Source organism: Mytilus galloprovincialis, chromosome 1 (genome assembly GCF_965363235.1).
Source record: "Mytilus galloprovincialis chromosome 1, xbMytGall1.hap1.1, whole genome shotgun sequence".
Classification (NCBI taxonomy): Eukaryota; Metazoa; Mollusca; class Bivalvia; order Mytilida; family Mytilidae; genus Mytilus; species Mytilus galloprovincialis.
In genome coordinates this window covers 70,086,198-70,158,286 of record NC_134838.1, presented here as the reverse complement: position 1 = coordinate 70,158,286, position 72,089 = coordinate 70,086,198, and the positions used below count along the sequence as shown (strand labels likewise).

Here is a 72,089-nt window from a genome sequence, read left to right as displayed (position 1 = left end):
TTTATTAAGGAATTGTACTAATGAGTAATATTCACAATTCATTGATTTAAAAATCACCTGTTTAGATATTTTATTAGATAACAAAAAGACTGAAATACAAAACATTGACATGCATTGACAGATATACGATATAAGAGTGATATTTAATTAGTTATTTATATTGGCACTCGTGGTCTAGTGGTATCATGCATAGACTACAGATTACAGACGAAAATACGCGCGAGTTCGAATCTTTCAATAGTCACTCGTTTTTGAGAATATCACATGCCGTAAGTTAAAAGTTTAAAGTTGTGATATAAGTTATCTTAAGTTAATATGGTGGTCAGTGGATTCTTGAAAAATAATCCACTGTTAGAACAATCGACTGACGTCAGAGAAATGGGTTAATGTTAATTCATTTCATTGTGATTTGAATGTTTTGTAAAATATGAACAGTAATTTAATATATATATCCAATAAAATTGTCACATTAATGATGTTTTTTCTCCATGTGTTCCCATTGCCAGAGAAGAAATTTCTTCTAACACTGTGTGTTTGCAAAAAATACCCATCAAAAGCAGAATATTAGCATATGAAATTGCAGAATTGGGTATTTTTACAATAACAGCAAATTTCGACCTCTAAAAAGGACATTCTTGGATTTTCCTTTTTTATTTTGGACTCTCTTTTAATGTATTATAATTAATGGCAAGTCACTTTTGATTTGAACGAAATTAGGGGGCCGTTCTCTGATGCTTATCGTACCTTGTCCTTTCTGATATATAAATATATCACTGTAAATTCAGAAGTTATTGTTTTGGATTTATTATTGTGATTTCATTATTTTACACCAAAATGAGAGAAAAGAAATCATGCTCTATTATTCATATATAAAAATCCAATATGTGAGTTTAAATTATTCTGATTACAACTGTATCATATTTCTCGCACTAATAAACATTGCAAGTATTTCCACACTTACAGAAGTTACAGTACTTTGTTCATTCAATAAATTAAACTCTGAACACTAAAAAAAGCAATGCATAGGTGTGCTGGGTGAGACCATTTTTTACCACTTAATTTTTGTACAAATAATTGAAATTTCATAACATATATATATATATATTGAAGACCTGTTGGTGACCTTCAGCTGTTGTTTTTTTTATTTGGTCGGGTTGTTGTCTCTTTGACACATTCCCCATTTCCATTCTCAATTTTATATGCTAAATATATACATATATGATTATGCGTACATAAAATTTTCATAAAAGATTAAAGTTCTCATCTTATGCATATATAAAAGTTATTTCTAGTTTTTGGAGACCTTCCAGAAAAACTTACATGTACATCATTATCTTCAAACGACATTGAGTCAAGGTTTGGAATACCTCCTCTACATGTCCGACATATTCCTAAATGAAAAAAAAAATCAAATGCAATTGTAAATTTTAGATTAATATTAATGTGTGTAGGTCTTTTCAATATATGTTAAAATCCCAGAGGTAGGGGGCATTTGAGAAAAATTTGGTTGATTATATTGGGAAGCCTTGAAACAAAATTGACTGGAGCCGGGCCCCCCTCTTTTGTAGTCATTTGGACCCCCTTATAAAAATTATGGTTCAACCACTTATTACCCCTATCAACATCAAGAGGTAATCGTAGCTTTAGGCTGACATTAAGGATGATACATGTAACTGACCCACCCACCATTGAAAAGGCATATTCAATATAAATGTAGTATAATCTTTCGAAATGGCAATATTTTTGTTATAAATAGGGGGTGCAAATTTCTGAAAAATTTCAATAATAACAAACATAATTCTACATTGAACATCTTTAAACCTGAGAAACACCATCTGAATATCTTTTTATTATCAAAATCCCCAGTATGATTTTTTACATGAATTTTCCCAGAAGTGAAAAAAAGCAAATTCTACTTTTTCTTTTATTTTTTCTTGATTGATTATAAAAATGTGAACAAATTGATTATATAATAATTATAGAAAAAGTTTGAACAGGTACAACAGGGGGTTATATTGTATATAAAGTTCTTACCTGAACCAACTGGCACAAGTTGTCCTGTTGAGATCAACAGATGTCGAACACTGTGCGGGACAAATTTGCCATTCCGGTATCGGCAAATCTGACTTTGTCGGTTTACAAGATATCAAAAAAAAAATTTGCCCAGTGATAGATTATTGAAAAACTGAAAAAATGCCATATGTCCCAACTTGTCACTGTTGTCACTCTTGTCACTGCAGCTGATTAAAAGTACATTTCCCATGGGAAATTTGATAATTCCCATGGGAATATTAGAATTTCCCATGGGAACATTGGAAGTTCCCATGGGAAAAAATACTTTTCCCATGGGAAGTTTAGAGTTCCCATGGGAACTTTAAAGTTCCCATGGGAAAAGATGAATACAAAAAGTTCCCATGGGAATTAATTCTTCCCATGGGAACAAATTTTCTTCCCATGGGAACAATTTTTCTTCCCATGGGAACAATATTTCTTCCCATGGGAACAAATCTTCTTCCCATGGGAACAATTTTTTTTCACATAGGAACAATTTTTCTTCCCATGGGAACATACTATATTACAATACAAACATTATTTTCCATTTGAAATTTTTTCTTCAGAAAAATTACAATTTGTTGCAAATACTGGATATATGAGAATAAAAGAGAATATACTTCTGCCTTAGCTGGATGGAAAGCTGTAGGGCATAACACATTTTTGGAACCTTGTAAAACATCTCAGAAAAGCAGATTTGTCTCCGGGACAAGTTTGCAATTCCGCTGAGTGCAAAAGTTGTTCACCTTAATTTTTGGAGTTACGTCAAAATGAAGTTGATACTTGGTTGGTATTGGTTCCCTGATTTTTGTCCTAAAATGTTTTGGCTCTAGCACCACTGTTAAAAAAGTTATGCCCCTTTTTTCAACAATTTCCTTAGAGGAATAGTTGTTTTCCTCAAGGGAAATCAAATTTCCCTAAAGGAAAAAGATTTTTCCTCAAAGGGAAATTGTTTTTTCCTCAAGGGAAATTGTTTATTCAAGGGAAAAAGATTTCCTTCAAGACAACAAATTTCCTCTAAGGAAATCATTGTTCTTCAAATTTCCTCTAAGGAAATTTCTGAACATCAAATTTCCCTTATTTGTTCTTGTTAAACATTTCTTCGCTATACCATGTATACAAACAGTATGAATATAATTATTACAAGACTGTATAGTTGATGCAAATGATATTCAAAACTTTCATAAATGTTTGACTCAACATTTTAATGACATTGAAAATTGATAAAGTCTGACTGTTTAGATCTAGGTATTGTTCATACTTTTTATAAAATTTAACTATGATTTATAAAAAAAATTTGTAGCAAATGATTCTGTTTTCTTTGTAATTGTTTCAATGCAATACATTAATAAGCAACCAATTTGAATGTCATACCATTTGTGGTGTTCTAAAGAATTTGTTTATATATTTGCAGATTAAATAATAAAATATACACTTTTCGTGTTATTTTAAATTAAAATTGTCTTCTGTTTCAGCTTGTGTACAGTTATTCAATCCACTACGTAAGAATTCAGTGAATACATTATTCCATTCACTTAACATTTTCCTTCACTTCTAAGAGAAAACATTTTTGCAAATTGTTCTTCAATGATCTTCTTCCGTATATTTGATATGAGGGAGCGATGTAAATGAGTTGATAAAACTGGTGTTACTTTTTTCAACAACAAAATAGTATTTGTTCTGCATTCTCCTTTCTTTCGAATAATATATTATAATATGCTGTTGCTTTTATGCAATAGTGTTTTTGTGTATCTATGATAGAACTCCATTTTGTTTATGGGCATTATCATGTGATAATGATGAAATTTCCTGTTTCTTTTTTGCAGGAAAGCACACATTCCAGTTCAAATTAATCCAATTATGCACTTTGTAAATAAATTTCAACTTTAAGTTTCCTCTTCAGTAATGACCTATTGATCATGAAAACCAAGATGTCTGTTCACCTATAAATACACAAAATAAACAAATAAAATGTTATAAATGGAGAGAGAAACAGCAATAAATGTTTTTCATATGTATCTTTCTTTATTAAAATTCATTAAGTAAACTTGAACCTTGTGAAAAATAATTAGCTGTGATGTAGACTAGAAAGTATAAAACGCAAAATAAAGTATTCGCGAAAAATTAGTTGATTTACATTAGTCCAGTCTGTGTTTGCAGGAAATTTACATCATAGGTTGCCATATTCCTATTGTGCCTGTCCAAAGTTCAGAGCCTGTAGTTTTTGTAAGTTTAGTCTGACACTAAAATTTAGTGGTTGTTGTTGTTGTTGTTTCATACCGGTTATATTTATTTTTTGTAATTTATTTTGTAATAAACTAGGCAATTAGTTTTACAGTTTGGACATGTTGGATTGTTTCAATTTTTCATCTTTGGGTCTTTTATAGCTGCCTACTTTGACTATAGGGTATGGATTTTCTCATTATTGAAGGTCGTCACAGGCCTACAATTGCTTTCTTAAAGCCATGATAGTTTTCATATTTAATATACCACATCTTTTAATTTTTATAGTAATCATGATTATCATCTTTCAAGTTCAACAACTTAAAAAAAAAAATAAAAGTGGCCTTACCATTGAGGTTTAGTTTGCTTCTGCAAATTTTAAATTGCCTATCATTTCTGCTGTTTATAATTTCTCTGTATCTTCTATAGTTCTTGTCCTATACATAAAAGAGTAAAAGTTATTATTGAATGGCATCTTGCATCAATATTTTTTTTTGCTGTTTAATGTACATGATGTATATTAATGCGTGTTTAATAAGAAGAGTGCACACGCTGAAATGTCTCGCCTTCTTTTACTAATCATTGATAATATGTTTATAGTCCTAAGTATAAAGCTTTATCAAAACTGTCACATAAACTTAACATTAACCAAGATAAATAAATAAAGACTAATGAACCATGAGAATGAGGTCAATGTCAGATGAACCATGCCAGGCAGACATATACAGCTAACAATGCTTCAATGCAACAATTATAGTTGACCTATTACTTATAGTTTAAAGGGAAAATTCGCGATTTTTTACTTATGGTTTAAATATGTTCATTATGACAAAATATATATATTCACAAAGTTTTATCGCTATATGTCCAGTAATAAAGGAGAAATTCAACAATTAATGAAATTTTTTTAACTACTTCCTGTAGGTCGTGACGTTTTCTCCTGGTTTTTGCATGCCGGGATTTAAAATACAATCAGTAAAAGTCTTGGTTTTTAATGATATTTAAACGTAATCGTAAGCGCGCCGATGACTTATGGTTTATCTAATAAACATCCGATAATAAGAAGATAAGACGCACAGACGTGCAATTGTACACATTCATGAGATAAATTTTCTATGTTAAACGTATATATTCCAATTATTTTAGTAGACAACCAAAAAAGTTATAAATTTATTAATTAATGCATTTTCGGACTGATATATGAGGTGAACAAATTAAAGTACAATAATCTGTAAAGACAATATGTTGGTGTACTCTTATTGACCTTTTACTATCTCTGCTTTGACTAGATTTATACGATGTGTGTATTCACGGTTCTGTGGCAAATTGAATACTCTTAGATGGCTTGTTGAAAGGTAAATTGTTATTTGCACTTCGGTATTTAACCACGCCTCTAGGGCACACCTTGCCAGGTGTGACTGTCTATTCGGATCAGTGGATTATAAAACAAGGGAGCATTCAATATACACATCTATAATACTAATTCAAGTTTCAAGTTTGTTACAAATAAAAATAGATCGCCGTGGAATTATTTAATTATATTTGCTGTATCATTTATTTCAATTCAAATAAATTAATTTACTAAGTAATAAAATTTAAACAATTTTCGGTTAAGACGGGAAACTTAATTCATGTGTCAGAATGAAATGATATACACCTCTTGTCCTTGATGTATGTCTCATTAAAAAGGGGGAATTAGAAATAGCTTTACCAAAGCATTTTGATTTTCTTTATTAGGCAAAAAATGTACGAGAACACTTACATTTAGACTTTTGAAAGCCATGTATTAATGTATATCTGAAACTATCTGAAGATAAGTAGATAAATCTACCGAAGCGGAGTATAATATGTACGAACAAAGAAAAATACTTTTGTTTTTAAATCTTTGCACATTCATGATTAATTATTGTTATCTATTACTCATTCAATTACTTAATTGGTACCTAAAATATGTCTACCGCTTGGCATTAAAACTCGGTGTAGTAGGAAGGGTTTTATTACATATACTAGATTATATTATTTGGATGAGGATTTGAGCTATCCTATAAAACACATTTATTAGTTAACTACATTCGAGCCCAAAGGATATTAACTTAAATGATTCAATTAACTTTACTCACATATTACTTATATTTCTATCTTATGATTTTTGCGTGCTTGTTTTTATAGAACAGTTTATATATGGTCCAAAAATTTAAATAAAAATATCTTGTTCGGAGAATGATAGTACTATAACAGTGGTTCCAATCAGTCAAAAGAGTCAGATTTTGACGAGTATGGTCATATTGGGTACGCACTAGAGCCAGGGTATACCGAAGAAGAGCTCCATAAAATGGAAGCTGCAGAAAGTTCCCGAAATCAAGATATCCTTAGCAACCATCGCTAGTTTTTAAAACACAGATTGGTGTTCGTGTACTAACTGCATACTTATGCCGTTATTAACGGAATGTCTATGTTGCCACTAATTTACTCTATTTGATCGTAATATTGAATTGGGTGAATGCATAAGTAACAGCATCGATTTCATAACAGTTTGTCTGAACCCGGTTGTTCTTGAAACTAACTATATAAGTTTTTTTTAAGTACAATCGTATTCATATTATACATGTTAAATGAATGAACAAATATTAAACCTATCTGTTTATTGTTTTCCGTCCATGTCTGCTCATCGCCAGAAATAAAGTTTGTCGCACGAAAAAATGGTGTTAATTCCAGAGTCAAAATTTAAAGAACTTATTTTCCATGTTTTCTGGTATTGTTCGAAAGAGAATTGACCTAACAGAAGAATTACTATCTTGGGCTGTCAGTAACACATGTAGAGTAGTGGGTCGTTGTTGGACATGCAAATCTTATAAAGTGTATCATCTGTTAAATTTGCAGGTCACTGAAAGGGGAAGTTCCATACGGAAGTAGGTTTTAAGATTGATTTTTTTTTATATCCAGTGACACATTTTACATGCGTATTCTTGAACGTTTGATACATCATTTACTCTCAAATTGCAAAAAACGAAAACTTCCACTTGTATTTATAGTATTTGTTGAAATAGTCCTCGTCTCACAACGTATAATACTCTATCTATTTGACCAACGATGTTCAAAAACAAAAGACAGCGAATTTTATGTCATCTTTCCCTATTTTTGAATGTAACTTATAAGGCTGTTCAACTGGCAAGAATACCGCCAGAGACATATATACATGTCTCTGATACCGCTAAAGCGAACAAGCAGTTTATTCTTTAAATTGCTATCATATCACGGCAAGAAAGAAAATAAATCCCGAAATTGATTTGAAACTTTAATACTAAATAGTTTTCCTAGAAAATACTCACACCCCTTTGGGATTATTAGTGTACGTCCAGTTGCATATATTTTACATGAATGTCGGAACAATTGTGATGATGACGAATTTCTTCCTTTATTCGAGAACAATCTAATTGATACATAAAACTGGGATTTTACTATGTTCATAACTTCGATGAACCAAAGCAAGATATATATCGACCTGTATTTAAATCAAACTGGTTCTCTTCTTCTTCTTCTTCTTCTTTTGGTATACAATATAGTCTTATACATGTATATATTTTAAATTGCACTATAGTTCCGTAACTTTCTATCCAGGCGTATAAGCCAACATCGACAAGTGCGTACATTTTTTAAATCAATATTTTTGGTATGTACCAGTCTGTCCTTTACTATAATTGACAAATTACATTTTCCCAAATTAACCCTCGGAAAAAATATGTATATAGATTTTTATTTCTTCAAATCTTTTTTTTTTTTGTGGTATTTTTTATATTTTCATAAATAATATTCTTTACACCAGAAATGTTATTTATAAACAAGCGTACGAGTTAAATTATTGGCATCATATCACTTTCGGACACACATGACAGAGATGTGTATTATACACCTGATAGTTCCATATGGAAAGTTATAAGTCTGCCGTGTACACTGATCAATACCTACAGAAGTGAAACGATGCATGAACTTGCAAGCCCGACAGGAAATCGCTTGAATACCCGGACGTGTCACCTGAGTCCTCACACCCCTCACAATACCTTTGGGAGTAATACCTTTAGCCATGCTGGTGATCAGATGAGGAAAGATCCGAATTTATTTGAATAAAGTTTATTACTTTAAAGAATTATGAACGAATTAGATTTTTGAAAACAATTTTCACGGAACACTTATTTATTATTTGAACTGTGACTCTTTAACTAATTCCAATATTAACAGTTTAAAAATAACAGATATATAATAATGGTCATTTAAAAAAAATAAGAACATTTTCCGTATCAAGTTTATAGTTAGACAGATAAAACAATCGTACGATTGACAAGATATCGACACGCAATTACGACTACATCGGTTACTGTAGTTTTGGTCCTTTGTGTTTTATAGACATATCGTGATTATAATCGTAGAAGATGACAAGATGGCGGAGCGTAGAAAATTGATACTCAAATTTTAAAATCGATGTTGATCTCTTATCTAGCGGAATAAAACTTTAATATCTATAAATTTGAGCCTTTTTATACAGAATGGACATAATATCAATTTTTGATTTTTTTGCGAAGTTTCCCTTTAAGAAAAAAAGACCAAATCACAAAAACACTGATCAATGAACCGTGAAAATGAGATCAAGGTCAAATAAAACCTGCGCCACTGACCATGCTGACATATAGATCATAAAATATTTCTATACACCAAATACAGTTGACCTATGGCTTATAGTATTTAATAGATAAAGACCAAAACTCAAAAACTTAACTTTGACCACTGAACCATGAAAATGAGGTCAAGGTCAGATGACATCATCCCACTAGACATGTACACCTTACAATCATTTCATACAACAAATATAGTAGACCTATTGCATAAAGTATGAGAAAAACAGACCAAAACACAAAAACTTAACTATAACCACTGAACCATAAAAATTGTCATAAATAGCATTGACACCTCTTAGTTTTGAGAACAACATGCGTTAATTGTGCAAGTATAATCATTGATAAATCATGCACAAGATTGACTTTTTTTAAAAAGCCTTTATATTGAAATTTTCTGAAAATATTGCATGCATTTATTAATATGACCAATTTCAAGAAATGCGCAAAGATGTGTGATGATTTATATAATTGTAATTTCAGGAATTTACAGTAAAGGCTTTCATCCCCACTGCATTTTGCACTTTTCCCAAGTCAGGAGCCAGAAGTTATGGCCTTTGTGACCTTTGTATGATTTTTATTTTAGTTTCTTTTTTTATCACTCAACTAGTATACATTTTTGTTTAATGGCAAGCTTAAGCATGCCTCACAGGCAGGGATCCAGGAGGGTCTGAGGGTTGGACATGTTGGAACCCCCTTTCTTCATTGTTCTTTATTGGACGATCAATGCATTTGAATTTTAAAATTAACACCATTCGAACGTAAATATATTTCAAAATTAAGACGCTGCAATGTAAAATCCCAGTAGAGCTGGGAAGATGGTATAAGTCATTCCAAAAGAAGAAAGGACATGCAATCTGTGTTTAACTGCAATTGGCAATGAATTCCATTATTTATTTGAATGCAATTCTTTATTAGTTATCAGCATATTCCAGAGTACTATGTGAAATATCAGAATTAAGCAAAAATGAAAGGACTAACTGTCATTGACAAATATTAACTTATTACTTAAAAATGTGTCTATATATAATTCATTTCAAAGTTAACTAAAATATTATAATGTTAAAATATTATAATATAAAGTAATTTTCCATATATTTTATTTCTAAGTTGTTTTATTTATTTTTTTAATTGTATGTGATTGTATTTTGTAATTTACCTCTTAATTGTTTCACATGTCAATGTGACGGAGTGCTTTTCAAATAAAGCAGATTGTATTGTATTGAATGGGGACATGTAGTTGGACCCCCCCCCCCCCCCCCCCCATTTGTCTTTGGTTAGGAACCCCTCCTCGGGTTGTGGGATTTTCTCGTTGCATTGAAGACCCATTGGTGCCCTTTGGCTGTTATCTGCTCTTTGGTCTTTTGATACATTCCCCATTTACATTTCGATTTTATATTCAGTTCTATTATAAATGTTAAGACTTCTTGTTGATTGATTTGGTTTCACATTTCGGCTTCGTCAGAGGAAAGCGTTCCAGAAATAAAATAGCCTTGCAAGACGTCATAATTATTTGGACTAGATTTTCTGTAAAGCTTGTCTCACTGTGGAAGAAATGAGTTTGGCGCGTTTACAAAAATACAATTGTCTGTGCTGACAGGGGAGTGTGTGTGCATACCATTATTTAAATTTTTTAAACCTTCTTTTTCAATATTTTGTGCATTTCTTGGTAATATACTGTCAGACCTCGAGTGCTGCTTTACAAAAACGATCAACTTACAAGTAATGTAGGGGAAGGAAACTAGCTAAAAAGACCCAAAATAAGCCACAACTAATGGGGTCTCATTTGGGGGTTCTGTTCACGGATCTCGCTTTATAGTTACTATTTATTTTTTTTAGATTCCCGCATCCCGCTTACACTATGTAAGTAAACAATTCTAATATTTTTGTAATTTCCTATGTCCCGCTAAACTTCATTTCCAGTTTTCACGGCACAAAATTTTGACTATTAGTGACACTAAGTACTGTGGTATTTTACCAATTCAATTCAATTCAAAGTTTTATTGCCATATAAACTATACAGTTTGTGACATATAACAACAACAAAAACAAATAAAGACAATAACTAAGTAACTCAATATATATACACAAATTCAGGTAAATATTAAAGGGTCCCCTGTCCTCAGTTCCATTGACTTTTTTATAAAGGATCCTAGTTTATTCACTTGTGTTGGTGTTGATGGGTTAAGTATATATATAACTTTGTCATTGTCAGTGAGATTAGCAAATGAATTACTTTCTCTGTTAATGCAATTAAAATATGTTAATCTAATATTTGAATTATGAGAACAATTTATTAAAAAATGTTTCTCATCATCTAGTACTTTGCATTTTTTGCAAAGTCTCTCTTCGCGAGGAATTTTAAAATGCCTTCCTTTTTCAATTAATAATGAATGGTCACTGATTCTAATTTTTGTAATTAATTTTCTAAATTCAAAGTTTGGGTTAGAGAGGTAAGGTTTGATCAATAGATTTGGCTCAAGTCCTTTATAAAAATTTAATTTACTTTTATCATCAATAGATTTCAACTTATCCATCAACAGGTTGTTGTAATATGAGTTTATTTGGGGTTTAATATAGCTTTTAATATTTTTTAATTGTTTTAAATTATTACAGGTTTTTAGTCTATCTATATCAATGTTAGATTCAGAAAGAATATCTTTTGCAAAAGTGAACCATGAATAGGAGCCACTAGAATCCAAAGTTTTAGTTAATTGAAAAGATTCATGTAATAAGGGATTCAAATTTGAGGTGAAAAGCCTTGCTAAATACATAATAGTTTGGGTTTTTATATGACATTCAATAGGCAGTCTTCCTAATTCGTTCCTTGTACCAAAATTTGAGGCACTCTTGTTAGTGCCAAGGGTAAACTTGCAATAACTAAGATGCAAGTTTTCTATTGGAGTCTTGTCAATAAAATTAAATGGGTCCACATTTTTTCCAGAAACCAAAGCTCTTTTTTTAGCTTTGAAATATGTTATATATGAGTCCAAATATGTTATCTCAGAATTATAAGTTAATATAGGTCTCACTAAGGTGTCAAATGATAGGAAGGCTGCCAAGAGAATTAGTATATGTTTTAATAGAAAACAAAACCTTTTTTGCCTTTTTTGTTAATTCAGCTGTACTATGACTGAGATTACCATTTGATTTAATTAGCAGACCCAAGTAAGGATATTCCATAACATTCTCTATTTTTTTGTTTTTATATACAAGTATAGATGTTTCAGGCTTTTGCTTTGTTGTTGAAAAGACCATACTTTTTGTTTTATTTATGTTTAGAGAAAGCTGCCAGTTTTCACAAAACATGGAAACTTTATTTAGACTATTTTGTAGACCCTCCTTAGATTCTGATAGTAAAAGCAGATCATCAGCAAACAGGAGGGAGCCTAGTTTACTATTTATGAGCTCCAATGGACTTGATTTGTCATCTTCCAAACCTTTAGTGATATCATTTATAAAAATATTGAACAAAGTAGGACTTAATGAGTCCCCTTGTTTCACACCTCTAGTAATGTCAAAATAGTCAGAAATGTGATCTTTATATTTTAAAGAGGATTTTGTATTTAAATATTGCTGTTTTATTACCCTGTAAAAAGACTTTCCTACTCCCATTTTGCATAATTTATATAGAAGGGCTGTCCTCCATACAGAGTCAAATGCCTTTCTTAAGTCGATGAAGCATGCATATATTTTTTTGTTATTTTTGTGTATATATTTATTAATTAAAGATTTTAATATGAAAATACTGTCAGCAGTTCTGTGGTTTTCTCTGAAGCCAAACTGACAGTTATTCAGCTGTTTATCCACAACTGTGATTAGTCTATTATTGAGTACAGCATTGAATATTTTAGGAAGATTACTGATTAAAGATATACCTCTGTAATTATTGGGATCAGATTTGTCTCCCTTCTTATGAAGTGCCGATGTATTCCATGATTTTGGGTATATACCCGTTTTTAGAATTAAATTAAATATTTTAACAATTGACTTAATTATTACTTGATTTGAGGTTTTAATTATTTCATTTATAATTCTATCTGGTCCAGCAGACTTTTGAAGTTTTAGTCCTCTGATTACCTTATTTACTTCTGAACAAGATATTGGAGCATCTGTTTCAGCTTTGAAATCTATATTATTTTCTAAAAGCTTTAATTGTGATTCAATGTCTATCATAAAAGCATTATTTATAGATGAAGGTTTACCTTGATCTTGAAAATGTTTTATTAAAACTTCTTCATCTTTTAATACCTCTGGTATTTCATCTTTTTCTGTTTTATTCTTAAAAGATTTTAAAATTTTCCAATATTCCTTTGGATTTTGATTGATATAATCACTTAAACAATTATAAAGTTTTTGTTTATATTCATACTTTTTCTGTTTAACCATTTTCTTTAAGTTTTTTTTTAACTCAAAAAACTTTTGCTTTAAACTATTATTATTTGGATTATTCCTTATTTTGTTTCCTATTTTATTTATTTGACGCTTGGTTTCATATATAACATTGTCTGACCAAACTTGTTTAAATTTCCAATAGTAAGGCCATATATTTCGGTGTGTAGAAATACCGCAAAGGAATTCTTAATGGCGCTGACTAAGAAGAAAGTTTTTGCATTAAAAAAATAAGGACACTAAAACGATGTTTTAAGATCACAGAGAATATGGATATATAGGAGGATATGATTAAATACCTCATATCTGTAAAGTTAGGTATCAATAGATATTGTAATTTTGAAGTTAAATGACTTTTTAATCAACGCGTGCCACTCGGCACGTGACCAACGGCTTATTGCAAATTCACTAATCATCATGTTCAATCAACCTAATCCAATACACAATTGTCTTTTTATCGTTACTTATTGATTAATTAATGGTTGTTGTTGAATAAACCTAACGGTTTAGCGTGGTTAAATTTGACTGATGTCAATGCTTTTTTTTTTTAACAATTCATCTTTATTTCAACAATTGAAGATGAATACCATTTTATTTTATAATGTAATAAGCATCTCGATGTAAGAAATATAATTCACAATGTGCAGGCGCGAATCTAGAGCTTGAAGCGGAGGTTTGGGGGAGGGGGTACGTGATAAATGTTTAGAATACTAGAGAAGTTTTCTTGTTATATAAAACCATATGTTTTTCAATAAATGGCAAACTTTTTGTTCATCCGGCATATGGTTACTCCAAGGATTTGTATAGTTAACTGATCTTAACTATACAAATCCTTGGTTACTCTAAATAAACTTTTGATTAGTTTAATTATTTGATTACAGATCGTATCTACCCGTTTTGCAACTGCTGTATCACCCTAAGTGAGGCTAATAATGATATGTATAATAAAATATAGAGGTAGCAGTCTTGGATTGTCTTAATTAAATCCTTTGATCCTCTAATTATCAAGTTACCCTCTGGCCAATGTAATTATGACTTGTGTATATTTAAAGACGTTTCTATATATATCTTTATTCTCATAAAGCAAATGCATTACATCGGTACAGAGATAACAAATACAACAATAAATATTTACAATATGTACAAAACAAGCGAGAGAGGTTACAAAAGTTACAAGCCAGGAGTACATCACGGGCCGACAAACACAAGTATTTATATTTTCTATAAAAAAAAAAAAAAGCTTCTTCAGAACTGGTTTTCTTGTACTTGACATAAGTTCAGAGAATTTAACTGTATTTTGCCGTTTTGTAATATATGCAGTTAAAAACTCTTTTCGTTTTTGATTGAAAAATTTGCATTCAAATATAAAATGATATTCGTCACCTATTTGTCGACTGTTACATAGACTGCAAAAGCGGTTTTCTCTGATTACGTTTTGCCATCTTCCTGTTTAAATCGGCAACTTAGTATTAGTCGTTTGAAATCGACAAAAAACAATAGCGTCTTTGAAGTCCAAAATATTAAAATATTCTTCAATTCCAAGTTTTTCTTAAAAATTTTGTAGTTTATACCTTTTGACGAATTTTGAATGAGGGAATTCCAGTTCTGAATATATTGATCAAGTAATCTCTGCTTTATGACAGTTTTTAACCATTCTTTATTAACAAAATTTTGTGACTCCCATATGTTTGAGAAACCACAAGCTTGAAATATTTTTTGTATAAACAAGATCCATTTTATCTGGTTATTATGTAGCGACAACGTGTTACCCTATTCAATATATAGTAAGATAACATTAAAATTTTCAAGCGGTGTGGTTGGGTGTCACGTTGACAGGGGGAAGGGGGGGGGGGGGGGCTGGGTTCACCATAATTATGATTAAAACATGTTTTTTTTACTGCCTCTTATTAACAGAAACTAAAATCTCATTAAAAATGAAAAATATATAGTCAATAGAATCTATTTGCATTTGCCTATGTTCTATCCTTATAAAACCTTGCTGTGGGGCATGGTCTCTGACATCAGAAAAATGAATGAAGTATTGGCAACTGGACGTTGTAGCAACCAAATATAAATCCTCACTTTTCCGTGAAGTGTTCACAATTATTTGTCTTTTTAAAATTAAAAGGATTAAAAATTCCCAAACTGAAAAGAGTTGAAAATACTTTATTACTTTAGAAGTAAAAATTATAACAGACAGAATAAATACGGCAGAAACAAACAAATGGGAAAAAAATACAGTAGAGAACAATTTGAAATACCATATATACATGTTTAAACAGTATACTAGCAGATTATGAACGGGTCAAGGTTGAGCGAATGTGAATTTCTACCTATTACACTATTTTAAAAGGTGACAATCACTTTTTTGAGGCACGTGTCGAATACACATTAGATAACTTTCTAATTAAAAAAGGTATAATTGTAAAATTTAAAATTATGAATTTTTACAAAGTCTATTTTTATATGCCATGTCCTTTGTAACAGTTGTATCATTCCATCAGGTCCTTAGTGCACAATTTTGTTCTTAGTGCACTAAGGAGGTCCTTTGCGGTATTACTACGGACCCCATATATTTGAAGCTGTTCAAAATACTGTACATTATAGGTACGTGTATCAGATTGAACAATAATTGTCATACTTATAAAAAGAATAAGTAATCTGGTATGAAATATGTCCACTGGAACGACCATGCAAGTGCTATATATATATTATAGCCAGTCAAGGTCGTTAAAAACTTCCATTTGTTGTTGTCCACTGAAAATAAGCTCTTGAATACACGAATCTCCGTTTTATTAATGCCAAATTTATTTGTTAGTATTTCTTATTCTTTTTCTTATGATTTTATCATATTTTTTTTGTGAAATTTTTTGTGTGGTTGAACATGAAATTGCCTCCGATGCTACAAAGAAAATTTGTTTAATGTCAAATGGTGGAATATATGCTAAGTATTACACGTGGACAGGATGTTCCCCAAAAAATAAGTTATACACACCCCGAGGGTACACGCTAGTGTCATATGGAAAATTACTGGGTCACCTGTAAGATGGTAATCAGCCATGCAACTAATCAGGTTACTTAGCTGACCATGTCACTTCAATTTAAAGTTTATCGGTAGATCAAAATGATAAATTCGTTTTAATTAAACATTTCAGATCTAAAGGATTTATCATTATAATGAAGTGAAATAATTAAACCATATCGTATTATTTCTCAAAAGATTATTTATTTTCAAATTTTTTTTTATCTATGCCGGGAAAGAATTGAAAACTGTATTTATAATTTTTAAATTTATTTTATAAAAAATCCGTGTAGGTCTCATGAAATGGAACCCACGCATGCCTACTTAAGATTTATAAAGGAGTAGGTTCAGTAAGACCCCTTTTCGGCCCCAAAATATAGCAGTTTAAAAACTTTTACTAAATTGTATCGTACTAGAACCGAACACCTGTTTTGGGATATATACTACATATAGTTAATTTACCGTAAATAACTGCGAGAAAATGAATAATACACAAGTTGATAATTGTCTCTTCTCTGCTTATTAATTTGCATGCAATATTTTCTCTGATTTACTTGTGAGATCACCGAAACTTTAAATATTTATTTATTCTTTTATTTTATTCAAATCGTTATTTAAATTCTTTTTATTAATTTAACACTCTGTATTATACCACATTTGTATTTATGTTCATGTATATTCATACTCTCCTGAAGGAGGATAATAAACATATATATATATAATAATAATTACCTAAAAAAAATAGGTGCTCCGTACTGGGAAGATCATATCGGATCCTATCAATTTATTGGTTCCATTCCCCCAATTAAATGAGTCTACACGTCTCCTTAGAAAAAATGCCTTGCAATGCGTCTGGACTACTAAGTACTTCCATATCATTTCGAAAACAGATAATAATCTATTTCACTGGATGAGATTGGGCTGACGGATTTTTAAATGGAAATGTATTAATTTTTATTTATAGCACAAGTTTTACAAGGCAAGATTATTCACCCTTTTCGCCCTACAAATCAAATGGTTGCCTCCTTACACCTACACGAGCTAAAACATATACATATGAACATTTGATATCATTTATTTTGTGTGACAACTCTTCACCAATGACCTGAGTGAAAGGTTGACATGGGCAGATCCAGAAATTTCCATTTTTTTTTTTAAATTTTTTTGGGGGGGGGGGGGGGGGGGGCAGAGGGGGATGCTTGCTCCAGTCATGCTTCAGTGATTCCCTATATAATCAACAAAATATTTCACACCAAAAAGGGGGCGGGGCTTTCTCCTTAATAAGAAATCTCTGTTTTCAGGCATAGGCTCATATAAATTTGCCTTTTGAAGAACTGAAATAAATATGAAACGGCTAATGAGTTTTCAGATGCTTTACATTAAAATACATCATGTACATACATGTGACATACACAATTATATATAAATGTAGAATCAAATCTTGATAAATGTATGTAGTTGAAAATGTTAGCTTTAAACATTAAAAAAATGAACTCCCAAAGTTTAAACACAATTAAGAATGACCATACAATGTACATGATGTACATGATGTAGTCTGTAATGTATGCCATTGCCATGTCATTGTAGGTAAACTGTCATCTATTCCCTTAAATCTTTGTCCCCAGTCACCCCAATTTTGATTTAAATTTATAGTCAAGTATATATCTACTCTATTAGGTCTCTAGTTTGGATAGTGTATAACTTGCAAATTAAAATCATACTCCTTCCAAATTTCTTTCTTTAAAATATTATGGATGAAATAGCAAGTAAAGGATGAAATTAAATTGGATGAAATGTGTTAATTTTTTTTGGTAAAGTCATGAAAGTAGTATCTCTGAAGTTGTCAAACTTAATTATAGACCCTTCAGGGGCGGATCCAGTCATTTTAAAAAGGGGTTTCCTAACCCAGGAAAAAAAAGGGGGGGGGATAATTACATGTCCCCATTCAAATGCATTGATAGTCCAAAAAGGGGGGTCTTTGACACATTCCCCATTCCCATTCTCTATTTATCATGTAGTCGTCGTAGTCCGAAGACACTTGGTTTTCCCATAATTACTTTTAGTATAAGTTAACAGAAATCTATGAAACTCAAACACAGGGTTTGTGACCAGGGTTTTTGTCCAGAGTTTAGGAATTACATGAATTAGGGGCTAAAAGGGGCCAATATTAAACTTTTGTTTGATTTTATAGAAAATTGAATTATTGGGGTTCTTTGATATATATATATATATATTCCAAATCTAACTGTGTATTTAGATTCCTAGTTTTTTGGTCCTGTTTAAATTGGTCTATCTTAAGGTTCAAAGGGTCCAAAATTAAACTTACATTGACTTATTTTGATTTTAATAATATTTAAATTCTTGGTGTTCTTTAATCATGTTAATATGCTGAATCTGAATATTTACTTAGATTTTTAGTATGGGCCCAAATTTCAAGTTGGTCCAAATTGGGGTCCAATATTTTACTTTGTTTGATTTAAAAAAAAATGAATATATGGGGTTCTTTGATATGCTGAATCTAACCATTCATTTAGATTTTTGATATTTTGGCCCGTTATCAAATTGGTCCACATTGAGATCTAAAGGGTCCAAAAATGAACTTTATTTGATTTCATCAAATAATGAATTATTTGGGTTCTTTGATCATGTTGATATGCTGCATCTAACCATGTATTAAGATTTTGAATATTGGACCATTTTAGAGGTTAATTGTCAATTTAAAACTTTTAAGTACTTGGACCACATTCATTCAATGTCAGAAACCTATGCTGCATCAACTATTGAATCACAATCCAAATTTACAATTCAGAGTTGTATCCATAAAATTGAGAATGGAAATGGGGAATTTGTCTAAGAGACAACAACCCGACCAAATAAAAAAACAACAGCAGAAGGTCACCAACAGGTCTTCAATGTAGCGAGAAATACTTGCACCCGGAAGCGTCCTTCAGCTGGCCCCTAAACAAATATATACTAGTTCAGTGATAATGAACGCCATACTAATTTTCAAAGTGTACACAAGAAACTAAAATTAAAATAAAACAAGACTAACAAAGGCCAGAGGCTCCCGACTTGGGACAGGCGCAAAATGCGGCGGGGTTAAACATGTTTGTGAGATCTCAACCTCCCCCTATACCTCTAACCAATGTAGAAAAGTTTGAATTGAATGTTTTGTCCATACTTGCTCCAACTGTTCAGGGTTTAAAGTGTACGTTTGTATCAAGCTGAGCCATGCATAGCATTCGTATTGGTTATTTATATATTAATTTGAAATTTTGACGAGTGAGACACATACAGATTATACTGTAAACAATATTTCAGAGTTTAACGTAGTCAAGCAAAACAAATCATAGAAGAATAGTTGAATCATGTTTTTGTTGTCCAATGAAAAATTAGTACGAACACCAAGAAAAAGTATGGGAATGTTTGTTTTTTAAACTATTGACCAGGGTGAAAGTCTTTGAAAGTCATGACTGACAAAAAGTTTGTGAAATGAAATAGCACAAATATTCCATTCTTATTAAATATTATTGTATATAAAGAAAATACTGAAGTTTTATAATAGTTTTTACCCTTTTTATGTTTTATAGGACAAGAAATATAGAAAAATAATGAAAAATATAAACAGTTTCAATAGAAATGAGCGACAAAACAAGATAAACAGAATACAACAAGGCCTAAATGGTAAGACCACTTCTATATACCGGTAAATTCAGAAATTATTGCTTGCATTTATTATTGTGATTTTTCAGGGAATGGACAACTTATTGTGATTACAAAAAAAATCTGCATCAATTATATATACATGATATAAATATGTTTCTGTTATCAAAATATGATTTCTTATTTTTGCGATACTCACCCAGTCATATTAATCGCATTACTAAAAACCTCTGGATAATTTCTAAATTACAGTAATAAACATGATAAAAGTAATTGCCTTTGAATGATGACTCTTATAAAAATAAGAAGATGTGGTATGGTAAATGAGTGACTTATCCACCAGAGTTCAAAGAAGTGGATGCAAGAAATTAAAGGCCAATGATGGGCTGGCCTTCAATAATGAGACAACACTTCCTTTATAGGTCAGCCAATAAAGATCCCAACATGAAAAGATTTAAACAATCCAATTTAGTTCAACATGTTCAAAAACAATAACAATTAATAAAAAAATATCATGTCTGTGAGCACTCAACCTCTTACCTGATCATAATATAGGACAGTGGTTCAAATAACACAACATATGAACATTCTATTACAACTTTTGCAAGTGGCTAAACTTTAAATATCACTGCAAGGCACTAAACAACGAATATTAAATCTTGGACACAAAGCACTGAAATAAGAGAACTCATATAAAGCATGACAAGTAAGAATATCAAATGAAAGTTTCTCAAATGTTAAAGTCATATGAAACGAGTGAGTGATGAAAAATAAAGTTTGTCCAACTTTTGAACCAATGCATGTATACATCATAAACTTAGTCCTCGGTGCACGATTTTATCATTATTTTCACAAGTATATCATATAAATCGTCAATTTTTTTTTCTCTCTGTTTGTTATGATTTAACAAATAATGCTGCTCATTAAATGCCGTGTTTTGAAGCTGAGTTTTACCGATTGTCACCTTATAGTAAACAAATCACAAAAAGCATGGGTATTGAGCACGTGTTTAACATGTATAATCAGCTATTTGTTTATTTCAATGACAGATCCTTGCATATTGTGGTCACCGGATTTTGCATGGAGGGTTACGCTCGGGTCATTATGTATATGGAAAATATGTATCGGTGAATTGCTTCCTGGAAGCAAGCAATTAAAAATAAGTAAACTTCTTCTAAATGTGGACAAATTAAAGAATTTTCCTCAGAAAAAAGTATATGTACTTAAGTTGCATAATGAAAACTATCCATTTAGTTAAAAAAAACATAATTATTATACATATTTTTTTTTTAATTTGAGGTTTCTTATGACTTAAAACATGATTAAATAAACTTATATATATTGCTGTTTTTTTCTCCATTTATCATGTTTATAACTTTTTTTTTATTTTGTGTATTTATAGGTCAGATATCTTGGTTTTTATGATCATCGTCAGGTCCTGCAAGTCTATACTGAAGAGGAAACCTATTTGTTAATACTTTTCTACATAATGTGCTAATTGGATTAATTAATGTGAAATGAACTCAATTGTGTGTTTTTCTGGAAAAAGAAATAGAAAAAATTCTACAAAATTGCTATAAACAAAATGGAGTACTATCAAAGATGCACAAGAACACAATGGTGTAAAATGTAATAACCTACATATTCACCGATGGATTATGGAGAAATTAAGAAAAAAATAGTATCTTTGTCATGTTTGTTGTCGAAATAAACACATGCGTTATCCATTCATGTACATAATATTATGTACATGGCTCTCCATCATATCAAATATACAGAGAAGATGTTTGAAGAACAAGTTGCCAAAATTTATTCAACCAATTGAAGGAAGATGTCTTGTGGATGGAATTATTTATGCACTGAACTGTTATGTAGGGGGTAGAATAATTATACACAGCAGCTTATGCTTATGACCTTAGATATACTATTGCTGTATGTTGATTGTCTTTTGCTTATGACCTTAGATATACAATGTATAATATTGCTGCATGTTTATGCTTATGACCTTAGATATATTATTGCTGCATGTTTATGCTTATGACCTTAGATATACTATTGCTGTATGTTGATTGTCTTTTGCTTATGACCTTAGATATACAATGTATAATATTGCTGCATGTTTATGCTTATGACCTTAGATATATTATTCATGTTATTTGTGCAGGTTTATTGACACTTGCTTAAGTTATTTTATTTCTGTTTGTTTAACTTTCTGTTTTTGTTTCACACATTTTACTTGATGGTGTTATCTCAGTGAAAGATGAAATATTAAAACACAAGCGACTTATTTGTTATACCAATTGTAATGTTTTGTCTTTTTGAAAATGATATTCTCAAATGTACATAACTTAAATTAAGAAGTGTTGAAATTAAGTAAGGATATGGTATGTGATTGCCAATGAGACAACTAAAAACCAGAGATAAAGGTATTTTCAGCCAGTGACTGAACAGCCGTCAACAATGAGAAAGACCTATCAACATTTAAATGTCTGCATGAAAAAAACACAAAAACATTCAAATGGATAAACATAAGACACTGTGTGCAATGGTGTGAAAGCTATATATAATGCAAAACTATATACTGAAAATTCAGAAATTATTGCTAGCAATTGTAAGTGCGATTTTTCTCAATTTCATCATTTTTTTTGTGTGCAAAATTTAGAATAATCCTGTTTAGTTCATAAAAAATTTCAATATGCAAGTGTATATTATTGTGATTATAACCCTGTCACTATTTTCACAATAATAAAAACAGCAATAATTTCTGAAATTATAGTAGTTAAATTTTTGACACATAGTGATTTACTTTCAATTAAGCATGCCAAGACAAAAATCGTAGAACACACAATTATATATTTCTACAATTAAGATTCAAAGAAATATTTGTACCCATAATAACTTAGTCCGTTTTGTGAAATTGCTTCACTCATGCAATGAGAGGATTTTTTATGTTTTCTTTTTAGTTATATCACTTCCCATGTGAACAATTATTGTTCCCATGGGAAAACATATTGTTCCCTAGGGAAAAATTATTGTTCCCATGGGAAAAATTATTGTTCCCATGGGAAAAAATATTGTTCCCATGGGAAAAGTATTTTCCCATGGGAAGAAAAGGAGTTCCCTTGGGAAGAAAAATTCCCTTGGGAAATTTAGAACTTCCCATGGGAACAAACAATTTACTTATGTTCCCATGGGAACTTTAAAGTTCCTATGGGAACTCTAAACTTCCCATGGGAAAAGTAATTTTTCCCATGGGAACTTTCAATGTTCCCATGGGAAATTCTAATATTCCCATGGGAATTATCAAATTTCCCATGGGAAATGTACTTTTAATCAGCTGCAGTGACAAGAGTGACAACAGTGACAAGTTGGGACATATGGCATTTTTTTAATTTTTCAATAATCTATCACTGGGCAAAATTGTTTTTTTGATATCTTGTAAACCGACAAAGTCAGATTTGCCGATACCGGAATGGCAAATTTGTCCCGCACAGTGTTGTCGGCTGACAATTGGGGTGACACCTCTGTCTGGCTTGGTTTTCCCTTTATGGTTGGGATGACTGCATGCAACACTCCTTCTCCATCTTATTCCAAGTGTGGCCCGATGGTTTGGACATATTGTATAATCACAAAACAAAGTGAAAATACCAAGACGGAAAAAAATTAAATGGCTTTCTGATGGAATGCAGGTTTTTGAGAGTTGTAGTGATTGTAAATGGCTGTTAATATTAATGTTGCAGCTGCTTATTGTAATAAGATTATGTTCTGATGGAAAATAGTTGGAAAAACCACATCTACTGTTAGAAAAAATTTTCTGTCCATGGAGCGTCTGCCATTGTTTACATTTCCCTCCAATGTAGTATACCTATTTTCTTTTGCTGAAGATTTCCGTCAGGGGAGATAATAACATGGCAATTTTAAATTTTTTTTCAAACGGTTTTTTATTATCAATTCAAAAAATCCCAAGATTTTTTTTGTTTTATTTGATAGATATAACAATTGTCTTTCTATCTATATATAACTTATCATATATTTTTTCTAGCCTTAAGAAAAAATTAATGAAAAATATGTGTAATTTTACATAGGACAAATAGGCAAAAATCCTGAAAATGAAACCTCTAGTAAAAAGCAGCAGTTTGAATGATGAATATAAAAATTGTGAATGATGCATTATTTTGACCTTTTTGAAGTATTTATTGCAGTTTTGGGTCATTTGATAAGATAAGGTATATCACATTTTAGTTAATTTGTCAGGTTCTTACATGGACTGCTACTTAACATCTGAATGCCTAGAAAATAACAAAATGGCGGTATGTATGAATATTGGAACACCCCAAAATAAATTATTTAATCAGTAACATAGAGTAAAGATTAACAATATACATAGACAAAACCAAATAGCACAATATCACGTACAGCTGATCATAATCAACAAGTACCTGACCACTACATTTCAAGACCGCCAAGAGTGCATGACTGGGAATTGGAAAAGAGGGTCTCCATTGGACTGCCTCCCGAAAACCGTAGCAAAAGTGGGGCATCCTTTTCGCTGTGTGGGATGTACAAGTACGCGTCCACGTCCGGTCAGAATGGGGTCGTTTAATAAGATGCCTGTGTAGAAATTAATCCGTGCTCTTTGTACGTTGATAATATCTCCCAATTGATACGACATTCCCGTGCTTGCATTTCCTATCATGATTTTCTTAATAGAGGGTTGCTGCTCACAAGGAAGCTATTAAACCAAGAGTTCCAAATGGTGAAGTTGAAATCATCCCTTCATAAATTTTACGGACGCCATCATGAGTTGGTTGACCGTTATGGAATAACCGTTTCACAAATGATATCGGATATGTTCCTTACATCGTAACTACAATCCCCTTCTCTTTCATGAATGTGACCTACCGAATTAGACTGTTTACTGGATTTGTTATCACATAAGAAACACGACGGGTGCCACATGTGGAGCAGGATCTGCTTACCCTTCCGGAGCACCTGAGATCACCCCTAGTTTTTTTGGTGGCGTTCGTGTTGTTTATTCTTTAGTTTTCTATGTTGTTTCATGTGTGCTGTTGTTTGTCTTTTTCATTTTAGCCATGGCGTTGTCAGTTTGTTTTAGATTTTGACTGTCCCTTTGGTATCTTTCGTCCCTCTTTTGATAACCCTTGTAACAACTTTTTGGCGGTGGTCAATAGATGGCATGTGGCATGCTTCTCGTCCTGAACATATATATAATAAGAGGAAGATGTGGTACGAGTGTCAATGAGATAACTCTCTACATGAAACCAAATGACATAGAAATTAACATTTAAACAGGTCACCATTTGGCCTTTAACAGTGAGCAATGCCAATACCGCATAGTCTGCTATTAAAGACCCCGAAATGACAAATGTAACACAATTCGTACAAGTCAACTTTTGGCTTTATTTATGTACAAAAAAAAGAGACCAAATAGCAAATATGTAACACAGCAACTCACGACCATCACTGAACTGCAGGCTCCCGTGACATGGGTCAGGCCTAGGCAAATACAGAATGTAGCAATGTTAAACATGTAAGATGGCGTTCAACTCCCCCTAACCTGGGACAGTGGTGTTACAGTACAACATAAGAGCAGACTAAAAAAAGGTTGAAGAGGCTTAACTCAACAGGCCGATACGAATAAAAATAGTTTACACAAACAAAGTGAACGTAGGAGGGTATTGAGGGAATTTATGAGTTTTATTTCGAAAAAAAAAATAATGATCCTTACTATTAAATCGAGTATAATGAATGAAGCAGAAACAATGTAACCCAACAGTTACGGAGGTACTTCACTCAACGTTTATTACAGTTACGGATACCAGTCTACACAGTTACCCATATCTTCGCGATTTCTTGAAATGATGATTTCTCCATTTAGCGGTTGAACTATGAAAAGATGCTTTGTATTTCAGTAAAACCTAGTAATACTTTAAATAAGACACGAAATACCGAAGAATAATACTGAATTATTACAGAATTGACAAAAGAAATATTGACCAGAAACTTCGTCCGCCATCTTTTGATATACGTAACTGCAGTTACGGAGATCACATTTACCCCAGTGATAGCATTAAACAAATACAGGATAATTTCGAATAAACTTTGAATATTTAATATTCATACAAAATAGTAAATAATAAGAATAATCATACAATTTTATCGGTGACAAATTTAAAAGCAGTATCATTTTCTCTTCACTAATAAAATAGTCGTCTTTTGGCCAGTCAACTCACATGGAAAGCCTACTGATGAGTTATATTGCATATGATCACATTTACACCAGTTTAAACTGGACGAAGCTTACAAAACAAAAAAGGCGCAAAATCTATCCTTTTATTTTTTTACAAAAATGTTCCCCGATATTCTGAAGTATAAAAGTATTGCTTTTTATATCTTGCACTTAATTCAAATTTCAAAAGATTTAATAAACTTTTATCTTTACTAATATGTTTTGACATAAAATCAAATATGTAATATATTTTGAGAAACAATACCAGTCATGGTAATTTTCAATTGAGTTTTTTGAGATGGTCCTTATTCCCGAAAGTACTTGTTTTAATATTTCATTTTTTTCTCACACACAATATGTGAAAATAAGAAGATGTGGTATGAATGCTAATGAGACAACTACATGTATCAATCAAAGTTCAAATAAATATAAATGATGTAAGAAAAACAACCGTACCACCGTGTAGAACGCCACATGCGTACGGCCTTCAACAACGAGAAACCCAATACCGTGTAGTCGGTTATAAAAGGCCCTGACATGAAACATATGAACCAATTCAATTAAGAAAACTAACAGCTTAATTTATAACAAATCTATTTACGAAAAACAACTATGACAGACGTGAACCAACGACTACCACTGAACTACATGCTCCTGACTTGGGACAGGCACATAAATAATTTGAAGGCGTTAATTACGTTTGTGAGCCGGCGCTCAACTCCCCTTAAACCTGGGACCGTGACAGTTGTGTAACAGCACAACATAAGAACAAACTACAAAGGCTAACTAAATTGTATCTTCTTTTGAGGCGGGATGTATAGAGACACAGACACGTTAAGTTTTATCTTTATAGAAGTCGCTCTTTACTATCCTACTACCTGCCGTTACATCTATTTTTGGCATTGCACAAGTCATGTCTTCTTTGACTGTTCATGACGTTAAAATACTAAATCCCTGGGATGCGTGTTTAGTTGATTTTAGTCTCTGATGCATGATTTTTTTATAATTAATTGTTGTTGGCTTTTAACTACCTGTCAGTAACTGCGAGTACTCTCAAATCGTATTTTCTTGTTAATTCGACCTTTTATTACTGTTTATAATGCTTTTTTTTTTTGTTATTTTATATATTTATATGGATTTTTTCTATATACCAGCTTTGATTAATTGGAATATCGTCAAATTTTCACTTCTTTTTACTACATTTGTATAATTTAAAACTTCAAGATTTACCTGTATTATTACAACCGGTTTCTTTTCTAAAGTGAATATTTTCGAAGGATTGAATATTTCGCAGTGGTGTCTTGCCATGGCTTTGTTTGAACTTGTTTGTTTGCTTTTTGGCCTTGAATGTTTGTCCCTAATATTTTATTAACTGTGCATTTGCATTCAGATATCACCGATCAAATTTATTAGTTCATAGTATATTAATTTACGTTTTTTGATTGAGTTAAGCCTGCCAATTTATATTTTATCGTGTGTTTTTCTATGTTGTGATGTTATGCTATTGTTTCAGAAAAAGGGAGAAGGTTTGGATCCATTAAAACGTTTAATCCCGCTGCGAATGTTTGCACCTGTCCTTAGTCAGGAATCTGATGAACAGTAGTTGTCGTCTGTTTATGTAATTTATACGTGTTTCTCTTTTCTCGGTTTTTATATAGATTAGACTGTTGGTTTTCCCGTTTGAATGGTTTTACACTAGTAATTTTGGAGCCCTTTATAGCTTGTTGTTCGGTGTGAGCCAAGGCTCCGTGTTGAAGGCCGTACATTGACCTATAATGGTTTACTTTTTTTAAATTGTTATTTGGATGGAGCGTTGTCTCATTGGCACTCACACCACATCTTCCTATATTTATTAACTAATCAGATCGATACAAAGAAAATATCAAACAAAATCACATACAGGACGGCATGGTATACATATCCATCCTGCTAACAACAAAAAAGTACAAATCTGATTGGAAAATGTTTTATTATGATTCGAACATCTGACTGATGATCGTTCTGAACTTACATGAACTATTTCCCACTGCAACGAACAATCAACCAATCAACTAATGGACTGAAGTTAAAACGAATTAGCAGAGTATTAAATATAAATTTCTCTAATTTTTGTGCTATTTTCACATTTCCTGACCGGTGTGAGAAAAATATTTCTCCTCACTAGTGAAATATCTGTTCTCGGCAAATGATTAGTTGAAATTTGATTATGACGTCTAAATGTTATGTTTTCTTCTGAATTTTCCTATTGTGACGTAATGAAAAAAGGCGACAATGCCTGATGACGTCGCATATTAACACAAGTTTCTGAAAATCTTTAAAAAAGAAGGATAAAAATCATTAGAGAAACAGATTTCGACACGTCATATTAAGGTCAAGTAACAGTAAATGAACGCCGTCTAGCGGATTCCGCGAAATATTGCGACGTTTTGTACGAATTACGTCCCTTTGACCAGATTTTGCAATGTTAAAATTGCACCCGGCGATTTTTCGATGGGACAACGTCAACGGTAAATTTGACGGAAAGTATGTTACTTCTATGAGAATGAAATTGTTTTTTCTAAAATTAAAAATTGAAAATGAATATGAAAACAGTCATGAAGACGATCTTCAAAATGAAAATCAGGTGTTTGACTGGCGTCAGGGACGTAGGGTGGTAGAGTTTGTATATCTTCCGACCAGTTAAAACAAGTGTGAAAACTGTTGCTCACTACTATTTCTACATAATTCTGATGAGAAAAAACAGTGTGGTCTCGGAAGTATTCTTTATGTAGTATGTCAAAACTGTCCTTACAAAAACACTATATTCACTGGGAAAAGACATCGTTTAGCAGAAAATAAGCAGAAGGGGGTGCAAGTTTGGGACATTAATACTAAAGTTAAAGCTTAGTATTGTACGGTAAGACTATATATCCCATATTTTGAAAATTATCACACCAGTCGGAACAAGTAAAAATATTTTCAAATTAGAGAAAAGGAAATGAACCACATAAACTAATACTGGTCATAAATTCGCTGCTGCTGTCAGTCATAGATATGGCACTAAACTATAATGCACTTAAATTAATTAACCTTGTTGGAACAATAGTTTAATATTCATACACAGTCATAGACTAAAACAAATTAAAAATAAACAAAAATGATGTTTCATGATCATCCATCGCTACATTTTGTATTCTAACGTTGTTTTTTTTTTTTTTTTGTAATGGTGTTTTCTTTCACGTCCGCAATTTCGATGTTAAAAATAGAACACAAATCTTTAAATAGATACATGTATAAATAGTATATGGTTTGAAGATTTATACATGGCTTAGTGTCCTAATAGTATTGATTCGTATGGTTGTCTCCTCAAAGGAAATTGTTATATATATATATATATATGGGTAAAAATTAACCGAATAAAAAAAAAATGTACCCTAGCTGAAAGTAGCATCTCAAATATAAAATAGAACTGTTCTCATTTCTATTTCACTCATAAAACTTGAAGGGGTCCTGATACCGAAAACATGAAATCCCGAGGTCCCGAATTTATAGAAATTTAAATTCCGCCTTCCCGAAATTCGAAAAAAAAATAGCCGGACCCAGAAAGGATCAATCCCGAAATCCCGTGCTTAAAAATACCCGATCCCGGAGTCCCGTTAAAGCCCCCCCCCCCCCCCCCCCCCCCCCCCCGCTTATTTGTGTAAGTTGTACTAAATAACAAAACACAATTATTTCCAGTCATGTCTCAGCCTGTGTGCGATTGTTTTTTTTACTTGTTTTTTTTTCGTTGTTTTTTTTTTGGGGGGGGGGGGGATTATTTTTGTAGGCATATTAAACATAAATATGTACATCTGTTTTTATGTCATATCTCAACCTCCGTATATTTGGTTTCCTTGGAAATGTTTTTACACGATGTATTTTCTGGAAAATACACGTACTGTACTACAAAGACCGTGCAATGTCTTGAGAGAAAGCGAAATTCAGAGAGAGAAGCACATTAATTTATTGTCACATATAATTAGATCTCAAAGGGAGTTGCAGAATAACGGATACTGGCGAATGTCAAAATTGAACAAAAAAGTTTGCAAAATTATAAAGAATAACAACGGAAAATAAAATAATTATTTAATATAATAATAGTAATGAAAAAAAAATCACTGGTCAATTTAAAGGTTGTTGTATGTGATGCAATATATTCTTATTTTCCTGTTCCCCTTATGTAACTTCCAGTTTTATTGAAGTTTACAGCCATCAAAGCCTTAGTTTAATTTAGTTTCCTGTTATTACTACCCCCCCCCCCCCCCCCCCTTTATGGAACAATAACCATTTAGTAAACTTTTTAAAACGTTTTTGTAGACTTGTATACAATAAATTTTATACAGAACAAACAAGATATTAACAAAGATGTCAGTTTGTCTGCGTGTTTTACTTGTTAACTTGCAGATGTATAAATAATCATTGAATCATTGAGATATAATGTTTGTTTAAATATGCGATGTTAAGCAGCAGTATATGGACAGAACACGTTCTGTCGTGATATAGTACCAAAACACAAGCTATTACATGTTCCGCTTTTTTTTTTCAAAAGTGGCCAAATCATATAAAAAAAAGTGTAAACAGATGACTTACAAGATAGTCTAAGAGATTTATGAATTGGTTACCCAAAAAATGACTAAGTTCAACTATCTCTCATTAGAGCAAATATTAATAAAGATCAAAACCCTGACCACATGCAAACAGACAGCAAAGTGAAAACATTCTAGGATTCAAACTGTAGATGTTTTGCGGAATAACTATAAAGGGGGACGGACGGACGGACGGAAGGACGGGCGGCCAGACGGAACGACGGGCGGACAGACGTACAAGGGTAGTTGCGGGGGGCATAAAAAAATATAGCTTCAATTACATCTTTTATTGCGTCAACTTGTAGACAATAACCCTGATGATTTCTATTTATAAGTTTTTACCATTTTTGCGTTCATGTACTTACAATGTATTTTTGTCTGAATTAGTAATTGTTTTAGATATATATTTTGATAATGAACATACATGTATCATATTTTTTACAACGTATAATTTCTGTTTAAAAGAGGGTCTGATTGGGGTTTACGGAATACAGAATAATGGGCAAAAATTGCAGAATAAAATGCAAAAAAGAAAAAAAAGTGGATAATGAGGTGCTAAAATATAAAGAATAAAGAATATTGGTAATACTAATTATAAATTAATGATAATTATCCAGACTCTTATGATAAAAAGAATATATCAATACGAAACACATAATCATCGTGCATAATCAACACGAAAAACGTTGGAAATTATTAGCATGATAACTTGACGTTATGTAATAAAAATTACGACGTCACGAATTTTGATGGTTTTTTTTTTGCCAAAATGTTGGATTTGCGTCGCTTCTACAGGGAAAACGAAGTCGGTGACCATATCTTTTTTTAATATCATCTAATTCGTAAGACAAAGAGGAAGAAAATATTAATTTAAAAAAAAATTCTATGGAGCGGTTCATGTGATTTATACCGGAAACCGAAAATTGTAGAAGAAAAATATAGATTTACCCTATATATTCAATGTAATTTAGTACCCTCTCGGACCATTTTAAAAATGGATTTTTCTTGAAAACGAAGTCGGTGACATATACTTTTTTTTACATTTTCTGATGTATATTTTCAATATCTAATTGAGTTCTAAATTTTAAAAAAATCTATGGACTAGTTCATTTACTGATCCTTGACCTTAAAACATATCCGATGGTAACGTTATCGTCGACTTGTCTCCGAAACAACAAAGTCGGATAAATTTTAGCTCATGTTAATCATCGTTTAATTTTGAATTTTTCAGTTAATCGAAGTAAAAGGAAGAAAGCGTGGTGAGTATATACGTCTTTTTGTACCTTTTTCTCTCGTACTCAGGGTTTCTGTCCTTGAATTAGTAAAATAGACGGATAATTTTGTCTGCTGGGTTCCTATTTAGAATAAATTCAACTCTGTTTTCCAATACTCTTAGAGTGGGGGGGGGGGGGGGGGGGGGGCATTTTCGCCGCAAAAAAACGGCCATTTTAACCCATAGACAACAAATTTTATAACGCCAGAATCTTTTTATGTTACTTGCGTGTAGTTAACTGTTCGATAAACAGAACTGATACATTAAAATCACTCGTTCATTATTTTTATCGGTCTGCAGAAGAGCCCAAAGTCGGTCAAAATCAAGTATTTCACACACCACAGGGGGCACATTTTCGCCGTTGTCTTTGATCACTAACAAATTGTCAACCAAATACAGAAAACGGAACAAAAAGTTGTGCGATTCATTTTTTAGATTAAATCAATGTTGCGAATGATTAATTATATAAAAAAGAATCGAAAAAAGAGTTTGCGCATGCTTGATTTTCAAGCAAAAAATAAATAAATTATAAGATGATCCGTGGATGAAAGAATGAAGAGATCAGAAGCACTAAAGATACCTACAGATATAAGCTACCAATAGACTCTTCATGTATACAGTATATGCAACACTGTCTGAATATGCATCATCTTATCCTCTCCGTATGAGTCTCCCAAAAATAGGAGTACCACTAAAGGAGGACATTTGGAGCCTATATCGATAGAGATTAATGTGAGCATTTGCCTTGCCATTTGCATCATTAGTTGAATGGCTGCAATCCATTACTGATTGGCATTTTTTTTTTTTTTGGATAACATCTAACATTTAGTTCATTAAAGAAACAGTAATGATATTTTACCCTATGATTGATTGTCCTTGTGCTAATTTCGAGGTGTCCGTATTCATTGAATTTTGCATGAATAACGAGCTCAAATAAATATCACCAGTGACCGTTTTTTTTATACTAGTTCTACATACTATACCCTGATTGACATGCAATAGGCGTCTGTAATCCATATGACAACATACCTTGAAAATGAACTGCAGCGGGTGCCTTGCGGTAGTCCATGTTTATCACATTAATTTGTAGTATTCAGTGTTTATTGTTGTTGAATGCATATGAATTTTTGGGTCTAGTTCATCTCATGTTTTTTTTTTACATTGATCACTTGTAGACTTGTTAGTATTAAAGCCCCCCGAAATGATCGCCAGGGAGATTTTCGTAGCAATATCATGTATGATATCTTGTTATGCCCCATTTTATGGGCATTATGTTTTCTGGTCTGTGCTTCCGTTTGTCCGTCCGTTCGTCTGTCTGTTTTTTGGAAGTTTCGTGTTTCCCGTTTGTGTTGGATGTATTTTGTTTATCGGTTTTAGGGTTTGCATTGATTCCCCTTCGTTTCCTACGCTTATTCGATTATCAGCTCTAACTTTCTTGTTATTATTTTTTTTGTAACAATGCAGCTACATATCTACAGTCATAAAAATTAAAAGTAATAAAATATTATGCCCATATATTTTTCATTGTAACCACTGTTTTACAGTTGTCTATGCATGTTAGAGATATTTATAATCTAAAGAAAGTTTGAACTTTTGTTTTGGAATACAGATAATGAAATAAATTGTCATGTATTGTCCAAATGCAACGTTCTTTTACTAGAAATGGGGGTATTATCACATGTTCACTCTTCAAAATGATTGGTGTCAATACAAACAGGGCACATCCATTGTTCTCCAGGAAATAGCAAACTCAAATCCACGGTAATCTGATCCTGTCGTTGCAGACAGTTATAATGATACCATATTAATGGACAGGTGTCTCTGTCACACCCTACCCAGAAAATTCCATTTTTTTCATCAAGTTTTTTCCCTCTAGTGGCACATACTCCACATGTAAATACCTCATCGTCATCATCCTCTTCAGGAAACTGAAAAGGCAATAGAAATAAAATAGAAATAAGAACATGAGATCATTCTGGAAATAAATATAATAAATGCATGTCTACTTTGGTGAATTTCATTTTGTGAAGAAGAAAAAAAATGGATTGGATTGAATTGAATTGAATTGTATTGAATTGAATTGAATTGAACTGAATTGAATTTGAGTTGAATTGAATTTGAATTGAATTGAACTGAATTGAAGTGAATTGAATTTGAGTTGAATTGAATTTGAGTTGAATTGAATTTGAATTGAATTTGAATTGTGATTGCGATTTGAAATGAATTGAATTGAATTGAATTTGAATTGTGATTTAAATTGAATTGTGATTTAAATTGAATTGAATTGAATTGTGAAGTGAAAGGGAGGGAAGTGAAGTGAAATGATGTGATATGTGATTTGAAGTGAAGTGAAGTAATGTGAGATGTGATGTGATGTGTTGGGATGTAATGCTTACCACATGTGTACTTTTTTGTCCTCGATTATTCCGTCTTGATCTTGGTCGTGGTCTACAAAGTTCAATGTTTAGTTCCTCACTCTCAATTTCTGTCTGATTTTCTGCCATAACTTCAACGTCATTCTGTTCAGATTCAAGAATTAGTACTGCATGTACATCTGCCATAATAGTTGTTGTGTTTGGATTTACAGTTTCTGGGATATCTATTACTTTACTTTGATTTGTTTTAGACAGCTTTTTCTTCCTATTGGCGGATTTCAATCGTTTCGTCTTGTCATTTTCTACCTTCTTGAGTCGTTTTGCTTCCCTTTCCTCTTTTCTGCGCTTGATGCCATCTTCCTTTTCTATTTGTTCCTCTGCTTTTCTTTTAAGTTCATTCCTCATCTCTTCCCCTGTGTATATTCGAGCACCAGTCAATCTTTTATTCTTTGGTTTATCTGTTTTTGTAATGTCTGTTGGGACCAATATATCCTGCAGATTTTTATCCACTAGTCCAGCCTTTACCAAAGGATTTGTTACCAAACGTCCGCATTCTTTACATACATCGTCAGCAGGGTTCGTCATAGAAGTGTTTTCCTCATCATTTTCATTAGTGTTATTATGATTAGGTCTGATGAAGGACTTGTCTATCGCTTTGCTGTTGATAGGGTGCAATCCAGTTTTTCTAAAACCGAGTTTAACTAGATGCGGTGACCACGCTTTATCCTGTGCCTGCTCCAACACTATTGCAAACTTATTTTTCTTAATAACCATGTCTGCCTTAACCAAGCCAATGTTCAATGCAAGATCACTGTAGGTACTTCTGAGGGGGTGAAATATTTGATCTAAAGGTTGTAAAAAGTGTGATGTGTGAGGCGGAATACCTAATATCTCTATGTCATTCTCTATGGCCATGTCTATAACTTTCAATGATAAATGAGAACTATGATTATCTAGAACTAATAGGTTTGGGCGTCTCATACCAATGTTAGGTACATATATTCTGGAAAACCAATCTTCAAACAAACTTCTTGTAATGTAATCATTTTCCGATGAAGAGAAGATCCAATTTGAAGGCATTTCAGAGGCATATCTTCCGGAAGGTAGGGATTTTGTATATATCAGCATGTTTGGCATAAAAGTACCAGCCGCTGATGCACATGCTAAAACTGTAATGTGGTCGTAATCCGTCATTTGTTGTCGGTATGGATTTTTTGTTCCTGTTGTGGCTATAATCTTTTGTTTTATCTGCTCAGTTTCCTTCCCAAAGCCGGCTTCGTCTGCATTCCAGATTTGGGCAGGTTTGTCTGTAAGGCCAAGTTTATCAATAGTTGTGTTGAGTAATGTAAAGTAATCGTCAATAACTTTTTGTGAGGAAACCGCTACTCTTGATCTTGCGAGAGATGTTGCTGTTCTAAAAGAAAGATTATGTCTTTCCATAAATTTTCGGCACCATTTTCTTGACGGGGCAGATTTCGTGGAAGAGCTTGTTTTTTGGACAATGGAAAACGCGAAAATTTGTAGAACTTTTCTCGTAAGTCCAAATCCTCTTTCACACATGTACCTGACGTAGTTTGCAAGTGATGAATCCTGTGATGGTGTTAGGTAGGGTTTTTGCCCACCCTTTTTGCCTAATGTGCTTTTCCCCTACAGATAGTCACCTAATGTTTTCCTTGGGATGTCAAAACGTTTTGACGCTTGTGTGTTTGTTAGGATACCTCTTTTTATTAGGTCCACTGCTTCGCTTAACTTTTCATTTGTATATTTCTTGTATTTTTGTTTAGCCATGGATCTAAAATGAGAAAGATAGGATGTACAATATATATAATGGTATGGAAGGTGGTTTCTTAACTTCTGTATTATTTTTTTTTTTCGTCCATTATTTTTATGCCACCGATCACGTATGTGAAAGGGGCATATATTTTTACCTTTATCCGTCCATCTGTCTGGCAGATATTGACGAAACATTGCAAGCAATATGAGCTTATCATACAGATCACTTCAGCAGTTTACATTGAGTACCTTGTATCTCCCATTGTTATCAATATATCAATAGCCAGATAAACCACATCCATATGCTCCGCAGGGCGCAGCTTTGTATGACCACAGAGTTCAAACAGTGAACATTGGGGCAAGTATGGACACAACATTCAAGCTTGATACAGCTCTGAATTTGGATTGTGATTAAATAGTTGACACAACACAGGTTTCTGACAATTAATGAATGTGGTACATAAGAACTTTAACTTAAAAACTTTTAATTTTAAATTCGACATTACCTTTATTATGGTCCAATATCCAAAATCTAAATACATGGTTAGATGCAGCATATAAAGAACCCAAAGAATTCAACTTTTGATGAAATCAAATAAAGTTCAATTTTGGACCCTTTAGACCTCAATGTGGACCAATTTGATAACCGGGCCCAAACATCAAAAATCTAAATACATGGTTAGATAAAGCATATATCAAAGAACCCCATATATACAATTTTTGTTGAAATCAAACAAAGTTTAATTTTGACCCCAATTTGGACCAACTTGAAAACTGGGCCCATAATAAAAAAAACTAAGTACATGTTTAGATTCAGCATATAAAAGAACCCCAAGAATACAATTTTTGTTGAAATCAAACAAAGTTTAATTTTGGACCCCGATTTGGACCAACTTGAAAACTGGGCCAATAATCAAAAATCTAAGTACATGTTTAGATTCGGCATATCAAAGAAACCCAATTATTCAATTTTTGATGAAATCAAACAAAGTTTAATTTTGGACCCTTTGGGCCCCTTATTCCTTAACTGTTTGGACCAAAACTCCCAAAATCAATCCCAACCTTCATTTTATGGTCATAAATATTTCTATATATAATTTACTTATACTAAAGTTATGGTGCGACAACCAAGAAAAATGCTTATTAGGGCCCCTTTTTGGCCCCTTATTCCTAAACTGTTGGGACCTCAACTCTCAAAATCAATCCCAACCTTCCTTTTGTGTTCATAAACCTTGTGTTTAAATTTCATTGATTTATATTAACTTATACTAAAGTTATTTTGCGAAAACCAAGAATAATGCTTATTTAGGCACTTTTTTGGCCCCTAATTCCAAAACTGTTGATACCAAAACTCCCAAAATCAATCCCAACCTTCCTTTTGTTGTCATAAACCTTGTGTCAAAATTTCATAGATTTCTATTAACTAAAACTAAAGTTATAGTGCGAAAACCAAGAAAATGCTTGTTTTGGCCCTTTTTGGCCCCTTATTCCTAAACTGTTGGGACCAAAACTTCCAAAATCAATACCAGCATTCCTTTTATGGTCATTAACCTTTTGTTTAAATTTCATAGAATACTAAAGTTATAGTGCGAAAAACAAAAGTCTTCGGATGACGACGACGATGATGATATATATTTATATTATACTTTTACCAAATTGGTAAGTTTTTTTGGTGTATAAAATTGACAAAAAAAATCAATTTCATGCTAAAAAAATCTTCTTATTTTTTCAATTTCCCTTCCAGGCGCTTGGGTCATTCTTTTGTCGTCGGTTATTTTTTTAATTTTTGTTGATGTAACGTTATAAATGTAGGAAATGAAGATAAATAACAATGGAAATATCAGAAAAATACAATGACAACATTCGTATATACTATGTATATATTTTTTTGTATACGAGTTTTGAATGGTATGACTTCGCAGTGGTACGAGTTTGTGTGTTGACTTTTGGTGGTACAAGTTGACGTGGTACGACTTTAGAATGGTAAGAGTTCATTTGCTTCCTTTTAGAATGGCGCACGCCCGCTCCGCATCCGCCAAATTCCGCTTCTGCTGTTTACACACAACCTCATAAAGGACATACATTTATAATATTTCAACAAAGGAAAGACAGGCATTCAAATACACGTGAAAGTTCAAACTTTGTTTATTGGGAACAATTTTGTATGTTTCGGAATATCACACTGGTGCCTACCGTATTCATGCGAGGAATTACAATGAGTGTGACGTCAAATGTAAATATTGGCGTCAAAATGAAAGTAGTGAATGATTAAACGTTTTGGCTAGTTTTTTGTCGTGTAGAACTTTTTTATTCTGAAAAGGTGTATGACGTATCAGGTTTGTGTTCAATGCCTAAACGCTTGGTTCATATGCTTTCCTCTGTGTATACACCTTATCGCTATTTGTCCGCCATTGCTGGAAATCACACAGGTTCCCGTAAAATTTTGACGTCATAAAACAAAATGTCTGACGCCACAATGGAAAAGTGATTGTTCTTGACGTCAAAAGTTCAAGCGGACGGGTCAGCCGGGAATAGCGATAAGGTGTATTTATATATATCAAACTTACTACCTTTATACACCCAGAGGCAAGGACTTCATGGATCACAAACAAAGTTAATTTAAACGTGATCGAGTCTCGTGTATCCTTGAAAACTTACCACGACAAGTATTTACTGCACATAAGACTATATGAAACTGCTTATCTACGATGCTGGACGACTGCAGACATCTTGGTTGGCAATGGGAAAAAAATCGCGACATTTCCCGTACAAAATCGTAAAACGGCGAAAATGTGTCCATGGCGAATATGGGCCCCCCACTCTATATTAATTTTGTGGTGACCGTTTGTTTTTTCAACTACAACGTATTTATTTTTTAAAGACAAATTTTCTTATACAAGTGTCAGCAAACATTTGGGATGACGAGCCGAATTTGCAGGCTGTGGTCAGGTTTTGTAAGGGCATTATAAATAGCTCAGTTCGAGTTGGCACTGGAAAAAAGGGAGCAGTTAGAGAAAGCTATACTGGTTGCAGAAGCCAGAGAAGCAGAACTGGCAAGGGAATTAGGTAATGATTTAGTTGAAAGTCACTTATTCGTTCGTGCCATTCAGTCCTGTATCTTGCTCTGTTGGTAGTGAAAACTTTCTCTAACCTCTCAGTTGAATCATTTTGTAATGTATGTCCCTGTTACACGGCTTGTCTTTCATATCGATAACCAGAAATGTAAATTTAGCTTTATGCCTCATGTGGGGCAAATTTTCAAATTAAATAATGCTTTTTCCTTAGCAAGCTATAATGTTTTAAAAGAAATGAAAATGGTGTATAAGTGTTTGAAACCAGACAATTTGCGTTGTCATTTTGTATTTTCCGAATTCCGCTTATAGTAATTGTTTGTTTGTTGTTTTTACGCAGTCTTTACAAAAAAAACCGTTCTATTGTGCTTAAAGGAAGGTACAGATATGGATACAAGTTTGATGAAAAAGAAATGTCGATTTTTTTTAATAGCAGAGAATTCTCTCCAGCGAAGCAAAGTGTTGCCGAATTCAAATTTACTCTTACTGAGTTTGAATGCATCGCAAGGGGAATAAAGGAATCAGAAGAAAAAGATAGAAGAGACATACTTGAGGAAGACTTAAAGACAGAAACAGAGAGACATTATATGGACACAAAAGAAACAAAAGAAACATACAATGAGATAATAAAAACGACATCAGATGATGATACAGAGACAGCCGAGATGACAGATTTAGGAACAATAGAGGACCATGACGCTTTCGTTAGATCACAAGTTATATTGGCAACTGCACGAACCCAAACAAACTTTCCTCAATTGATTCTTAAAATGAATTCTGTTTACTGTTAATTTCTATGATTTGCACTTCGTTTCATCGTATTTCATTTTGTAAGTGTCGAACGTAAAGAAACTAGTGACACAACCATCTTAGTTATAAAAACTGTTATTCAATTTAAAAAATGATCGTATAACCTTAGACTAGTTCCTGTATCTTTTACGGATTCACGATTTGGTTTTTTTCTTCTATAAGTTAAGTAATACAGCCGATTTCATTGACTGTGAAGCTAAAGGTAATATATTTGGTTAGCTTGTTACTAGCTAGCCTAATCCTACAGACATATAGATTGTTTATCTGTCGGAATAGTCTATTCTATAGTCTATTCTTTAAGTAGGGTAGTTTACCTAACCAAATAATGAATTCACAGTTCAGCAAGCAAGCAAGTTAACCAAAGATATTACCTTTTGCTACACACTCAATGAAATCGGCTGTAATCGATATTTAAATATGACAAAAAATTTTGTTTTATAGCTTCAGTAGTAGTTGTAGTATCAGTATTATTATAGTAGTAATAGTATTCTTGGGGTCTTTTTCCGAACATATATTTTAATTTACCCTTTCAGACTACATTTAATTAACAACCCCTTCATTACGAGGAATTTCATCAGTTTCAAATACCGGGTACGTAACACTAAACCTTAATACACTCTTATCAACAATAACACTGAACAAGAATTTACAGCAAAATGCCTTGAGTGAGTAGGTAAAGGTTTTATCTTTGGTTAGCTTGCTTGCTAGCTGAACTAGGTATACTACTCTCCGTTAGGGTAGACTAGTTCAACAAATAACAAATATATCTGTCTGACCACAACTATCGGATACCTAACACTGATCAAGAGCTAGGATTCTAAAAAACACTTTTTGTGTAACTCTCATATTGTACACGTATATATATATATATATATATATATATATATATATATATATATATATATATATATATATATATATATATATATATTTAATAAGTTGGTGACAACACCGGAGAAACTTTAAATCGCATTTGTTCGAATAATACACAAGAACGTTGTTCTATTTCCCCCATAGAATCTAACTTTTTAAACATTCTAGTAAATGAAATCCATAAAGTTAAGATTACAAATATTAGACATTTCAGACAGAAGAATTAGACAAATAAAGATACGCTGTACGATACAACGTGTGACTATAAAATTATTTCATTTCACGAAACAATTCAGCCGAGTATATGACAAAAACAAAATGAACAGATTGAAAAAGGAGAAACTCTCTAGACGAAAAAACAAACAAAATTGGAGAAGAAAAGGGTAAAGGAAGAAGAAATGATCTTTAAGAAATACTTAAAGATAGCCAATAGGAGTATGAAAAAATACAAAAAGGAAAGCAAGAGACAGCTTGAAAAAGGAGTAAAGAAAAACAAAAAGAAACTGAAAAGGGAACAAAATGAACGAGCAAGAATTGAAAAGAACGAAATGAAAGATAGAAAGAAATTAGAGAAAGGTATTTACTGCAACCTACTAATTATTATACTTCGATTGTTTTCTGATATGGTTATTCAAAATGTTAAATTGTTTTAAATATACTTTTCTATCTGGTTTTGTCAAGTTCTATCTATATAGTATTGATTTGAGAATAAAATATCTGTTTTTTATTACTGTATAGGTATGAAAATTTACGCACTCCCGTAGATGTATGTCTTTTTTAAAATTCTATATCAATCTTATTCAGAAATGAAGAAGAAAGAAGGATCAAAAGTAAAAAAACGACAGCCACGTGATAAAAATGCCGGTAGTTATTGAACACATAGACATTGCCATGAAGAAGAGTGATGAAGATTTTAAAGATGATGGAAAAGGAAATCTAAACAACGAAGAAAAGAAAAACATAATTGGAAAAATATTACATGATTTATTCAGATAATTTAAATGTGCAAAGAAGTGATGTAAACATTTAAGAATTTGTAGTTCTAAATTTTAGTTATATGTCAGTTTTATATAAAGTTTATTTTTTTCTCTCCATATATAAACCCATTTTATGTTGCATTCGCATTTTTTATAGATTTGTAGTTAAACTTTGTTTACTTCATTTGCAAATAACAAGTATCTGTCTTTGATCTTAATATTTTTAATTTTTAATTCATGAAAATAATAAAAAAAAAAATGTTTCATTAAAAAAAAAATCTTTTCAAGTCGTGTCCAATATAGCTGTCCAATATAGCTTCAATATATCAAGCAAAATTCACAGCACAATACAGCACTGGTAAACTTAATAATTTGTACAAATAATATCAAATCACCACGACAGAGATCATTCAAAACGGCTAACCTGCCGTAGCAAGTGTTTTTTATGGAAGATACTAACATTTCCCTATATTATTCACTCCTCTGATATAACCAACAATAGCTGTTCTTATTTGAAAGTTTGTGGTCTCTTGTGAAATTAATTTGTTGTGGAATTTTCTTTCATACTAGAATAAATGTTATTCGTCTTCAAAGTGTGACACACATATTATATAAGCTGCTATCAATTTTGCTATATCTACCGAACTCTGTATAATACAAGAAAGGCAAATTATACTAAGAGAAACTTAAACGCATTAGTCGAAAATATACTTGATAACGCCATGGCCAAAAAAAAACGCAAAGACAAACAACAACATACAAACACAACACAGAAAACTAAACACTAAGCAACATAAATCCCATAAATTAAGACTAATCAACATAGACCCCATCAAAAACTGAAGATGATCTCATTAGCTCTGGAAGAGGTAGCAGGTCCTGCTCTAATGTGGTACCGATCTTATTGATCAAACCTTGCGATACATATAATTCGATAAGTCACATTCGAGGAAAAGAAGACAGACCATATCCTTGGTCATCTGTGAAACAAATATTCTATTCCCATTACTGCCAAGCAACTCGAGATTGGGTCCGTAAAATTTTCATAGGAGTGATTTCCACTTCATCACTTGGTTTTATAACTTACTTGTAATAATAGAAAAAAAGATAAATAAAAGAACAATATCACATGTCATTAAGATGATAAACAGCGTCAGTACACAGAATATATACACCAAGACCATCATGTATTATTTGTGAAGTTGATACGGAATATTTATCAAATAGGTCTTGGTATCTTCCGTTGAACGTTTTTTTAGAAAAAGGACGAAACGTTTTTTGACGTATCCCGGGTTCATCAACTTTCTTCTCAGGCACTGGTTGCGTTTTACAAAGTCTAAATATGAGCTTCAAGCTCTGGAGTATCGAACAAGTTGGAAAATGTATATCCCATATAAAGGTGAAGTTGGTATACATGCATTGCTACTAAGGTGGGGGAAATTGATAATTTCAAAATTAAAATCGTCTCGTTTGTCATAGTTTTTGATACTGAGATGACTGTGTATGTCAAAATCGAGGTATAAATCTAAAAATGAGACGGATGAACCCGTGTCTGTTGGTTTTTTTTTTTTAATTTCTTCTGGTGGATATATTAATGGAACCCAATCAGAAAAGTTTGTATTGTTAATGGAAAGAATATATCTGAAGGTGAAATTAAATAATCTGGCTTCTTTGGTCTTCTTGTTTTTTGACAAGTGTCTGAAGGAACTCCGATTCATATGAAAATAAGAAGAGATCGGCAAGGAGAGGCGCACAGCTCGTTCACATAGGAATGCCGACAATTTGTTGAAAAAGTCTACCTCCAAATTCAACAAATATGTTGTCGATAAGAAACTCCAGCATACTGATCACTTGTTCCTCTGTGTAGCATGTTTTTCCCTTTTGTTCACTAATATGCCTTATGATAAATTATTCCAAAGTAATACATTTTAAAGAGTAACTATGCTACCATTTGTATGTTGAAAAACATTGTGGACTTTTTCTTTTAAGCGATTTTTCAATTTCGCATGGGGAATGGTGGTACATGTATACAGGTTTGAAAAATCTAAAGTTTTGATAGAACTAATTTCAGAAAAGAACCGAGATTTAAAATTATCCAGAAGTTCTTTGGAATTTTCAAGAATCCATATTATGGTTAATACCACTATGCGAGTAAACAGTTTCACAGTATTTAGGAAGACCCTCTAGATCTTTCACTGCGGGTAGAATTTTAGTCAATTTATTTGACAAGAAGGTGGATGGTCTCACACTATAGAACTCTGTTTATATAAGTATGACATTGTGTAGAATAACGTTGTTTGTAACAACAATTATCAGTTCTGGAAAAAGTCTCAGATTAAAATTTCCGCTAGATATTACACCTCGTTACTACGAAAACAAATACAAACTTCAATGTGGTCCCTGTCATATGTTTTTTTTTTCTCTCATTATTGTATTAAACATAAAATAAAGACGTTTTTAGAATAGTTTTACGTTTTTTTTAATCCATGACCTTTAAAAATTACCGTAATATATGTTGTTGTTTTCCCAGTACTGAAAGCTATATAGAGTTTGTAAAATGTTCACACCTTTGTCTGTCGTCTATGGACAGTTGTCTCATTGTGAATCGTACCACATCTCCTTATTTATATATTTTACTTGCATATGATAGTAGTCAACATCTTCATTTCTGAATATATATTTTTCTCACGTATGGAGAAGAGAGATGAAGATGTTAAAGATGATGGAAAAGGAAATCTAAACAACGAAGAAAAGAAAAACACAATTAGAAAAAATATTACATGATTTATTCAGATCATTTAAATGTTCAAAGAAGTGATGTAAACATTTAAGAATTTTTAATTCTAAATTTTAGCTATATGTCAGTTTTACATAAAGTTTATTTTTTTCTCTCCATATATAAACCCATTTTATTGCATTCACATTTTTTATAGATTTGTAGTTAAACTTTGTTTACTTCATTTGAAAATAACGAGTATCTGTCTTTGATCTTAATATTTTTAATTTTTAATTCATGAAAATAATAATAAAAAAAAAATGTTTTTATTAAAAGAAAAAAATCTTTTCATGTCTGTCCAATATAGCTTCAATATATCAAGCAAAATTCACAGCACAATACAGCACTGGTAAACTTAATAATTTGTACAAACAATATCAAATCACCACGAAAGAGATCATTCAAAACTGCTAATCTACCTAACAAAAGGGGACGAAAGATACCAAAAGGACCTTCAAACTGGTAAATCTAAAACAAACTGACAACGCCATGGCTAAGATGAAAAAGCCAAACAAACAACAGCACACATGACACAACATAGAAATCTAAAGAATAAACAACACGAACCCCACCAAAAAACTACTGGTGATCTCAGGTGCTCCGGAAGGGTAAGCAGATCCTGCTCCACATGTGGCACCCGTCGTGTTGCTTATGTGATAACAAATCCGGTAAGTAGTCTACTTCGGTATGTTATATTCATGAAAGGGAAGGGGATTGTAGTTACGACGTAACAAGTGTTTTTTATGGAAGATACTAACATTTCCCTATATTCTTCACCTCTCTGATATAACCAACAATGGCTGTTCTTATTTAAAAGTTTGTGGTCTCATTTGAAATTTTTTTGTTGTGGAATTTTTCTTTCATACTAGAATAAATGTTATTCGTCTTCAAAATTTGACACACACATTATATAAGCCCATCAATAAGCTGCTATCAATTTTGCTATATCTACCGAGTTCTGTATAATACAAGAAAGGCAAATTATACCAAAAGAGAAATTCAAACGCATAAGTAGAAAATATACTTGATAACGCCATGGCAAAAAAAAACCGAAAAGACAAAGACAAACAACAACATACAAACACAACACAGAAAACTAAACACTAAGCAACATAAATCCCATCAACAAAGACTAATCAACATAAACCCCATCAAAAATTGAAGATAATCTCATTAGCTCTGGAAGATGTAGCAGGTCCTGCTCTAATGTGGCACCGATCTTATCGATCAAACCTTGGGATAAATATAATTTGATAAGTCACATTCGAGGAAAAGAAGACAGACCATATCCTTGGTCATCTGTGAAACAAATATACTTTTCCCATAGTAACTCGAGATTGCGTTAGTAAAATTTTCATAGGAGTGATTTCAACTTCATCACTTGGTTTTATAACTTACTTGTAATAATAGAAAAAATACAATAAAAGTACAATATCACATGTTATTAAGATGATAAGCAGCGTCAGTACACAGAATATATACACCAAGACCATCATGTATTATTTGTGAAGTTGATACGGAATATTTATCAACAAGGTCTTGGTATCTTCCGATGAACTTTTTTAGAAAAAGGACGAGACGTTCTTTGACGTATCCCTGGTTCATCAACTTTCTTCTCAAGCACTGGTGGCGTTTTACAAAGTCTAAATATGAGCTTCAAGCTCTGGAATATCGAACAAGTTGGGAAATGTATATCCCATATGAAGGTGAAGTTGGTATACATGTATTGCTACTAAAGTGGGGGAAATTGATAATTTCAAAATTGAAGTCGTCTCGCTTCTCATAGTTTTTGATACTGAGATGACTGTGTATGTCAAAATCGAGGTATAAATCTAAAAATGGTGACGGAGGAAACCGTGTCTGTTGTTTTTTTTGTTTTTTTTTTTTAATTTCTTCTGGTGGATATATTAATGGAACCCAATCAGAAAAGTTTGTATTGTTAATGGAAAGAATATATCTGAAGGTGAAATTAAATAATCTGGCTTCTTTGGTCTTCTTGTTTTTTCACAAATATCTGAAGGAACTCCGATTCATATGAAAATAAGAAGAGATCGGCAAGGAGAGGCGCACAGCTCGTTCCCATAGGAATGCCGACAATTTGTTGAAAAAGTCTACCTTCAAATTTTACAAATATGTTGTCGATAAGAAACTCCAGCATACTGATCACTTGTTTCTCTGTGAAGCATGTTTTTCGCTTTTGTTCACTAATATGCCTTATGATAAATTATCCCAAAGTAATACATTTTAAAGAGTATCTATGCTACCATTTGTATGTTGAAAAACATGGTGGACTATTTCTTTTAAGCGATTTTTCAATTTCACATGGGGAATGGTGGTACATGTATACAGGTTTGAAAAATCTGAAGTTTTGATAGAACTAATTTCAGAAAAGGACCGAGATTTAAAATTATCCAGAAGTTCTTTGGAATTTTCAAGAATCCATATATGGTTAATACCACTACGCGAGTAAACAGTTTCACAGTATGTATGAAGACCATCTAGATCTTTCACTGCGGATAGAATTTTAGTCAATTTATTTGACAAGAAGGTGGATGGTCTAAAACTATAGAACTCTGTTTATATAAGTATGACATTGTGTAGAATAACGTTCTTTATAACAACAATTATCAGGTCTGGACAACGTCTCAAATTAAAATTTCCGCTAGTATTACACCTCGTCACTACGAAAACAAATACAAACTTCAATGTGGTCCCTGCCATATGTTTTTTTTTTCTATCATTGTTGTAGTAAACATAATATAAAGACATTGAGTTTATTTCTAGAATAGTTTTACGTTTTTTTTATCCTTGGCCTTTAAAGATTGCCGTAATATATGTCGTTGTTTTCCCAGTACTGAAAGCTGTATATAGTTTGTAAAATGTTCACACCTTTGTCTCTCGTCTATGGACAGTTGTCTCATTGTGAATCGTACTACATCTCCTTATTTATATATTTTACTTGCATATGATAGTAGTCAACATCTTCATTTATGAATATATATTTTTCTCACGTATGGAAGAAGTCAACATCACCATATATATATATATATATATATGTGTGTGTGTGTAGGTCAGCCTTTTGTAGTTGTTGTCACAATACTTTGTCATTCACGAGTAAAAATCTTAAAAACAATTTAAATGAAATTGCTAACCTCCTATCGAGACGAAACTTCAATGCAAATAGGAAAACAAATTATATAATATTCCATTACAATAATTCAAATCAGTCTATTTACTTTTACTTGCTGATAAATCTGCAACTGCAGTAACACTCTTGGTAAATCAGATTTACTGTGGTTACTACGAATATGATTATTTCTTTTATTTCGACTTCAGAATCGATTCTGTGTTTTTAATTAAATGAAAAAAAAAACATAATATATAGATATAGGAAGATGTGGTATGATTGCCAATAATACAACTCTTCATCCAAGTCATAATTTACATAAGTAAACCATTAAATAAATACATATACCTTTGATATCCCCTGAGTGATTAGGGAATATGAATATGGTAACTTATGTCTTCTTCCGACCGGAAGTAAAACCCCTGCTAAAGGAGAAAGTTGAGGTTCAGCTGAATGGGATGAAAAGTACACAGCCACGCCCGTTTACAATGGAGACGTACCATCCGATGACTCGTGTGAATAGTGTCACGCTTCTTGTACGTAAAGAACACTTGCAATAAATATTTGAGGGTTTCGTATGCGATACGTATGATGTACTGTAAAAATAAATCCCTATCTCATTAACCCTCATTTTCGAATGGAAGTCCAAATTTCCTTAACCTTTATTTCGGACGGCCCATATAACTCTACCTTCCTTTTACATTTATTATTAACTTGTTCTCGTCGTGAAAAGGCATGAAATATTTCTAACTGGACGTTAAGCCACCAATAATCAATCAATCCAGGATAATCTACTTACATGTATAAGGTTGATTGAATCACTGTAATCGGTTAATCCTGTTTCAAACATCAAGCTATACTTATTAAAACAGCTTTCCCCACTCCGCCGTAGTTGAATATTTTGTTTATTTGACGGGCCACACTTTGGCATATTCGTTATTGGTGTATTATTTTGATATCCATAGGCAGGTAGTTTTGTCATTTGAATTGTTTTACATTGTTCATGTCGGGACATCTGATAGCCAATTAAACCGTAGGGATTTTTTTTTCATTGTTGAAGTTGGCCTTTGATTGCTCACTGCCACTTCAAGTTAATTCTGGATGATATTTGATTCATTGTACCGCATCCCCTCTGTTTTCTATTTTGTTTTAGAATTTAGTTTTTACACACTTACTGTCGAATTGGAGTATTATGTTCTTCAAATTGAATCATATTTTCAAAAACTGTCAACTTCTTGGAGTGGTATAATTTTACCGCGTTTTATGCATGTTTATTGCTTTCGTGTTGGCTATTGTTTTAAACTTTACAGCGTTGGTGTATATTTTGTACCTTAAAGTATGATTTTGTTCTACATGTATTTGCTGTTTCTTAAAAATCAATTCAGTACAATGTATGTACATCATACTCTTTTATCTATATGCATAAAGGTAAATGTCAAAATATTTATTCCTGTCAAAAGTCGGTTGTTCTCTCCTGGTATATCGGTATCCTTCACCAATAAAACTGGACCCTATGAGATAGACGAATTCCAAGTGCTGCTGCAAGTGGCGTTGAACATCAACAATCATTTGATTATGGAGGGAGTATTACTCCTATCATAATCAACTATGATTACCAGTGTCCATATCGAAGGCGCTTGTCCCCGGGTACTATGACCATCATTGATCAACCTTCTAAAAACTGGTTGATCTAATATAGCCATGATAGCTGAACGTGACGTATGAAATACCAACAATTACTGAATCAAATTCCGTATAAACTTGTAGACCACTTAATTCTGAATATAAGCTACTACGTAGATCTAAACTTTGTATAGCTACTCTATAGTGGACATACATTTTGATATGAAAACAACATTTCATCATGTTTACAATTTTTACAGTAAATTTAGATAAATTCCATTCAGCGACTCAGTCATGTGTATTGTATTTGTTGACACTTAAACTATTTATGAAGTTGAAGTTTTATTCAATAAGTCACAATATAAAATAAATAAAACTAACAATACATAATAACTCTATCTAATTTAAAATCTTTTCTTTTGTTTTAAATATAATGAATCACTTTCTTTGTCTTTTAAAAGAACGAACTAGATATTTGTATTTAAAACAGTGAAATTCTATCCCCTATGAGAGTCAAACGTATATTCATTGATCCATCAAATGGTCATGCAAGGAACCTATAGGTTACTTTTATTATTTAAACACAAAATGAAATTTACAGAATATTTTAAATTGTATGCGTAGACAATCTTGGTAATTTTACAGATTTTTCTTTTTCTTTTATTCTTTTTTTACCCCGAAAATTTCATGAAAAATTATAAATGTACGGTTTCCACACTTTCATAACAGATTATATTACAACTGGTATGTTGGTGTAGATATAAATTTTCCCGTTTTACACCCCAAATTTAACAAAACATTTACAAAACATTAAGATTTTTTTTTCGTAGTGATCGGAACTTAAGGACCCATACTGTTAACGTTTTAAATATGGCCGGTTTTCTACCAGTAACAGATTCTAGAAGTTCTAGTCATAGTAAGAGTTCTTCCACTTTAGAAACGTCAAGAGATCAACACAACCTCCCATTTCTGAAGGAAGATTCTTATACGGATACAATTCTTGTGGTTGAAGGGAAAAAACTTTATATACATAGATCGTTACTAGGATATGCCTCTCCATACTTCACTAAATTGCTAAATTCAGCACACAGCGCAGCACTATCAGAAAAGAAGGCAAAAGCGGAGCTTAAAATTGCCGATAAGAATTATGCTGATTTTGTGGAAATGTTCGCATTTTTCCATCCTGGGGTTTGCCGTGAATTGAACGGTAAGTTATAATGTTTCTTATTGATTTACATTAGTTCTAATAGATTCATTTATTTGAAATTGTAAGAAATTGTTTCTCTGAAAAGACAAAGGAAGAAATAAATTGAATTATTACATAATTAAATTATAAACATTATTGTTTAGGGGCCAGCTGAAGTCAGCCTCTGGGTACGAGATTTTCTCGCTGTGTTGAAGAACCATTGGTGGCCAGTGCATGTTTTTTTGGGTTTTTTTTTTTAACTTTTTGATCGGGTTGTTGTCTCTTTGAAACACTTCATTTCCATTCTTTATTTCAATTGATACATAAATCAACTCTTGAAATTTCTTTTTTTTTTTGTAGACAAGATGGCGCTTCGATTGCTTCCTTTAGCGGATGAATTTCAAATGGCGGCTTTGAAAGATCGTTGTGAAAGGTTGCTTGTGAATGTTTTGAAGAAAACACCAATGGTCAACAGAGCATCAAAAGGACCACCGACTCACAAGAATAGAAGAGATAATACACCAGAAATATTACTGAAGTGCATTAAAGCAGCGGACCAAGGGAACTCTAGTGTCCTACTGAATCAATGTATTAAAATGTTTTCAAGCCCAGAGATTGCATTAAAGGATTTGAAAGCTAGCAGTGAAATATCTGATACCACCAAATCAAAAATATTCGAAACTAGAATGGATGCTGCGTCTAACAAACTGAGCCGGATGGCGAATGAACTGGACAGAGAAAAACACGAGAAAGAAATGCTGAAAAAACAACTTGTGGATAGGTTTGTACCGAAGAATCGCTCCCCCAGATATAATGGATCAGAACCTACGCTCGAGCAACCTCGTCCCTTTCCAGTGAAATTACCTGCTCACAAGCACCATCATTACATAGCTCACCAACGGTATATAAATAATCAAATTAATCTGATTTCTATACATTAATTCTCAGTGTGCCACTAAAAATATTAATTCTGATATGCAAGAGATCATTTCTATGTTGTCATTTAAAATTAAAACCTGGTCGATAAAAAGCAATTCCTGATTTGACAAACTTCGTAAACTTCTACATCAGTACATTTCGGTCAAATATGTTATTATAAATCTCTCCTAATTTTTATTTCTTTTATTAATATTAAACCATATTTTACAACGTTACCGTGATATTAATAAGGTAATCAAGCTCAATGAAATGCCACCTCAGAATTAATTTATAGAAATATGCTGGCACTGCACTTTTGATTTGCATTAGTAATATGGTCAGAAATAGAATAGATTCACTCAACTGTAAATAAACTTGAAAAAAAATTGTTTATTGGTTGGATTATTATAATTTATATTACCCAATATAATTCGCCTGCCCGGGTCAATATTAACTACTATGTAAATTAATCAATTTCAATTTAAGATAGATAAATAATGATATAAAGTAATTTAAAAAGTTTACAAAACGTCACTTTGTGGATTGCCTTTTTCAAAAAACATTTTCTGATTTTCACGTTGTTACCTTCCCTTCATATTTTGTCATATCTCTTGTGTTTTCGTAGGCAATGTAGTGCAACAAAAAGTTGCATAGTGCGTATCATTGTATAAAACGTACATGTGTACATTCCAAACTCAACTCTAGACAATTTTAAAGTGTTTACTTCTCATAACTGTTTCATACGTGAATAATATTTTATCAAAAAGTTGAACATTTATTTCTTTTAAAACCTGTCATATTAACAAACCAGAAAAAAAATGTCTACTAGAAATTTTTATTTTCAGAATGGTTGAATCTCCAAAACAATCATTTTTCTATAATTAAATTTGAAAAGACATTCTTTTTTTAAAAAGTTATTTCAGAAAATGTTTATATTTTTTTTTTTCGGCTGCAAACATTACCGTAGTAACGTACTCGATAAGCTAAAGGTTCTTGTTACATTTGTGTACGCCTGTCACCAACCGCTTTGACCATTTTCTTTGTTTGTTAATGTTCTAGGCAAATTAAATATGCTGAAAATATTCTTGGACCGGTACATGAATTTTCAAGGAATGATTTTAAAGATGTCAGACTGTAAGTTAAATGAACATCTTTGTGCGGAGGGTCATAAAGGGTGTAAGTTTAAAGGAAGAAGTTTAAATTAAAGTAGTGCGTGGATTTGAGTAAGGCGTTTAATAGTGAAAGATTCATTTTAACTTATGTAGCAATTCTAAAGATTTAATCTAAATGGGGGACGGAAAATAACCAACGTTATGCAAAGCAAGTTAGTTTTAATAATATAATTATAAATTTATTGTCAACAACCTTGTATGACCCTCAATTTTTGTGGCAGGCGTACTGGTTTAATTTCATTTCATTTTCTTAGGTTGCACTCTAAATTCATTTTGTACAGTTCAGGATATTTAATCAAAATCGTATTATATACTTAATTGCACTTTTTCATTATCATAATATTGGAGTTAGTGTGAAGTATTTTCAACATATTCCTCAAATAGTTTCATGCTTTAGGTCCGCACTATGGGTGGTTGTAAATTACTAGTTATGCAATAACAAAGTATTTACCTTAAAGTTTTCACATATATTAAGTTTAAAACATTATACGTAGAATTTTTTATAAGAGTGGTAAAGTTAATGTATAGATTTGGTCTGTTGCACGATATTCAAGTATATTGAAACTTGATTTTTTCGTTTCATTTCTATTTATCATATAAAAAAATGCAACTTCATAAAAAATTTTATTTAGAGTGAACTTAACATAAAATATTTCAAATGAAATGTAAGGAATTATAGCCTATTTTTGTCGCAGAATTTAACGTTTTAATAAATGAGTTGACATATATTTCAATAAAAGGAAGAATAGCTGTTTATTAAGATACAGTGAAGTGAATACGAGATTGTTATGCTGGTGTTGGTGTATGTGTGTTTTTATATAGCATGTATTCTGAGAACCATGCTTAATACTTATACTGCATGCGTGCTCCCTGAAGTAGGTTCGGATGCATATTGATGGTGTTATTTGTTTAAGAATTGAATGCTTCTTTTTGTAACTTCATTGGGGTGTAAAAGCGTTGACCGAAGTACATTTTGTATGAAGCCCGGAAGTTGTAAACTGTAAAAATCAACAAACGTAGACTGAACTGTTCAATTCCACGATCAATACTTTATTTTGCAACTTTAAATGAATAGGTCCAGAACTGCACTTTGACACATCATATTTAATAGATTAGCGTTTTAAATACCAGATCATGCATTATGGTTTAAATCTAAAAGAGTCACATTAAAAAATAAAATGAGCTTATGATTGCTAATGAGACAGTTCCCCAAAGACCAACGGACAAAGATGTAAACAACTTCCGGTCACCGTACAGTCTTCAAAGACGAGCAAAACCCATACAGTACATGTGTAGTCATTGTTTTGGGAAATATATAGCATGCGTCTAATTTATCATTTTCCTAATCATACTATTATACAATGTAAGTGAATTTTCGTTAAAACAAAAAGCAATTAACACACCATTATTTGTTATATTGTTTAAAATAGAATCAATTTTTGTTAAAAGGAAGAATTTAAGCAACTCATTTTCACCGAAAAAATACTAGTTGAATTATTGCGAACTATCATGCTTCAAAAAATATAAAAAGGTGTGTTTGTTGCTTTATTTGTTGTTCTTTATGTCAATAACTAAGTGTTGCTTGCTTGTAATGCCCAATTATTATGCTACATTTATGGGCACTGTCTTTTCTGGTCTGTGCGTCCGTTCGTTCGTCTGTCCCGCTTTGAGTTAAAGTTTTTGGTCGAGGTAGTTTTTGATGAAGTTGAAGTCCAATCAACTTTAAACTTAGTAAACATGTTCCCTATGATATGATCTTTCTAATTCCCTATGATATGATCTTCCTAATTTTAATGCCAAATTAGAGATTTTATCCCATTTTCACGCTCCACTGAACATAGAAAATGATAGTGCGGATAGGGCATCCGTGTACTTGGGACACATTCTTGTTTTTAGTATACATGTACTTTTTAAATATGTCAACACAGATTTTCATATTATTTCTCTTTTGTCTTACAGGAGCCACAGAGGAATGATCAAATCAGACAAGGGTGACTTGTAAGAGACGTTGGATTTAGATTCATATAGTGACAAGTGTCCTACACCTACTTGGTGTACAGAAAAAAAAAAATACATTTACGTGTAGGTCTACGTATAGCTTTTGCTCCTGAGTTGAAAAAAGTAAACAAAGAAACACTCCATTCTTATTTCTTGATAAAATTGCATATGCTTGTTAACATATTTGTTTCCTCTCGTACAAATGAAATATACATTGCTAGCAATCAATCTATAATTCATTACTCAAAACGAAAAGATGTAAATAGGTATATTAGTTTGTAAGTTATTATGATTATGTTCTTTTGTTTGATCTTGTATGCTCTTTCACAAGTTCAAATATGTTTGGTTTAAATTTTCATGAAGTATTCCTATGAACTCTTGGATAATGAATATGAAAACAAATCCGATTGTTCATCATTAAAATTTTATTCTAATATTAATATTTGATATAATAATAAAAAAAAAAAATCCTTGTAGAAAAAATAAAATTTACAGAATTTTCACATTTCCATTCATTTTGTCAAAATATAATATTTCTTGACTAAGAACAGCATGGCAATTATTTCATTCTTTTTTTTAGGACAATAATTCATTTTAACTTTTGTGCATTATAGAGAACAAAACTGCATGTACAGTAATATTCCTTTAAATTGACAAATACATGTAAACCACATATTCCACAGTAAGGCAACTATCAAAACACGAAAATACTGCCATAAAGTGTTATCATTTATTTTAATAAATTAAAAAGAGTATGCTATGACATTGTAAATGTCTATTTAACCATGCACATAACAGAAAGTATGGGTCAGTGTGCTATTTTTCAAGCTTCAAGTCAAATTTTGCAGTTCATTAACTTTTTATTTATAAAAAAGAAATCTACGAAATAGAACGTTAGAAAAAGGTATAAGACGATAATTTAAGAAAAATAAAAAGACAAAATGGTTTCTTCGAACGAAGTAAAATTTTATTTTCGTTAATTTTCAATTATAAAATTGTAACTACTATACATGTAGTTAACTCCCCTTATACGGCTAATAGTATGTTTAAAAATTGTTTTCAAACTAAAGCAAACAATTGGTATATATGAAAACAGTCTAAATAATGCAATAAATAACATTTTATATCTATATTTGAATAAAAAAAAAACATTTATTGCCAATCCGTCTCCGAACTTGAAGATTTACACAAAGAACTACACTGATTGCATACTGCTATTTCACAATCCAAGATACCAGTATACACATAATCCCCCTTAATCGTGATTGTCATTTGACATCCGTATCGACATGTTATTGTGTACTGAGAACATAAGTGTCAATGGTTCATGTAGTTGCTTTTTCATGTTTCCACTATTATAATTACTGCATGATATCACAAATGCAAGTTAACAATTCGTTAGCATCATCTTCAGAGTCACATATTATATATGTGTCATAAAACATATTTTTTCTTTAATCCATGTACGCTTCTCGCTGCATTGGAGACCCATTGGTGCCCTTCGGCTGTTGTCTGTTCTTTGGTCGAGTTTTTGTCTTTTTGGCACATTCCCCATTTCAATTCTCAATTTTATGTATAACCCGGTATGCAATTTACATGTATTTTACTAATGAATTTCTACGATTACATAATTTTCATCTAAAGATTGTGCATAAGAGATTTAGATTTAATAAAAGAATTCAATAGATTTTTTTACTATTCTTGTTTAGATTTTATGAATCTTATTTGTTTTGTTCTAAAGCTGGTATCAAGCTAGTATAAAAATAAGAAGATGTGGTGGGATTGTCGATGAACTTTACACCAGAGAGCAAATGGCTTAGACTGTAGTATTTGAATTTTTAATTGTGTAATTACAAGAGGTCGTGTGCAAGTAACGGTGTGTATCTTGGATTTGCAAACTTTTCTTTCGTTCTCCTTTAAACTAAACAAAAAAAGGGGAGAAATATACCGGAGCGACATTCAAAATTATAAATCGAAAATAAAATGACAACGCAATGACTAAAAAAAAGAAACGGACAAACAATAGTTTACAAAACACAAAATATTAAAAAAAATAAAGACTAAGCAACACGAACCCCACCAAAAACTGTGGTAACTGAGAATGGAAATGGGGAATGTGTCAAAGAGACAACCCGACCAAAGAGTAGACAACAGACGAAGGCCACCTATGAGTCTTCAGTGCTGCGAGAAACTCCAACACGCGGAGACGCGTGCTTCAGCTGGCCCCTAATCAAAAATGTATACTCGTTCAGTGATAATTGACGTCATACTGAACTCCGAAATATACACAAGAAACTAAAATTAAAAATCATACAATACTAACAAAGGCCAGAGGCTTCTGACTTGAGACAGGCGCAAACATGCGGCGGGGTTAAGCATTATTTTTGTTAGATCTCAACCCTCTCTCTATACCCCTAGCCAAAGTATACGTAGAAAAAACAAACACACGTAACAATACGCACAGTAAAGAAGTCCGAGTTCGATGTCAGAATAGGTAACAAAAGAAACTAAACTAAATAACAATGATACATATAAATGTATGTGTTGTAAATAAAAAGTTGCAGGAAAATTAATATCCTTTGTTTTTCTAGCAAAAATTACAATAATCAAGTTTTAAACCTGACTACAAATAAATACTGTGTTTCTTCATATACAAAAAACACGATAACAAATTACTGCGAAAATGTCAGTAACATTGTTAAAAGGAAGCTGTTTAACAAAGAGCTTGCTACTGTCGTATCTGCAAATATTATTTTGAAAATAAATAAAATTTGTCTTACTATTTCCCTACTTTTTTCTTTGCGTTAGCTTGTTCAAGTTGTTGCTCAAGTTCTATTATTTGCTTACGTAGTTTTGAGAGCTCTTCCTTTGCAATGTTTCCAGAAGCTTTTTTTGCCAGATGTTTACCGCTCAAATCATTATATTTTGTCTTCAAATTTTGTAGCTCAGATTTAAGTGCATCTTCTCTTTGATTATGTGCCCTTTGTTTGGAAGCTAAATCGTTTTCTTTCTTTTTCATCAATCTTTTCATTTTATCCAACTCATCCTGCCTCTTTTTGATTTCCCTTTCTTTTTGCTTGATGGTCGCCTCTAATTTATCGTTCTTTACTTTTTCCCTTTGTAGTTCATTTTCTAGATCTCTCTTTTCTCTTTTTAATTCGAAAAGCTCGGTTTCCTTTTTCTCGATTTCTTGTTTATGACTTTCAACCAGATCTTTGCCAAGTAACGCAAGTTTTGCACCATATCGACCTCCTTCGATGGCTATCTGCATAAATTCATCTCTCAAAACATCAACAGCGGCCTCTAAAATATCTTTTCCAAAATTCCTAAAGGGATATTGTTACATTTATATTATCTGCCAGTAACATGTACATGTAATTTAAGGAAGTTCACTTCTCAGTTTCAGAGTAATTAACTTTTTAAAACACTAATTTATATTGACAGGGGATTAAAAAAGGAATCCAAAGAGCAAAAAAAAATATATAGGTCACCGTGCTTGTTTTCGAGATATTAGACAGTGAAATTTTGGCGGGAAAATATTCTCTCTTGACTTTTCATAGCTTTATCATTGACAAATTGAAACTGTTAAAAAGTAATTAAAATTTTATAAGACTTTTACAGATGGCTTATCATTATACATGTAAAAGATTTATAAAAAGAAAAATGGGGGTCACCGGGCAATTGTTTTCAAGGCATTCAAATTGAAAAAACCAGAAAATTCCGAAAATCTGACAAAAAATCCAAAACATGACAAACCAGCTTCCTTAAGGCACGTATGCGCCTAAGTTATTGATCTTACAAAAAGAGTGATATCCAATTAAACGCATGGTAAGATTTTATTTAAGGAAAGTCATGTTCCATAATGAAGTCATAACAGCACAGACAAATTTTGCAATACATTGTTTACCTCAGTTGCCTTGTTTATAGACTTCACTGTAAACAGTTAATTGTTTTCAAAAATATAAACTTAAAACAACAACAAATATTGATTGTTTGTTGCTGAACGTCCATTGGCAAATATGTCATGCATGTTTAGAACAATAAAAGTCGATAATACATGTAATTTTCATTATAAAATGTTAATAGTTGTCTATCAATTTTGGTAGAAAACATTTCTTTTGTTCATTCAACCTTCTGACCATGTTTGCCCCTGTAAAAAATAACTTTGTTCGATTGTTTCCCGCTGAACACATATTTGATCTGTCGAAGGACACTAACTAAATCAAATGTATTTATTTTGGATCATTCATTTTTTATACATATTTTAGAGAAAACTCTAACAATGCAATTTTCCATACAATTAATATTTCCAAGAAGAAAATTTTTGAAAAAATTGATCTTCACTGATTTTACAAGTTGTCACCTTTGGTATAACACACGAGAGCACTTAAAATGCTAGTTTCCATATAATTGTTATTCAAAAATGAAATTTATCTTTCTATTGATTATTAATATTAGTAATGTTTTCTTCAAGATAAAAAATGTACTTATAATAAATCAGGAATTGTTTATTATTTTTTATGATCATTTTCTTTTGTAAAAAAGAAGGTGTTTGTACATTTTTTTTTTACAATTCAAAAGACGCGAAGAGCAGTTTTTGTATTCCTGTAGGTAAACTCATGAAAGATGCCAAGATTAATATTTTGTACGCCAGACATTTGTCTTAACAATAAAACGCTTGAAATAAAAAAAATCTTAAAAAGGCAAAATAAAGTACGATGTTGAAGAGCATTAAAGACCCAAAATCTGGAACGTACAATAGATATCTGAATCAGAGATAGATATGTCTATTGTGTAGTTTATGGAAAGTTGTTTGTTTATTCTATCAACATGAAACAACAATTCGAAAGCAACACTGTGTGCAGGTTTATTTTCCACACATTTAACAATTACATACAAGTAGTACGTGCATCGCAAACGTCATGTTAAAGATTTTAATGTCAAAACCTTAGCAATCGAACATACCCCAACAGCGCCTTTCTGTGTTCATCTAATTTATTTGTTGTTAATTCGTCTTCCACAAAGTCTGATTCACTGACAGTATCTACAACAAATTTTCAAATTATTAAGCAATCCTTATCTTAAAAAAAGGAATGCTATATTGCTTCGGAGAATTACGTGTTCTAAATGATGATGTGATGAATAAATTTACTTATTCTATTTGAGGGTCTGGATGGGGTTTACAGAATTTATAAAACCGAGGAAATATACAGAATAAAGGATTAAAAAGATAAAGAACTACAAATAATGGAGTGCTTAATTATACAGAATTGCGAATTATCATTTAACATGATGGATTTTGTTCAATGATGTTGCCATTACGGGTTGTATATTGCAAAATATATAGGTTCCTACACTAGATCTGAATTTTACCCCATGTTGACCTAAGTTAAAGAAAAACGTTCTTAAATCAAAAAAAGAATGGGTTGTAATGGCCATTAACCATACCGAAATTTGTATATAAAAGTTCTTTATTTTCATGTTTAAGGATGTACTTAGGTGAGTTTTTGGAATTTGTGTCAAATGTTCGGACTCCTTGGTGTTTTTCCATACAATACAATGTAAAATATTTTGCCCATAACACCCATTTATTTTTTCATATAATTTAATAGCTCATGAAATGCCATTTACCAAAATTTTAGAAGATTCTTAATTTTCTTTCTTTTGTTTTGAGACCTAATAATACCAATGCAAATATAAGGTAAAAGTCCGAGTCAGCCTTTTCCCGCCATATTTTAAATCTCAATATCTCGAAAAGTAGGTCCATGACCTATCAATATTTTTATCTTATTTTTATCCTTAATTGATGCTCTACCAGCTTATAGTATCAATTTTAACTTCTTAATTTATTAATTTTCACCTAACCTCACCTAAGTACATCCTTAATATCAATGTTTAAGTACATCTTGAACAGAAATAACTTTGTATTTAGTGGAATTATGTTAATTAGAAAGCTTCTCTAAAATAATTCTGTTGTTTCTTGTCTCTGCATAATGTTTTTAATAAACAAAGATGGAAATCTGCAAACAATCAGCAATTTTATTCATATTATTGAAAAAAGGTACATAATATTATAGAATATTTTCAAACTCATTTAATTTTTTGATATTGTGCATTTATCTGTATTTTATGCAAATTGAAACTAATTGTCAAAAATGTCATTGTTTTGGACCAAATCCCAGATTTTATAACCCTTCTTCTGCAATTAGTTGAATTTTGAAATTCGTTCATTGTATCATGAATTAGATAGGGTTACATTTTAACGGAGAAAACTGTAGGCATACCTTCAAATGATTTTTCAGTTCCGATCTTTCCTTTCTTTGGAATCTTCCTATTTTTCCCTTTCTTTTCCATATTTAATGAAAAATCTATCACTACGTTTCCTTTATCAGTACACTTGTATCAAAGAAACATGTGCTGGCTGTTAATCTTATGAATGCACATAAACCTATGCATATAAATTATTCAGTTAGCGTTTCTATATTAAAATTGCCAAATTCAGTTTTTAGAAAAAGAAATATCATCATGCGTTTCGGTTCAAAATTATCATAAACCTAATATGTTTCGTGTAAAAAGTTATGTATTATATAACTGCAAATTGCTTGAAATTTAAATATACATGTCATTGAAAATGTTTAAAAAGGATGAAAATTAAATTAAATCAGATCTATAAGAAATGTTTGAAAAAGTTAAATATATTTCAACTATATTCGAAGTAGGAGAAAATTTATTCCAACTTCCTAGTTCCAAATTTAGTTTAATGTGAAATATTAAAATCATTATATGAGGGTCTAGATGTTGGGTCCTTCATTTCTGTATTCTATATTGTTCCTGTCATTTTATTCTATTTTTCTCTATTTTAGGACTATATTATTCTCTATTCTTTATATTTTGCATCCCATTATTCTCTAATAATAGTCTTTTATTCAGAAGCAGTACAGCTTATAGAATTTATATAATTATATAGATATAATAGCATCAGTGAATAATTACTTACATGTTTTATAATTACAAACAGAAACGTTTGTATCTACTCTTTATATTTTTGCACCCTATTATTCTCTATTCTTCATTTTGATTGGTCCATTTTCCTCAGAGACTATTTTTTCCGCCATTTATTTTCTGTTATGTAATCCCCCATCCAGAGCCTCTTATATTGCTGAATCACTCTCAAAAATTATTATAATGCTGAATCACTCTCAAAAATCATTATAATGCTGAATCATTCTCACTCGAAATATACACAAATTAATATATAAGAAAAAATTAAGAATGGAAACGGAATGAAAATGAAGAATGGAAATGTGTCAAAGAGACAACAACGCGACCATAGAGCAGACAACAGCCAAAGGCCACCAATCGGTCTTCATACAGCGAGAAACTCCCGCACCCGGAGGAGTCCTTTAGCTGACCTCTAAACAAATATGTATACTAGTTCAGTCATTATGGACGTCATACTAAACTCCGAACTATACACAAGAAACTAAAATAAAAAAAATCATACAAGACTAACAAAGGACAGAGGCTCCTGCCTTGGGACAGGCGCAAAAATGCGGCGGAGTTAAACATGTTTTCATAGATCTCAACACTACCCCTATATCTCTAGCCAATTTAGAAAAAAAAAACACACAACAATGCGCACAGTAAAACTCAGTTTAAGAGAAGTCCAAGTCCTACATGTGTGTCAGAAAAGGTAACAAAAGAAACTAAACAATATGTCAATAATACATAGATTAAAAAAGGACTACAAGCATTAACTGACATACCAGCTCCAGACCTTAATTAAACTGTTTGAAAGATTAGGTCTTCATCATATGAATATCAAGCACATAAGTTTAGTTATGACATGTACATGTATGCAAACACATTCAGTAAAAAAAAGTTTTTATCCTCCAACGATCTGACTAAAAACGTTTTTATTTCTTCTAATGGTCTGACTACTTTAAAAGAAGTTCAACACTACTTACGATTTAACATCATATCTATATTTGAATTTTCAAACCTTCATAAAAGCGTTATATTGAAATAATTATTTACCATTATAAGCTAATTTGCTACAATTTTATAAAAACAAGCATGACTCTAATTAGAGCTTCCTCCTTTGGCTCCGTATGCAATCAATGTGGATTGCTCTCTCTATTTATTTTTATATCTCGTTTATACCATTTACAGTCTTCGGACCTCATTGTTTAAGTGTTTTTATTTTTAGTATTTCTAACTACTAGTATGTTGATTTCAAATAAAGAAGTTGTGTTTATTCTGTACATATGAAAAATGAAGCTAATGACACCTTAATAAAATAATAAAATTTTCATTGCTGAATTTTCGTTACTAATAAGTCACCTTGCTATATATAGCCTTTGTTGACTTTAAATTGTCCCTTATTTTATCGAAAATTTTATTTATCGATCTTTAATTATTTTTTTTAAATAGATACAAGAAGATGGGGTATGCTACATAAATAAGGCCGTTAGTTTTCTCGTTTGGATTATTTTAAATTGTTTTACATTGTCATTTCGGGTTCTTTTATAGCTGCAATTCGGTATGGGCTTTGCTCATTGTTGAAGGCCGTACCGTGACCTATACTTGTTAATTTCTGTGTCATTTTGGTCTCTTGAAGAGAGTTGTCTCATTGGTAATCATACCACATCTTCTTTTTTTATAAGAGTGCCAATGAGACAAGTTGAACTCTTCATCGAAGTCATATTTTTTAAAAGTAAACCATTAAAGTTCAAAGTACGGTCTTCAACATGGAGCCATGGCTCACACCGAACCGCAAATTAACTTTATTTTGATTTATTTTTCATATTGACAAACATGACAGTTCTAATGAGCTTTTCACCGAATATGTTGCAAATCATACAATAAAAGATGTGTCAGTTGCCGTCTTATTTTGTTTTATTCCAATGTTGTTGTTTTTTTTTCATATCAAAGAGAACTTTCATACAAGTAAGAGGTTTGACTAGCTTTAAAACCAGGTTTAATCGGCCATTTTCTACACAAGTAAATGCCTGTACCAAGTCAGGAATATGACAGTTGTTCGTTTGATGTGTTTGAGCTTTTGATTTGCCATTTGGTTAAGGACTTTCCGTTTTGAATTTTTCTCGGAGTTCAGTATTTTTTTTTTCTTTTCACTACATATTCAAGTTATAAATTTTTGCATTACTCGTAGCGCTTTATAACACGACAAATTGATTAAAATGATAACATTGACTTGATTTTTTTGTTCCGTCTCATTGATTTTTAACGGTCTGTATATGTTTCAACGATTGAACGAACAGATTGAAACTCCAATGGAAGTGGAATATGCATGTGAAGAAAAAGTTGTTAATACATATGTCGAATAGAAACTGTCGTGTTTAAGGTCTAAAAACGCAGTGTTCAATGAAATTTTGCTTTGTCATTAGAAGTTTTTACACGACCAACATGTATGGGCATTTATCAAAGTTTTCTCTATTTTCTTTTAAAAACTGTAGACTTTTTAAGTTGTTAGTACTCAATAGTAAGGTTTAATTGACGTTCAGTATGGTGTTACACTGCAAGGGCAAGGTACGGATACACTTCATTAGGAAAGGATATTATTTGGTCTAGTATTCTTTGAAGTTTTGAATTATTTAAGTTATTATACATTTTTCAAGTTAAAACTGAAAAAATATACAGACTTGTTATAAAATTGAGAATGGAAATGGGAAATATGTCAAAGAGACAACAACCCGAACAAAAAAAGCAGCCCAAGGCCACCAATGGACCTTCAACACAGAAACACAGCTAGAAAATCCCGCACTAGTACGCGTGCTTCAGTTGGTCGTCACACTAAACTCCAAAACTTATAGATTGACTAAAAATTAAAAAAAAAAAAAACAACAACACAAGACTTACATAGGACAAAGGCACAAAAATGCGTCAGTAGTAAACATGTTTGTGAGATCTCCATCCCCTCTACCACAAGTAAAAGTAGCATAAATAAGGGTCATTCATCAAGTTATACCTCGCTACAAAATCTAACAGAACAACCACAACCAAAATTATGGATAATGTTGATGCTTTTATTTTCGCGTGTACAAATTTTCGGGAATTGAGGAAGTCTTTGCATTCGCGTAGATATTTTATTTCGTTGGTTTACTAAAGTCAGTATATATTCTAACGGAATTTCTATTTCGTTGAAAATTGGAATTCCTGATTTCCTGAAGCAAGGAAATCTACGAAAAGTGGTACCAAACGAATAATTACGAGTTAGCAGTCAATATTCAATTGAAAATATAAAGTGTGACTGTCTAACCAAGCAGAACCAATGGCATGTGCAATACGAGGTAACTAGGAAATTGAAGGGATTCAAATACCTGGTGAGGGGGAGGGGGGGTAAAAGAGGGACGAAAGATATCAAAGGGACAGTCAAACTCATAAATCTAAAACAAACTGACAACGCCATGGCTAAAAATGAAAGCGACAAACAAACAACAGCATACACGACACAACATAGAAAACTAAAGAATAAACAGCACGAACCCCACTGTAACGATATCGCCTCGTCTTATTAATATTAGTGTTGGGGTTGCGACTAGCTCATGAACAAAAACACATCTTACGTTAACGACATTTTAATAAGAGAGAGTAAAACAAAAAGGCGTTTCCGGACATCACTTGTACAGTTCCGTAAAACATATAAACTGAATTACACATACACATATAATATATATCTAAATATATAACATCCCCCGGCAGAAAGAAAATTCCCAATGAATTTTTGCATATGTGGAATTCATACCATAATCAAATAAAATACATGCTCAATAATAGCAATATATCTTTCTAACTTTCATAATATTCAAAATTCTCTCAACTTTCAATATATAAAAACAAACAAGTAACTGGTATGGATAACTTTGTGGAATAAGCATCTTGTAACAAATTGCAGAGTACTACATGTATAGAAAATATCTTGTTCGTCATAAACGTGACAGTTAATATCATATGATATAAATTACTATGAAATCACCAGAGACCTTACTCTTATTTTGTAGATAAATGCTAAACGTGATAAAATATGCACACTTTCAAAGAGTCTCACACAAAAATACAATACAAGACCAGATCATAAAACTCTCATGCACTCTGAATTTCTCGTGAACCATACTATTCACAGCAATACTACTCAGGTTATTCGTGATTAACATATAAAAGTCACTGACAGGTATTCATACAATCTGATTTGGTTATCTATGCCTTACTATTCCAATTTCCATGTTTTGGGGGTATTAAACTTATTTCACTAACAATCCGCACTACAGAAAAAACAATGTTCATTTCTTAAAATAAAGTGTAGTTTTCTTTATAAAGTTTTGACAATACGATTAAGTCTTTAACTAATCCTTGCAACTTTCGAAATTACAAACAAAAGTTTTATACGATACGCAAAATCCTATATTCAAAATGAAAAAAAAAAACACAAAAAAAAACCTTCATTTAACTACATGTTCTAAAGTCAATGAATTTGCCTTTCAAAAGTAATTTAGGCTAACTGCCTTTAAATTCTAATAAAAGCTTCATTACAAAAAAAACCATGTTTATCAAACAAAATTATTCATGTTATCAATAATCAATACAAAATATTGCAATAATCATATATGTAAGTGATGCCGGAATGATATAATAAAACATCAATGCATAATAATACAAAATATAATAGGGAACACACAATAAATGTTCACAATTCTCTTTTCTTTTGCCTCTTGGTCTTCATTTACGGATATCCAGTATAACGGATATCTTACTATGAGATAAATCTCACAAGTAAGTTTGCGAAAGACTAAAATACAGACGGCAAACACAGATCCTTGACAAATTATTAATATCATGAGTCGATGTTCCAAATTTCGATAAATGTTACGTTGTACATAGCTACTTCATTAAATTGTCATGAGATCAATCTCACAGACAAATAGTAACTTGTGAATATATACAGTTGTATTGCGCATGTACTCATGAGATAAATCTAACGAGTATATAAATGGTGGACGCTAATTAAATAAAGATGATGATATGACAATAAAAATGTTTAAATGTTTGGCGGAGGTCGAGATTTTAATTTGGCCTTTGCTTTCGGTCCAAGCTGATGTTCTTGAAGCCACATAGCGTGTTGGGCTGGTTCACCAACTATATGAGCAAGATACGCTCTTTTTCCATTCATAATTTTGTGCGCTAGAAATCTTTTCACTTTTAACTGACTTGCAGACGTTGATTCGCTAGATACGTCAACCTCACTAAAATGAATGAAATTATTATCTTTGAACCTAGCGGGTAATTTCTTAGTGCGCTTTGGGCGAGACATGGCTGTACTATTTTCAACAATCAAAATATTGTCTGATTTGCTTGTATTATCAGAATCGGAAGTATTTTCAGATAAATTGTCATAATTGGTGTTCTGGTTGTCCTTAACAGGCGTATTATCCTCATCCATAGATGTATAATCTTGCACTTCAACATCGTCTAGTTTCGTATGAACAGGGTCCATAAAATATTTTGACGGATTTGGTTTTCTCACATACGCAGATTTCAGTCTATTGATATGCACTGACTTTGATAGAATTTTGTTCGTGTGTGGGTCCTTCAGGGGGTGTGTTCTCATTTCGCCTTAGCTGTGAATTCCAGGTGAAAAAGGTAAAAAATATACTAAGGCCAGATGGGAATTGAACTAAGGCGAAATGTGAATTTAGATATAAATATTAAATAAACAAATTAAACCGCTGTGTTTTTATAGCAATTTTAACAAAAATTAATTAGGGAATTGTTTCTCTTGAATTATTATTTTTAATAAAAGTGACAATTTTGTGACAATTTATATCATTTTAAAAGAAAAAAAAACCGCAATAAAACATGAGTCAGTAGGAAAGTTGCTTCTTCTATGCTTAATGTAATATAAGTTTCAATTGTATAAATTTTATGCAATCAGAAAGTTCTTAATAATCAGTCAATCCTTTACATTGTGCAACACAAAGAGTTAAAAAAAGAAAGAAAAACATGTATTCCCACAAACTTGTTTATATATATTACAGAAACTTTAATAAAATAGATAAAATAATATAACTTTTTTAAATTGTGTTATTATAATTATATATAATAAAGATGATGCATGTAAAAATGCAAAAAAAGAAGATGTGGTATAATTGCCAATGAGACAACTCTCCACAAGAGACCAAAATGACACAGATATCTACAACTATAGGTCAACATACAGCCTTCAACAATGAGGAAAGCCCATACTACAATGTCAGTTATAATAGGCCCCGAAATGACAATGTAAAACAATTCAAACGAGAAAACTAACGGCCTTATTTATGTACAAATAATGAACGAAATAGAAATATGTGACACATAAACAAACGACAACCTCTAAATTACATGGTATACTATGACTTGACTTCTTCAAGCTTGGTCCAAATTATATAAGATTCTTCAATCTCCTGGAAAACATCGCCAACCAACATATTAACCTCAGTATGGTAATGCAGCATCTACATCCTCAAACTTGGAAACTAAATGAACTTTGAACATTCAAATGTGTACATCAGTGCCTAAATGTTTTTCACAATATGAACTATATGGAAATAATTCTTATGTTATATGTATTAGACTAAGTGCTTTTTTCTCATGCTATTATTAAAAATATAACATGTACATTTTCTATATAAGTATGCAAATTTAAAAATGGGTTTTGACTGATTCAGTGCTGATTTAGATATGAAATATTTGTTATTATAGTATGCTATTTGTCTTTTCTTTATTCATTGGAATATGAAATATCCATATACAATGTGTCATATCTAATAAGACTTTATTTACAAAATATAATTACATGAGTAAAAAAATATCAGAAAATGAAGAGCAGCTATAAAAAGAATTATTTAAAAAGTGGGACACCAAACATAAATTATATTTCATGGTAGAATTTGACATCAAAATAACAAATAATAAATAATTGCAATACAAACAAAACATAACTTAATTACAATGTTTACAGAAGCTCCCATTTCGCCTTAGTTAATTATTATGTACCTGAAAATTTGTACTAAGGCAAACTGGGATTAATTTTATATAATTATTTTGACAGCTAAGGCGAAATGAGAATAAGCCCTTCAGGGTGTACATATGAGGGCTATTTACTGCAGAAATCACATATTGACCGGCAAATTTAAATTTTTGTCCTGACCCGGTTGGCTCTTTCAACAAATAAACATAGTCGTTTTCATTAAATGAAATATTTGATATTTTGTCCTTATTTACTCGGTCCATCATTTTAACTTTTGAATTGATAGCATTTTTCTCGACTTCAGTACGTATAATGTTTAATTTTTCACATTGCTGTTTCAGATACGTATGGCAATCTTTAGGTACAGACTAAAAGACGGTGTCCTTAATATGTAGAGACAACGGAAATTGGGGTCTTTTCCCAAACACTATTTCAAAAGGCGAAAATCCAACACTTTGGTTTGGCGTATTGTTCATCGAAAATACTATTCCCGGTAATACGTCCTCCCATGGTTTTCCTTTTACAAGAAACGGTGTTAGTCTTTCCGATAAAGTTCTGTGAGGTCTCTCACATGCTCCCAAACAATGATGAGCGAAGCTAGGGGTATATTCCTGAATAATATCCAATAAACGACAAACTTCTCGGAAACATTTACCAATAAATTCCGATCCTTGATCACTAACGATAGTTCGACAAACTCCAAATTGCGTGACTAATCTAAAAAGAGCATTTCCTACTGTTAACGGATCAGTGTTAGGTATCGGCTCTGCAAACATGTATTTACTAAATAAGTCAATTGCAGTAAAAATGTAAGAATTGCCACTTCGAGAGACAGGGACGGGTCCATATTGAAGGTCCATTTCCCAAACTTCAAATGGTGCACACGGCGTAGGAAATGACGTAATGGACGCTTTTGTTTTTAGTGTGGTATTTTTCCTGCTTTGACATTCATGACATGAACGAATATAATCAGTTACTTTTTCACTCAAATTCGGAAAATAGTACTGTTCTTGGATTAAATCAAGAGTATTTTGTATACCACAATGTCCACCTAATGTCGAATCATAATGTAATGCAATTATTGTTTTCAATGAAATTTCCGGGACAACTAGCTGAAAATTATTCATTGTTTTTGCACGCACTGATTTCCTATTTCGTGTATGAAATAATATTCCATTGATCAAGTGAAAATTTGGTATTAATAAAAGAAGTCTGCGCGCTTCTTTCTGCAGCTTTGGTAGTTCGTTTCTTTCAAGATACTTAATTAACTGTCTGCAGTTTGTATCATTACGCTGCAATTCATGTATCGACTCTATGCTAAATCCCTTTTCCCGAAAAATGTCAATCGATTTCAAAATATTTACATTTGGATCACTATCAATACCAGTATCAGAGTCTCGTTTGTTGGTATAATTGTTCGTAATTTCATTTTCACTGGTATAAGCAACCTGCGTTTCATTAACGTCAGTAGTTTGCTCAAATATTTTGTCCGAATCCTGTACATTATCACTTGCAGTGCTTTGATTAAATATTTTGTCTGGCTCTTCATTTTGAGAACTTTCAGTGCTTTGATTGAAAAATGTTGCATCACATTGAGAAGTAGCACTATCAGTACTTTGATCAAATATTTGATCCGATTTTGGTTAATTAGTCGACTGAGTGATTTGTTGATAAACTTTTTCAAACTGGTTCAACTGATCAGAAATCGATATTTGAGTATGCTTTGAGTCACAATCGGTCAGTTTATTCAAAGATTCTGATTTTTTCACTACGTTATATTTCTTTCGTGGGTAAAAATGTATCGTTTTTCGCGGTTTACGTTTCTTTGCTACACGTGCAAACTGTTGATCAATGTCTTCAGTGTCGGCATCATATTCATTTTGTGCCTATAACAATACATTTTTGCGTGGAACACTATTATCGACGGTGTACATCGGAACTGGCGCAGGCAGACAAATATTGTTCAATTGTAAATTTTTACTGTCGCTAGTATCCGAGTCATGTAATAAAGTGGTCAATTGAATGCCTCCTGGAACAATTATTTGACCTGTATTTTCCGGTTCATATGGGAAGTATGGATCTTGCTCGTCTGGACTTTCAAAGGCGTTATTAGTCTCTTGTGTGCATCGTGACAAAGCATCCGGAACTTGCATATCCCTCGCAGGTTTGTATTGAATTTCAAAATTATATTGCTGCAAAATAGCAATCCATCGCTCATAAATGGCGCCTTTCAGTTGGTTGCTAAATAGCGGTTTCAACGCTTGGTGGTCGCATTCTATAGACGTTACGCACGGTATTGGTGCCACTCAGCGTTACACGACGTTCCTAATAAAACGACGATTTTTGACGTTGTTCCACGGAAAGTTTCAAACGTTGACCTTATATATTCTACTCATGTGAAAATGCCGCTTAAAGTAAAGAGATGTTCGAAGTTGCTTCTTTAAATGGTTTTATTTTTTCAAGCCGGTGCAAATGCAAAATACCATTGAATTAAAACAAAATTTTAGATACATGAACATTTTTTTATTTTTGCGAAGAATTGCCTGCAACAATAGCACAAAATGACAATTTGATGTCTTGTAAAATGATTTAAATATATAAAAAAGAAGATGTGGTATGATTACCAATGAGACAACTCAAATGACACAGAAATTAACAACTATAGGTCACTGTACGGCCTTCAACAATCAGTTTCTTCTATTTCTTAAAATTAAGCAAATGAATATTCTCTCTGCCAGAAGACGTCTCCTATGTTTGCTAGTGAAATTGTAAATATTTCGTTTCTTGTTTCTGTCTCTTTTTTCCCAATTACATGTTTATTCTGTTTGTTGTAATTTGGTAATTTCGCTCCCTCAATTAATGTTAATATTCAAATGCTTCTTGATTTGTCTTTGATTTTGTGAAAGATGTAGGTAGTATATCGCAAGCTATTTTTCTTTTCATAATCTTATTTTATCAACACTTTAATCCTGGGCCTATTATACTAACGTTAATATAGAATGAAATTCAAAACAGTGTGGCTGTGGCCATTGATTGACACATTAATTTCATCCATTGACTGGGACAATTTACATGAACGTTTGTCTGTAACAACCACTGTTCACGACGTACCTACGATAGACATTTAAACTGTGGGGTCACCAAAGGTTTCTTAACGCCTTTAATTATAAAATAATTCAAAAAATTAATCAGGAATAACCTTTATGTTTTGATTTATATAATTGATATAAATCAAAAC

The 72,089-nt window shown here is 31.9% G+C and overlaps 3 protein-coding genes and 1 long non-coding RNA gene across 5 annotated transcripts; 2 read left to right on the top strand and 2 right to left on the bottom strand.

The window, feature by feature from the left end:
* Positions 1–17,099: 17,099 nt before the first annotated feature.
* Positions 17,100–22,158, top strand: LOC143082812 (uncharacterized). Its single transcript, XR_012980479.1, has 3 exons — positions 17,100–17,300; positions 19,947–20,040; positions 21,422–22,158. It is a non-coding gene; the product is annotated as an uncharacterized LOC143082812 (long non-coding RNA).
* Positions 22,159–33,634: 11,476 nt separating this feature from the next.
* Positions 33,635–35,310, bottom strand: LOC143043357 (uncharacterized). Its single transcript, XM_076215722.1, has 2 exons — positions 34,543–35,310; positions 33,635–34,074 (listed from the first exon to the last, which is right to left on the bottom strand). Exons 1-2 carry the CDS (start codon positions 35,293–35,295, stop codon positions 33,829–33,831), a joined length of 999 nt encoding a protein of 332 aa, XP_076071837.1. The 5' UTR covers positions 35,296–35,310; the 3' UTR covers positions 33,635–33,828.
* Positions 35,311–50,380: 15,070 nt separating this feature from the next.
* Positions 50,381–56,512, top strand: LOC143082788 (uncharacterized). 2 transcript variants are annotated; one of them, XM_076258645.1, is made up of 4 exons: positions 50,381–50,758; positions 51,098–51,638; positions 52,715–52,789; positions 54,787–56,512. In XM_076258645.1, exons 1-4 carry the CDS (start codon positions 50,422–50,424, stop codon positions 54,827–54,829), a joined length of 996 nt encoding a protein of 331 aa, XP_076114760.1. In that variant the 5' UTR covers positions 50,381–50,421; the 3' UTR covers positions 54,830–56,512. The 2 variants fall into 2 exon arrangements, with proteins under 2 accessions (XP_076114760.1, XP_076114768.1); XM_076258653.1 differs by lacking the exon at positions 52,715–52,789 and having other exon boundaries at positions 50,384–50,758.
* Positions 56,513–56,548: 36 nt separating this feature from the next.
* LOC143082805 (uncharacterized) lies at positions 56,549–61,247 on the bottom strand. The gene is made up of 3 exons (XM_076258660.1): positions 61,110–61,247; positions 59,791–59,869; positions 56,549–58,151 (listed from the first exon to the last, which is right to left on the bottom strand). The coding sequence occupies exons 1-3, from the start codon at positions 61,177–61,179 to the stop codon at positions 57,605–57,607; spliced, it is 696 nt and encodes a 231-aa protein (XP_076114775.1). The 5' UTR covers positions 61,180–61,247; the 3' UTR covers positions 56,549–57,604.
* Between the last annotated feature and the right edge of the window lie 10,842 nt (positions 61,248–72,089).

Coding starts and splice junctions, on each gene's coding strand:
- LOC143043357 (XM_076215722.1), bottom strand. CDS start 35,295: ATGGTTATTAAGAAAAATAAGTTTGCAATAGTGTTGGAGCAGGCACAG. Junction 34,075..34,542: donor GACAAAAAAGTACACATGTG/GTAAGCATTACA, acceptor TTGCCTTTTCAG/TTTCCTGAAGAGGATGATGA.
- LOC143082788 (XM_076258645.1), top strand. CDS start 50,422: ATGGCCGGTTTTCTACCAGTAACAGATTCTAGAAGTTCTAGTCATAGT. Junction 50,759..51,097: donor GGTTTGCCGTGAATTGAACG/GTAAGTTATAAT, acceptor TTTTTTTTGTAG/ACAAGATGGCGCTTCGATTG. Junction 52,790..54,786: donor GATTTTAAAGATGTCAGACT/GTAAGTTAAATG, acceptor TTTGTCTTACAG/GAGCCACAGAGGAATGATCA.
- LOC143082805 (XM_076258660.1), bottom strand. CDS start 61,179: ATGGAAAAGAAAGGGAAAAATAGGAAGATTCCAAAGAAAGGAAAGATC. Junction 59,870..61,109: donor AACTGAAAAATCATTTGAAG/GTATGCCTACAG, acceptor AATTTGTTGTAG/ATACTGTCAGTGAATCAGAC. Junction 58,152..59,790: donor CACAGAAAGGCGCTGTTGGG/GTATGTTCGATT, acceptor ATATCCCTTTAG/GAATTTTGGAAAAGATATTT.